General features: G+C 45.0%; 1 protein-coding gene across 2 annotated transcripts; it reads right to left on the bottom strand.

The window, feature by feature from the left end:
• Positions 1–13,416: 13,416 nt before the first annotated feature.
• MAT1A (methionine adenosyltransferase 1A) lies at positions 13,417–31,711 on the bottom strand. Of its 2 annotated transcripts, none has more exons than XM_054503717.2 (10): positions 31,491–31,711; positions 31,058–31,407; positions 27,219–27,296; positions 25,625–25,747; positions 22,362–22,474; positions 21,855–21,998; positions 17,983–18,201; positions 16,625–16,807; positions 16,129–16,262; positions 13,417–15,500 (listed from the first exon to the last, which is right to left on the bottom strand). In XM_054503717.2, exons 2-10 carry the CDS (start codon positions 31,149–31,151, stop codon positions 15,398–15,400), a joined length of 1,191 nt encoding a protein of 396 aa, XP_054359692.1. In that variant the 5' UTR covers positions 31,152–31,407; positions 31,491–31,711; the 3' UTR covers positions 13,417–15,397. The 2 variants fall into 2 exon arrangements, with proteins under 2 accessions (XP_054359692.1, XP_054359693.1); XM_054503718.2 differs by having other exon boundaries at positions 17,983–18,126.
• Positions 31,712–59,976: the final 28,265 nt, after the last annotated feature.

The following is a 59,976-nucleotide window of genomic DNA, read 5'->3' as shown; positions in this document are numbered from 1 at the left end:
ACAAAGGAAGCATCTCAATGCAGGGTGTTCAGACACCTGGCCAAACATCTGAAAACTAAAAGAATAAAATTGGCTGGGCGCAGTGACTCACACCTTTAATCCCAGCACTTGGAGAGGCCGAGGCAGGTGGATTACCTGAGGTCAGGAGTTTGAGACCAGCCTGGCCAACATGGTGAAACCCCGTTTCTACTTCTAATTTGTGAGTTTAACCAGTTCACATTGATAAGGATAACAGAAATATTTGGGCTTATTGCTGCCATCTTTTGTGTTATACATATACCCTTAGGATGGATATTCCCAAGGGTCATGGACTGTGCTGTGGACCCCACACTACTCAAGGCCATGAGATAGGAGCCAGGCCTGGAGGGACCTTCACAAAGGACCTTTGGGCCTGCTGGAGTGCAATTATGGCAAGTGACCACGGCGGAGACGCTGGCCACTAGCCAGTGGGGGCCACTGCTCCCACCACAAAGCCTCATCCAGGTAACCCAGCATCACTCTTCCTGGGGCTGTGCCCACTGCTCTGGCTCTGTCTGCCCATGGCCCTGCAAACATCCACAGGACAAACAAGGACTCTGTATGAAATCCCTATTGGCATCCATCCTGGTCCTAGGAACAACAGGAGTGTAGAAGGAGGAGGACTAAGAGTCTCAGCTCATATGACTGTGGAAGATAGGACAGGACCAGCCGGCTCTTCCCTATAGGGCCCAGTAGCACACAGCTACTCAAGGACACAGGTTAGGGATAAATATGAACATGGGGGCCAGGCACGGTGGCTTACACCTATAATCCTAGCATTCTGGGAGGCTGAGGCAGGCGAATCACCTGAGGTCAGGGGTTCAAGACCAGCCCGGCCAACATGGCAAAATCCTGTCTCTACTAAAAATACAAAAATTAGCCGGGCATGGTAGCGTGTGCCTGTAATCTCAGCTACTCAGGAGGCTAAGGCAGGATAATCACTTGAATCCAGGAGGCGGAGGTTGCAGTGAGCCGAGATCGTGTCCTGCATTCCAGCTTGGGTGACAGAGCAAGACTCCATCTCAAAAAAAAAAAAAAAGAACCAGAGAAGGGAGCAGTGCACTAACCCAGAAACCCACCACTGAGCTGGAAGGAAGCAAGAGACCAGCAGAGAGCCGATCTACACTTTGATGTGGCTTTGCTGCACCTGTCATGAGGCCTGCACCCACCTACAGGTCCACTGTAGTCAAGGTAGACAGGTCAGTCTTAAACAGAGCATTACAGCGCCCTGGGAGGTGGGAGTCTCTGCCACAGGGGGGACATGGGCTAGTGTCCTCAAGCAGAAAGGCTCTTCAGGGTCCCATGCAAAGGTTGGTATCCAATCCCACAACCCTCTCCCAAAAAGAGGAGCATTTTGGCCCCCAAAAAAACTGTTTCTGGGTCAGTGGAGCCTAATGCCAGCCATCCCTCTCTCTACCACTGGAGGAAGAGCCAGCCACCCTTTTCCTTCCTTCATCAAGGTAACCAGCCATTAGCATCCAAGCCAAGGGGCAGGGGAAATACAAAGAATGCATATTCACACCAAATTTCACTCCATGCTTAACTGGGCTCTGCTCCTTATTGATAATGGTGACCCTGCAATGGGCCTCAGTTCTTACGTCTGTAAAACAGGCATAAACAGCTAGCTCCCAGCTGACAGACACTGGTTACAGGAACAGCATGGGATAAGCACTCATGTGCATTATCCTTCCCCCTAAGAAAAGTACTGCCCAAACGGCTGGGCGCAGTGGCTCATGCCTGTAATCCCAGCACTTTGGGAGGCCGAGGCGGGCGGATCACCCGCGGTCAGGAGTTCGAAATCAGCCTGGACAACATGGCAAAACCCCATCTCCACTAAAAATACAAAAATTAGCCAGGCAAGGTGGCGGGGGGTGCCTGTAATCCCAGCTACTCGGAGGCTGAGACAGGAGAATTGCTTGAACCCGGGAGGTGGAGGTTGCAGTGAACCAAGATTGTGTCACTGAACTCCAGCCTGGGCAACAGAGCAAAACTCTGTTTCAAAAAAAAACAAAAAAGGTGCCCCCGCCCCAAACAAAGGAGAAAGGCAGAGCAGTCCCTGGGACAAGATGGGATGCAGGCACACCAAGGCCCCCGGAAACCTGGTCAGACTGATAGAGGAGTGTCTGTCTCAACTGGCCTGCCCTGTTCAGAGAGATGGAAAGCTGGGGAGAGACTTGATCTCTTGGGGGCTCTGAATGGCCTCCTGGTGAGGGATGGTGAGGGATGGGGGTCCCTGAGCCCTGAGCCATGGTGAGGAATGGGGGGTCCCTGAGCCCTGAGGCTTATTATCTCCCATGGGAACACACAGAACTCCCTGGAACCCCCTCCTCCGTCCACAGGGAATGCGTGAACCACCTCTGCCCTCTACTGGCTGAATTAAAAACTGCAGCCAATTGAAGGATGTGCAAATAAATGTCACACATCACTCTCCCTGTTCATTCATTCCTCATTCACGGAAAGTTGCTTTGTATCAGGTGCCAAGATAGGACTGGAGGCATAATTTTAATTCTCTGTGTCTCCAAGGCTGTATCTGCATGAATTCTCCCGTACTTCCCCTGCTTCCCAATGGCCTGGTCTGACAGGAACAGTTCTCATCTTTTTTCAGGGCTCTTCTGGCTGTCTCATCCTTATTTGTCCACAGAGGCCAGCTCAGTTCTGTGCCCCTGGAGAAGGCTGATGTGAAGCACTATCCATTGCTGAGCATTTGCTAGGTCCTAGGCACTAGCTAGACCCTTTCTGTCTACCATATCCCTCCCAAGCTCACTGCAAGGCAGAGTCCATCTTCATTCCCTTGTAACAGCTAGGGAAACTGGGGCTCAGTGAGGCTCCACAGCTTTTCAGAGGTCGCATGGCCTGAAGATTCTAGAACCTGCTTCAAACCTTGTTCCCCCTGACCCCAGAGCCTCTGTTCAAGTTTCCCTAAAGATTCCAGAGTGTGTGCAGTCCACAATGACCACAGTTATGGATCAGGCCGTGCCTGGTCAGGCTCACCTGGCCTTTCACACTGCAAGGTGGACTTGGTCTGAACCTCAGGTCCTAGGACTGCTCACTATATCACCCTGAGGCTCCAGCCTTGCTCTTTACCTATAAGGTGTGCATATCTATCCCTGGGCATGCTTGATCCTGGCTCAGCACGGCATCCCAACCGCTAGTCCTCAAGCTGCAGACACCCCAACGCTTCGCCCAGGCTGCCCTGAGGCCTTTAGCACATGCATTGTACAGATGGTGATGACACTGGGGCAGGCTTTTTACCCCAGATGAAGAATCTGAGGGCCCAGTAAGCCAGATGCCCTGGTGAGGAGGAATCCCAGCTTGTACCAACCTCTCATTGCCTTGAACAGCTAAACTCAGTCCATCTCTGGCCAGGATCCTTACAGCCAGGGCGCAGCAGCCCTGCTGGGCCCAGACCAGGAGCCACCTACCCTTTAGAATGTCAGCACAGTCAGCCATTCTTTTACATTTATGGAGACTGACAACTAGCCTCCGCTGTTCTCTTATCACTGAGCAACACGGGAGCATTGGCAGAAAGGAAGTGTTCTGATATTTCAAATGTTTCTGGTGGTTGAAATGCTCCCAGATAATAGCATAGTTTTGGAAATAATGGACTACATCATAAAATTAATATTAACTCCTTCTGTTTGCTAGAACTTATAATGAGAATAATTTAAATAACCATTATTTACCAAGTTGTATTCATATATGTATAATACTATTGATGTATCATTTGAGGAAAAGTAAAGCACATGTAAAAGAGGCTTTTAAATTAAAAACAAATACAACGGACTTTTAAAAGTTTGTGGGAAAAATGAAATTAAAAGACAAGAATAAAAATATAAATTTTATTTCTCTCAAGTTCTATCAAGGTCAAGACACTTTTGTAAGTGATGATATCATCCATTTTGTCCATCTCCAAAGAACTGAGAATCCTGGGAATTTAACCATGTCAAGGCAGTCTGTTTTACATTATTAAATGGAGAAAAACTGGTCCCCTTTAAATAATTTCTTAAGATTAGGAAACAAAAAGAAGTCATAAGGAGCCAAATCAGGACTGTAAGGTGGATACCTAGTGATTTCCCATTGAAACTCGCAAAATTGACCTTGTTCGATGAGAGGAATGAGCAGGAGCATTGTCATGATAGAGAACTCGCTGGTGAAGCTTTCTTGGGCATTTTTCTCCTAAAGCTGTGGTTTTCTCGAAACACTCATAATAAGCATATGTCACTGTTCTTTGGCCTTCCAGAAAGTCAACAAGGAAAATGCCTTGAGCATCACTGAAAATTGTTGCCCTGACATTTGCTCTTCACCTGTCTGCTTTTGCTGTGACTAGGCCACCTCTGCTTCTTGGTAGCCATTGCTCTGATTGTGCTTTGTCTTTAGCATTGCACTGGGAAAGCCAAGTTCCATCTCCTGTTACAATTCTTTGAAGAAATTCTTCAGGATCTTAATCCCACTTGTTTAAAATTTTCATCTAAGTCTCCCCTCCTGTCTGCAGTTGATTTGTCCATGGTGTTGGGTCTTTTTCTGCTGTTCATCATTGGTCCTCTTCAATTATGGCATGAACAAGATGAATATTTTTCCTTACAAATTGATATAGATGGTCTGCCGCTGTGGACTTCATCTTCCACATAATCTTGTTTTAGTTTTTGTTTTTGTTTTTGTTTTTGTTTTTGTTTTTTGAGATGGAGTCTTGCTCTGTCTCCCAGACCGGAGTGCAGTGGCATGATCTCAGCTCACTGCAACCTCTGCCTCCCGGTTTCAAGTGATTCTCCTACCTCAGCCTCCCAGGTAGCTGGGATTACAGGTGCATGCCACCACACCCAGCTAATTTTTGTATTTTTAGAAGAGATGGGGTTTCACCATGTTGGCCAGGCTGGTCTCAAATCTCTTCCTTTCTTAAAATGTGTTTTCCATTTGTGAACTGCTGATTTTTTTGGGGGGGGATGTTGTCCCCATAAACTTTTGGTAAAGCATCCATGACTTCACCATTCTTCCACCCAAGCTTCACCATGAATTTAATGTTTTACTTCAATTTTCACAGAATTCATGTTGCTCTGATAGGCGCTCTTATCAAGCCAATGTCTGATCCTTCTCAGTGCCTCAAACTAGACCCTATTCAGAAATATTATAACAAGTTAGTGTGAGTTTATTTTGGTGTAAAAAAATTTGAAGTCCATGCACAGTTTTTTCATAATACACATTTTCCATGAAGTTTTTGAAGCCCCCTCATAAATAATTCAAAAACCCATTTGGGAAAACATGAGAAATTATGTAGGGCCTGGTGGTAATTGGGCGTTTGGACTAGCAGGGTCATATGGTGGCTCAATGAGAAGCCAGAAAGCAACTCTTTTCCATTTTCTGGGTGGGGGCTCCAGCCCCTGAGTGGGGATAAGGAGGAAAGCAGCCCCTCATGGAAGCTGGCTCAGGAGTTAACCCAGGCTTCCTGGAGAAGGGGACAGAAGAGGACGTCTCCTTCCCATGAACTCCACATTTGAGTTCACTGGAAACACAGGCTCTGGGAATGGAGGGGAAGAGGGCAGAGGAAAGGCTGGTAGCTGAGGTGGGGTATGAAGGGAGGGGAGTGACAGAGGAGGCTGCGTCCATGCCTGGAGGTCAGAGGGCAAATGCCCCCAATCACGCTCCATCTGGGTTATCAGCTGCTTGAGGATCCATGTCCAGAAACTCGGGGAATCACTGTGTCCATTTTCCTTGCCTCAGGACTGTGCCTCTTGTCTGGAGATGATGAGGTTTCTTTCAGCCTCCCACGCTCTCCACCAATGATCATGAGTTTCCATTCAAGGCACAGAATCTGGCTTTGAGAAGAAGAAACAGTTCCCTCCAGCTTTTCTTCAAGAGCCTCAAGTCACCTTCTGTAGCACCAGATCACAAGCTGGACCCGTCCAGGGCAGCAGGCACTCCTGGGCTTTGACCTCCTCTGTCTCGAGGTGAAGCTCGGTGAGGGTTTTACATTCCACTGAACTAGTGCTGGACTGCAGTGGCACGTCCCTGATCTCTGCACAGAATGTCTTTCATCCCCTGGTTAAACAAGTCTGTCAAAAACAAGAGAATTTTCACCACACACCTATCATGACATCCTCACCACCTCCCAGGGTGATCCAGGCCGAGCGAAACTTGTGCTCACCTGCTTCTGCCACAAGCTCCATGGAGTCTGCCGGGTTCACCAATAAAGCAGCTCATGCAAGGCTGAAGCTCCTCCCCCGTTTCCCAGGCTGCTGCAGAGCCTCTTGCAGACACCATGGCCAGCTGGGCCGAAACACTGAGACCACTGACCAGGGTCCACCCAGAACCACACCTGTGCCTGGCAACAGGGGAGGCTATCACTGGAGAGGCGTGGGGGCACAGAGACAACAGAGTCACACCCTCCACCCTGCCCTCTGCTGAACCCACTCCTGTGGCCCCAGAGCACCCTCCCCATCCTGAGCGCTCCCTGTTCTCTCTGCCTGGAAGGCTTCCTCCGGCTGCTGGCGTGGAGCACATATGTCCACACAAAATAACCGCACTCCTTACCGCAGGCCCCAGGGGCCTGGGGTGGGCTTGGGGCGGGCTTCGTGCTTGGTGGAAGGAAGGAAGGAAGGAGGAAAGGAAGGAAGGAAGGAATGCTGCAGAAGGAAGGAACAGGTGAGTGAGTGAATAAGTGAGTGATGAGGCCCAAAACCATCCTTTGCCCTTCCTCAGAATTCACTTTCTTGTTCTCTCTTGTCAATTGCTTGTCTAAGGAAAGCTTAAAATCCCTGTCCACGAAATACCTGAAATATGTAATTAAAAATATACATGTATATTTTATATAATTTTAAATATTTAACAAATTGAAATAAATGCAAATCTATACACTGATAACATCAGGTGATCATATAACACTTACTAAAATTCACCATTTTGGACTACAATGAAAATCTCAAAAATGTTTTTGGAAAGTACAAATAATAGAGATTATTTTCTATTAATAACGTGTCAATGAAACTAGAAATGAGTGAAAAATTGAGGAAAAACAACCACATAGGAATTTTATGACTCCCCCATAAGCCATTTTGGATCAAAAAGCCACCAAAACCAACATGCAGCTCAGAAAGTTAAAAATGGAAAAGAAACACAAGGAAAGCAGAGAAACAGAAATGAGATCAAAACGAATTAAAATGTCTTAGAAACTGTGAAGGCTTTGATGCAAAAATCCGAAAACAAAAAATTGGCTTCTTTCCTTTCTTTTAAGAGAGGAGCAGAAATATACAATTAAAGATGACAGCAAACAGAAAACCAAAGACATAGAAGAGAACTAAGTTCAGAGCTGCTTTGTAGAGCTCAGTGCTGGAGGTGGAGAGAGCTGGCCATGCCTGCTGGGAGGGGCCGGGCAGCCCAGGAAGTGGGAGTGGGGTCGGCCTGGTGGGGTTTGGGAGATGGAGCCCTGAAGCTGCTGCTGGGCTACTTTTAGCCCAAGGGTGAAGATGGAACAGCCCTGGGTCCTCTATAAACGTCGAGAGCCTCCACCTCACCCCACCCCACCTACTCTCCCGAGGAGGGCATGGGTAGCATGCCAGGGGGCCTGGAGAGGGTTGCAGAGCCCTGGAGGAGGCCAGGGCCAGGGGCTGCCATGAGAAGTGGAAAGGCAGTGGCCCCCACTCTTCCCAGAGAGGCTTCTGGGAAGCCTGCACACAGCCTGGGAGTCCAGGGCTGCCCCTCCTGCTGGAGAATACACACAGTTCAGAACTAAAGGAACAGTGGGATCCCAGGACTTCACAGCCCAGGAACAGTCCCTCCAGAGCAGCGGGAACCAGGCAGTGTCCTGGGCAGATCTCGAGGAAGTGGAGGGAGATCCGGCTCCCACTCTTAGCCCCCACCCTGCCCACGGACACAATCTGCTCTCTGAGTGGGTGGTCCTCCAAAGTGTCTTCCCCTGCCAGAGCCTGTTTCCTCCTGGTCACTTGGGATTCTGACAGCCTCCGAGGAAAGGAATTCTTGTCCTCTTAGGCTGCTGTGACTGGCTCCGCAGTTGCAGTCTTGGCCTGTGAAGGAGGGGGCTCCTCCCAGCCAGGCCCTGTGTCCCAGGGCCTTTCTGTGGGCACTCCTGCAAACACCCTAGAGGCAGCCACCTCAACCCTGGGGCAGGAGAGAAGCCCTGCTTTGGTGGCCCAGAACGGATGCTTCCCTAAGATCCACCCACCCCATCCCCCAGTCCATTCAGCACACGCTGACCTTGCCCTCCTGGGGTCCTGTCCCCTAGGCCTGGGAGCAAAGTGGTTGTCTCTATCTTGATGCCACCCCTGACCGCAAGGTCAAACTAGGCAGACATGACATTTACATTTCAAGAAGAACCACATTTTCATCCAGAAAGTTTGTACCAAGTTATACCGGTCAACTGTGTTTGGGGATGTCTATTTCCTTATATCTTTGCCAGCCCTGGATTTTAAAAACCTTTTTCTTTTTTTAAAAAAAATTTATTATACTTTAAGTTCTAGGGTACATGTGCACAATGTGCAGGTTTGTTACATATGTATACATGTGCCATGTTGGTGTGTTGCACCCATTAACTCGTCATTTACATTAGATATATCTCCTAATGCTATCCCTCCCCCCTCCCCCCACCCCACAACATGCCCTGGTGTGTGATGTTCCCCTTCCTGTGTCCATGTGTTCTCATTGTTCAATTCCCACCTATGAGTGAGAACATGAGGTGTTTGGTTTTTTGTCCTTGTGATAGTTTGCTGAGAATGATGGTTTCCAGCTTCATCCCTGTCCCTACAAAAGACATGAACTCATCATTTTTTATGGCTGCATAGTATTCCATGGTGTATATGTGCCACATTTCCTTAATCCAGTCTATCATTGTTGGACATTTGGGTTGGTTCCAAGTCTTTGCTATTGTGAATAGTGCCACAGTAAACATATGTGTGCATGTGTCTTTATAGCAGCATAATTTATAATCCTTTGGGTATATTCCCAGTAATGGGATGGTTGGGTCAAATGGTATTTCTAGTTCTAGATCCTTGAGGAATCGCCACACTGTCTTCAAACCTTTTTCTTTATTTCTTTTCTTTCCTTTCTTTTTTTTTTTTTCTCGCCATCTGTTTGCCGAAATACAATGTTGCATTTTTAAAAGTGTTTATTTTTTGAAACAAGCACAATTGAGCAACCTTTGTTTCTCTTGACTTTCTCCATTTCTTTGATTATATTTACTTATTCCTATCCGTCTAGTTTTTTCCATTTCCTACTGGGGCTTGTATTGCTTTCTTATTGACCTGCGGTTCATTCCATTCAGATTGCAAATATTTTCTGCTCTGTCACTTATCTTTTACCCTTACTTGCAGCTTTTTCCTAATGCACAAGAATTTCATTCTTAAGAAATCAGATTTGGCAAGTGTTATGGAGTCAATGTTTGTGTCCCCCCAAATTCAGATGTTGAAAACCTAACCTCCAATGTGATATCAGGAGGTGGGGCCTTTCAGAGGCAGGGCCCTCATAAATGGGATTGGTGCCCTTATCACACACACCCCAGCTCTCTCACCCTCTTTCTGCTGTGTGAGGATGCAATGAGAAGCTGGTCATTTGTATCCAGAAGTGGGACCTCTCCAGAACCAACCATGCTGGCACCCAGCTCTCAAACTTCCAGCTACGAGAACTATGAGAAACAAATTTCTGTTATTTATAGGCCACCCCGTTTGTTATTTTGTTATAGCAGCCTGAAAAGACTAAGACAGCAAATTATTTGGCTTCTGATTTTCATCCTGTCCCATGAGAGTCACATGAAAGGGTCTGACAAACCTCCCATATTATAGGGACCCTGCTGCTGAGGTTGTAAACTCTCCTGTTCCCTTGGGTTGATTTCTTCTTCCCATTGAATTATTCATCTACCCACATTGTTCTGCGTCTGAGCCAACATGAACCAAACTCAGAACACAGTCCTTGTTCCTTCTTTCTCCAAACGTTCCTCATGGAGGCATTACGGTAGGAAGGAAGAAGACCTCATAGGCCAGGGACCATGTGTCTGTCACATTGCCTCTTACACTGTGCCTGAGTCATACTTACTCTAGGGAATTTGCCACAGGCATAAAGTTATTCTAAAGTTTCCACCTCATGCCTTTCATCCCAGCCAACCCCTGCTGAGCTCATTCTTTTCCTCAGACTCTCCTCTCATCCCCTATTCCTCCATCCACTGCCAACTCCAAAGTACCTCCTATACTTTTCAGACCAAGCTCCCACCTCCTGAGCCCCATTCATACCTCCTATGTGTCTGCCCCTCATTGGATATTACGTTTCTCTGGGACCTCTGACATGAGGTGTCTTCCTCATTGGCATGCCATGGTTACTTCTAGGGTTGAAGCAACTAAAGTGCAGAGTGAGCAATTGTATGGAGGCAGAAATTTAAAAATAATAATAAGTACTGCATTCATTCACTCCAAGAAAAGTAAAAGCCAAGGCCCAGAATGTGGCAAGGAAAGGGTTAAAAAGAAAAGACAAGTTTTCCTCTGCCTAGCAAGCTCACTTCAAGGACTGTTATAAGATAACGCTGTTCGAGAAGTTGAAACCAAAGGAATAGGCTCCAGACACCCCACCTCCGGAGCAAGGGTGAAGGAAAAGAAAAAAAAAGGACAAATATCTGTATTTAGCCAGTTCTTGTTTTTTCTTTTGATGCAGCTAGAAAGCCACCAGCTATGCAAGGCCACAAGTTATGCCAAGTCATCAGTTATGCTATAGATTACGTGACCTGTCATTATATGATTAACTGCCTTTGTTTTGCTTCTGTAGATTGCCTATAAAAATCCTGCTCAGTCTTCGTTTAAGGCTCAGCTTTTTGGATGTGAATCCACTGAGCCAGTGCACACCTTAAAATAAATACCCTCCTGTATTCACCCATACTGGTCTCTCTAGTCCTCTGTGACCCGTAACAGTGTAAATCCTTAGAGTCACAGTGCTATGCTCTTAACAGGTGCTTTAAAAAAACAGCTCTGTGGAATGATTGACATTTACATCTCTGAGCAGCTGAGCCTGGCAAGACCTACCAAAGGGCAAGCAGTATCCTTATATCTTGCAGAATATCTTTGCTAAGGGGAGCTCAGGAGGCAGAACAGACGGACACACCTCAAATTCGTTCTCTGATATGACCTGTGCTATACCAAGCACCTACTCTGTGCCAAGCCCTGCATTGAAGGCAAGTATGAGACAGCAGACAAGGCCAGATGACCTTGGAAGCCCCAAGTCCTACGGGGGCAACAGGTATAAATAAACAAGCATTGACATCCATAAAGAATTCCAACCTTTGAGGGTAACTGTGTGTGATAATGGATGTGTTCATAATTTTGATTGTGGAAATTGTTACACAGTATATACATATAGCAAATCACATTGTATACCTTGAATACATACAATTTTTATTTGTCAATTATACGTTAATGAAGCTGGGGAAAAAAAGCTTTCTTATTTGGGTTGATACATCATCTTCAGAGTGTGAGCAATAGAATTATTGCCATAACATCATTATTAATAATTAATGAAAATATTTAGTCATTTAAAGAACTACAACCTTTGAGAGCCCGGTACCAGATGGAGACAGTGTTGGGTGTGATTTATGGAAGGTGCTTGGGAGCATCTTCCTGGGAGATTGGGAGTACTGTGGAGGGTGGCTTGTCAGCTGAGACTGCAGGGATTCAGAGGACCCCCATGTGAAGAAGGAAGGGAGAGTGAATGGGTGTGGAAGGATTCAAGTGAAAGGCTCCAAGGAATATCATGTTAAACACTGAACAAGAAACTAGAAATGGAATGGAGTAGAAAGAGAGGCTATCAAGGAAGGGGCTTTTTAGAAATACAGGAATTTCATCTGAAACCTGCAGCGCACCCCACACCCATGACAGAACAACAAGTGCAAAGACCCTGAGCAGGAACGAGCTTGGCCTGCCGGGGGAAGCCAAAGAGCCAAGGAGTCCGGAATGTGGGGAGCGGGGAGCAGAGTCCAGGATGAGGGCAGGGGGCAGGCACTGCGCAGACATGCAGGGCAGTGCAGCCCAGCACGCACTCTGAATGTCATGAGATGGCCCAGGGGAGGATGATTGAGGTGAGGGTTGGGGTCATATTTACTTTTAAATGTGACTTTGCCATTTCCCACATCATCAACCTCCATGTGGTTGAATTCACTGGACAGTCCTGGGCCTCCCATCATGTAACCCATCAAAACCATTTTGCATAGTTGGTGGCTCCCCTGCTCTAGAAACAGTCTTCACCTGACTTCCAGGGACCCTGTGCTCCTGAGTTTCCTCAAACTCCACTGGCCGCTCCCTGCCAACCTCTTTTGCTCCGTCCACATTTCCCTAACACTGTGACACTTGGCTTTGTGGCTGAGAAGTTGGTTCTTTATCTTGCTTTCACTAATTATTTTGCATGTTATACCTAAAGTCCTTCCCCTACCCCAGGCAAGTATTCCAGTGTGTTTCTTAAGTGTGTCTATTTGTATGCATTCTTGAGAAACGTGCTTTTCTCTGTAATGTGTCATGTTTCATTGTATTGCCCACCTAGTGTCTTCTCAGGGTATAGGTTCTGTCTCAAACAGGACTGTGAGGCCCTTTGGCCTCATCCTCCCCTCCCCTCCCTGCCACATTTCGGGTCTTCCTGGCACCCCAGATCAGCTTTGTCCGCCTGTGAGACGGGGGGCCACACAGGCTTTGCCTCAGGCTGCACCAGGACATTCCCCAGAGCCGAGTCCTGTCCACACAGCCTGCTTGCTGGAAACCATGCAGGACCCATCTTCCTCCTGCTCTGATCAAACCCCAAGAACCACATCACTGGGGGCCATGGCAGGGATGATCTTCAACGAAAAAGAACCATTTGCTTATTCTCTTCACAACTGAACATGAGTGAAGGGAAATGTGCATCCACTTAAAAGTTTGGCTCCTCTCTCCACAGACCAAGCCCCTCCACTCCCTCACTTTGTTCAAGTTCAGTCACTTATCCACACTCCAGACATGGCCTGAGCATGCCCTCATGCCAGCCTCATGCAGACAGCATGCAGGAACGGCACAGGATAAGGCATAGGGAGCCTAAGGGCAGCAATGCATAAGGAGAGCACACAGAACTCAGGGAGGAGCCAGAGGTGGCCACTGCCCTTGGTCCTAACCCTTTTTGGGGCCTCAGAGCCCCGCATGTAAAAATGGGCTTCCTAAGAATATCCACCTTGGTGAGATGTGGTGAGGAATGAACATGGCAGTGGTGTGGCTTAACACAGCTGCTAGTAACAAGAAAAACCTAGTCCATGAGACATCTGCTCCACATGGACAGGATGGGGTGACCCCGAGGGGAGGACACTAACTTCCCCCGGTGGTGGGGGTGGGCAACCAGGGAATGCTATATAGAGCAGGTGTCATGTCTCTGGGATTTTGCAGAGAACAACTAAGCATAGGGTAGTTGCTCCTTGAGTTTTTATTCACTGTTTTATCAGGAACTATTAACAAAGGCTTTAGTTTCACACAAACAAATTGACAAAAAAAGATCTTATTTCTCTAGAGCGTAGGGAAAGTATAAAATTCTGAATTTTCATGTCGAGTATGATCCAAGTTAGAGGAACTTGGCCACCTGCAAACCCCTCCCTCCCTCCACGGGAAGGAATTTGAGACTTCCTAGGTGACCAGGAGCCGGGCTTCTTTTGTTGCCTTAATTTCCTTTCATCTGAGAGAAAATGAAAGCCAGGGTCTTTGTGCTCCAGGCCAAGGCCCAGATGCAGGCTGCCTGCTCCCCAGATGAGACTTCCTGGGCTGCCTCTCCCAGCCTGAACCAGCACCATGTACCCTAGAGAGAGGCCGAGTCCCCAATGTTCCCCTGGGGCCCATGGAGGCCCCTGCCCAAGCCTGTGGTCCTGGGAGCTGGGGAGAAGGTAGAGATGCTGATGTCAGAGGTCCAGGCTAAGGACAAGTGGGGCAGGTAGGGCAGGTGCTGCTGGCCATGGATGGAAAGGCAGGCAAGTTCCAAGACCCTAGCGGGCCAAGGACTGCTCAGGCCCCTTGGGAGCAGACCTGCTCCCCAGAGAGTCACCTGGCAAAGGCAGAATCTCCTCATGACATCTCAGCAGCTTGTCCAACACCAGAAGGCAAGCCCCACCTATTTAACATGAGGCCTTAGGACCAGCCTCCCTGGATGGGGCATCCGAAGGGCCCACTCACTCCCTCCAAATGTACTCAGCCTGGAGGGGATACAAGGGACCAGGGAAAGAGAAAGACTTGAGGGCCTCTGTCTAAGGGGCTGGCCACCTGTGCTAGGACAAGTTGCTGCTTCTGTTCCAGGAAGCCCAGATAGGACTGGACTGGACTTAGACCACTTACCCCAGAAGTCCAAAAACCCAATCTCTGCATGTCTCTGAGTGGTCAGGGGGCTGGGATTCTAAAGCTGCTGGTCAGTCCCAAACTCCAGCCCACACTGATGGGCCAGGTAGCCAGCTCACCCTCAGTCATCTTCTGGGACACATGAAGCAAACAAAATAGCCCCATGGTTCCGTCTTCACTTTTCAGACAATTGCCCAGGGCTCAACAAGAGCTAGTGGGTTAATCCCCTAATTTCCAGTAACCTTGGGCCTTCAGGACAGAGTCCGTGGCCTCATTTCTGAATCTGCTTTGTCATTGTTTGAGCCTGTTACTGGCATGAGACAACGGTGGGGGAGGGGGGTATGTCATAGGCTCCCGAGTCAAAGCTCCTAGTTATACATCTAGGCCTAAACACGTGGCTGTGGGACCCTGTGGAAGTTATCCAGACTCTGTGCTTTGCTTTCCCCCATCTATAAATGGGATATAAAAGGTACTACCTCATCATGTTGCAGTGAAGAAAAAATGAGATCAGTCATTAGCTGGGTCCCTCGCACATTACAGGTGCTTAGGAGACATCAGTCCTGCTCTAACCCCTGCCACATGCCTGGCCTGGGTGGGGCTTTCTGGAGACCCTGGCTCAGGGCACTGGCTGCCTGTGAAAGGGGGGCCCAGGAGCCCAGGCCCACAAAGAGCCCTGAGGCCTGTTGAGATGTGTTGACCTCACCTGGCACAGGCAAGGGGAGGGAGGGGGAGCTGGTCAGGATCCAGCTGTTGGGGGAGGCGAGTGAGGGAATTCACTCATTCACTCTTGACAGGGGTGCCTTTTCCACTAAATTAACATTGCCCCAGTCTGAGGGAGCAGCAGGAGAACACCATGCCTATCCTCACATCAAGATCCAACCTCCAGCACCAGGAAGCCCCTGCGTCCAGCCGGCCATGATGATGACAGGGCAGGCTACATGAGAGGGACCTGGCTTTGCCCCGAGGGTTGGTGGGTGGGGAAGGCGATCAGCAGCCAGGCATCTGGGCAAGAGGAGCATGGCCACCAGGCGCCTCCAGGGTGAGACCAGGCCCAGCTCCCCCTGGCTCTAAAACACAAGCTTCCTGGGAACCTCCCATGGGAACTCGCTTCTTCCGAAATGGCCGTAGCATGCTGTCTTCTGGTAGATGGGCTTCTTCAAGTCCAAATCCCTGCATGTCCAGCAGAAAGGAAGGGCATTGGAAGATGGAACAGGAGCAGGGTTTCTTTCTCCATTTCAAGGACAGGAGGGAGCAACGAACTATAATACAGCCCTCCTCGCATGGCACTACACCTCCCCCCGGCAGTTGCGCACACACATCCTATCTGTGCCATACACTGGTCTCGTTTTATAGCCCCACGGATGCTTAGAGGTTCAGGGACCAGGATCTAACTCCAGCCTTCGGGCGCCTTTCTCTTCCCACTCCACTTACCTGGCCCAGGCCAATGTTGACACCACTAAGCTCTAGAAACAGGGAATAGACTTGCTGACTCGATTCCCAGCCATTTGAGCTATTTGGCCTTATATTAATAATTATTTTCCTAAGATCCCCACCTGCCTCCTAGCTGCTCAGAGATGGCCCCACTGGAGTTGGGCCAGCGGGAACCTGGGGCAGCCTCCTTTAACCTGACAACCAGGCTTTCTGCAATGGGGATGCACTGTGCTGTACCAAGAGCTCACAGACTCTCCCACTTCTGAGAGACAGAAACATCCTCCTTTCTGCCTCCCTTTCAGGTGAGGTGAGCATCTGGGCAAGGAAGGAGCAAGGTCCTGTGTAATGGCAGCACATGGCACTTTACCTGACAATGACGCCCGGCCGGAGGTCGAAGTTCTTATGCACCACATCCAGCAGCTCTCGCTCTGTCTTCTGAGAGGTTCCGTAGGTGAAGATGGAAATGGACAGTGGCTCGGCCACACCAATGGCATAGGAAACCTTCCAGCAAGGTGCAGGGTCAGGGACTGAAGCCTCTGTGTGGGCCCTGCCCCTTTCAGAAGCTTTGCCCTTCTTCTGAAGGGACCAGCGGGGATCACATGTCTCTTGCCCCACATGCTCCCCTGCAATTTTCCTGCTATCTTCACCGAGGGCAGTTGTTCTACACGCCCCTCTCCCTGAAGATTCTGGTTTTCCCTCCCCCAGGTTTTCAGAGCCCTGACAACAGTGCCCAACACAATCACACAATCACAACCTTTGGCAAAGCGTGCAGCTTTCCCACCGGGCCAACATCCCCTCACTCAGGGCAGAACTGGGCAGGGGTCCTCCACTGCAACAGGATGGTGGTGGGTGGGGGGGCTTACCTGGACAAGCACTCTCCGGCAGAGCCCTGCTTTCACCAGAGACTTGGCCACCCAGCGGGCAGCGTATGCGGCTGAGCGGTCCACCTTGGTGTAGTCCTTCCCAGAGAAGGCCCCACCACCATGAGCCCCCCAGCCGCCATAGGTGTCCACAATAATCTTACGGCCAGTGACACCTGCATCCCCCTGCAGAGGGAGAGAAATCAAGATAAGAAGGAGAGCCAGCCCCTAGATGCTGGAGGGGGCTGAAGCACCATGATGGCAGCTGAACTGCAACTCAGGAAGGATGTCCTGGGGCTGCCCACAGACATTATCCTAAGACCCCTTGGCCCAAAACTCTGGACTCCACTCCCAGCTCAGTCACTGACCGCATACTGAAATCAGGTAACCTGCCGAAGCTTCATTGGAAAGTGCAGAAGGTGGGCCAGGGGTTCTCTGGGGTCACAGCCACTCCCTAATGCCTTTGTTACTGAGTCCATCACAATGGAGAGATCCAACTGCAGGCAGGAATTGCACTGTCATAAAGACAATCTTGGCCGTTGCCACCTAGCAAATGCCACGTTGCCCACTTCCCAAGTGTCCTCTGGGCAACACCAGTCAATAGTGATGTCTTTAAAAGGGTGGGAGTTCTATGTTAAATGATTTGGGGAAGTCTGCCTACTCTATCCCCCACTTTTAGAGATCCACAGTTCATACTAGTATGTCTAGGCTTTGAGAAGTCCTGCAAGAAAAAACAATAAGTGTTACCTCCTTCTACCCTGTGTTTCTATACTCCACTTGCTACTGGCACCCAGGATGGAGCTCAGCTCTGGCAAAGCACGCACAGCTGAGGGCCCAGGCAGTGGGCAGCAGCTTCGCAGCAGTGCCTTCAACCTCCACCTCCTCACACTTGCAGTACAGGAGAGGGGTAGTGGTGCCCTGTCTAAAACACCCTGCCCCACCCTGGTGCCCACAACAGCCAGAGGCAGCCTTGGTGAAGATCTGGAAACAGCCACCTGGGAACAGCTGTCCACGTGCAAATGCTGTAGTGGGGAATGTGCACCAGAGCAGGGTGAGGCGCAGCGGCCGTGGGTAAGGTCAATGGTCACTTGAGATGGCAGGAGTGGGAGAGCCCAGTGGCGCTAAGTGGAGGAATCCTAGGGACATGTCCCCAATTTCTTGCACACTGTCAGACACATAGCAGACCTCCCCAGAGAGTGCACTAAATGTACAGAGGCCAAAATTCACCGACTTTACATTTAGTCCATGGCCAGAGCCAGCTGAACCCCTCCAAGCTATCTCTTGCGGTTTTCCTGCTCTGAGACATAAGCAACCCCAGTAACAAAGACAAACCAGGGCTTTGTTCAGAGACAAGAATGCACCTGGGGACCTCCGATGACAAACCGCCCACTGGGCTGCAGGTGGTAGATGGTGTCTTCGTCCAGGTACTTGGCCGGCACCACAGCCCTGATGACTTGCTCCTTCAGGGCCCTGCGCATCTCCTCCAGCGTGATGTCTTCGTTGTGCTGCACAGAGATGACGATGGTGTGGATGCGCACAGGGATGACTGCGCCATTGTCCTGCATGTACTGAACGGTCACCTGTCCATCAGAAGGGTGGGGGAGACACTGACGCTGAGGCTGAGCGAACGGCACATCGTGGCCAGACACAGACACCCAGGAGGTGGGCAGGGCTCCCAGGAGCCAAGTGGGGCCTCCTGTCTTCAAAGGGTGTTGGGGGAGTTAATCTGACACATTCTTACGTTCAAAAAATTGCCTGGTGCTGTGGGAGGACTGGGTGTAAGGCCCAGCTATTCCCACATGGGGCCACAATTAGCACTGCTTGGAGACTTGAGTTTCCTCTCAACTTATGACCCACTACATATCTCCTCTTCTGTCTCAGAGGCTTCCAGGTGCCAGCAAATGTCCCCCTGGCCAAAGCCCTTTCTTGATCCTCTATAGCCCAGGAGGTATCTCTCCTCCTGCCAGTGATGCAGATAAGAAAGCCAAGGATCCAAAATGTAAATGTCTTGGTCAAGATCACACAGCCGGAAGAGCTGGGACCTGACCTGGAGCTGTATGGGCTGGTAGACAGGGCTCTTCCGAGAAGAAGGTTGGATGCCACTCAAGACCCTGTGCTGGCCACAGGCCCAATACTGCCGAAAGCAGCATGGACCCACAAGAGCAGGGCTCAGTGGATTTTAGGGACATGTGGTGCCCACAGGGGTGCAGCTCTGCCAGATGGCCCTGGGAGGGACACTGGCCAGTGAGTGTGGGACTGCTCCCATCCCAGGGCCTGGACAGAACCACGGGGCAGCAAACAGTGGCTCCCTGGGACTATGCCTGCAGCAAACTCTCTACCTCCCCAAGGCTACTCAGGTATCCATCAAACCCTGGATCTGTATCAAACTCCTACTCTGTGTTCTGCCTGGTCTAAGGAGCAACAAGGAAGGTCCAGAAGAAGCAGGAGAAAGAGCCCTGGCCACGTGAGATCTGCATGAGATGGCCCGATGCACACAGACATCGTGAGCTGAGAGAAGCCCTCAAATGCCAGGCTGTGTACACACAGGGCCCTGGGAAAGGGGCTGGAATCTGGGGTAGGGGACTCCCAGGAAGAGAGGCACTGTCTGTGGCAGACTCTTGGACTGAGTCTAGTCTGCATGGAGCCTCAGGAGAAGGTGCACAGCTGGGGAGGGTGCTCGGGCCATCTCCACTTCTCCCCTGGGTGACTCCAGCCCCACCTGGCAGACTCCACGCAGTGGCCTTGCAGAACTGCAGAATAGGGTGGCAGAGCAAAGGGCCCTGAACACGGCGCTTATCTCATCATGTCAGCAAGATGTGGGGAAAAACACACCATGGAAAACACAGCTCTGACCAGGTACAAAAATAGCCATCCACACTGCCACCCAGGCCTCACTATCAGCAACAAGGATTTGTTCAGGTGGAAAGACCCATCCTGCTCACAGCCAGCAGTCCGGCTGGATGAAGACACTACTTCAAAAACAGGGTGCGGAGCAGGGGACCTAGACAAGCCGTGCCTGGCCCAGGGCCTCTCTCATGGAGGGAGTGTGTAGAGCAAGCCAGGCTGTTTGGAGGCCAGCTGGCGAGGGGCCTCCTGGAGCCCCACAGCAAGCCCGCACCCCCTGCGACTGGAGCTGGCCCGTGGTCCTGCCTGTGGCAGGGGAGTGAGGCTGACTCTGGTATCCGTATTGGCATTTTTGAGACAATCCTTCAAAGGAAGGGAACTCCTAAAAGAGCCCATCTCATCCTCCCTTCCTTGCTGACCCCTAAACCTAGAAACCTTCTATTTCATATCTAAGCACAATGAATCTCTTTCAGCAGGTCCAGTAGGTGGTCCCTCTGTTCCTCTCTCTTGCACAAGGAAGAGAAAAAACAGTCAGCGCCGCTGGCTGCCTCCCCTCCCTGTTGTAAGATTTCCCCTTCTGTGAATCTTCACCCTGCTTCTATATCGCAGCACCATTCCAATCCAGGACAGAACAGGCAGGCCGACATCATGGGCCCCTTTCTTTGGGTGCCATCACAATCTACATGTTTTAGCTCTCCTAACCCACAACCTCCAAGAACACCCAAGGAATGCTGATGGTTCTCATCCCCACCTTGGGAGGTCATGTGGATAACACAGGAAGTCCCAAGGAAGGGTTCCCTTTGGGCATAAGCACACTTCTCTGCCCCAGTACAGCCAGTATGCAACCTCTGCCCTGTGCATGGCCTGACACTTGTGCAAGAAGGAACTCCATCTCTGTACAGCTGGAGTTGTACATGGAGCCACACACAGCACGCTGAGCTATAGCACCATGGGTGCCAGATTCCAAGTGCAGGACAAGAGAAGGCGCTGGCGCTGTCTGCTAGTGGCCAGGGATGGCATCCCAGAAGAGGTAGAACTTTGCTGGCCACTGAAGGAGAGGTGAAGACCAGAGAGGGAGCTCAGGTAAAGCAAAGCCCTAAGAAACAAGGGGACCATGAGTGAAATGATGTCGATTAAGCAAAGATGGTGTGGGGTAGGCAGAGGCAGGTAAAGTTGGAAGACCAAAAAAGGTTCTAAATGCCAGAATAATAAGTGGATTTCCCCCTTCCCCTTGTAGGAAGCCAAAAGTTGTAGAAAACACTGAATAGATGTTAGGGAATTAAAAATGAGGCCTAAAGGGGATTAACTGGAATTTCCAAGCAGGGAGAACCTTTGGAAGGATAGGGCACTGATCCTCGCCTGGCTGGGATGATGGCAGCCCTGGGGAAGGCTGGGCTGGAGTAAGAGGGGTGCTTCATGGGGTAAACTGGGGACATGGATAGGTGGAGAGAGATGGCGCTGAACAGGACTGGGGAAGGGCAGGAGGGAGGTGGCAGGGTGCTGCACACAGCAGGCTCTCAGGGCCCATCTGCTTGGAGGGTGACCAGAGAAACCCACAGGTGGGAGTATGTGAAGGTGACAATGGGGTTCACGAGCATGGACACAGGGAGAGAGGTTGTGCAGTACGAAGTGCTGGGAACTTGGGAATCACGAGAGGGCTCATTGGGGTTAAGCAGGGAGGGGATACAGGAGTGAGGTGCCAGGAGGCCTGCGTCTCCGCTAACACTTGCATCACCTCAGCCTTCAAATATAGGCCTCGGGTTGATTTCAACACTGCAAGGAGAAGACAGGTCAGGGCCCATGAGGTTGGAGCTGGAAACAACAGAGGTAAAGCCTTTTCATGAGAAACAAAGATGAGAAAAAGGGCCATGATGAGACAGACAGCACAGACACAGCACAGACACAGCACAGACAGACAATACAGACACAGCACAGACACAGCACAGACAGCACAGACACAGCACAGACAGACAATACAGACACAGCACAGACACAGCACAGACACAGCACAGACAGACAACACAGACACAGCACAGACACAGCACAGCCTGTTCAGGACAAAGAGGCCCAAAAATATGGAAGCCAGTTAAGTATGTTTGTGGCAGGATTTGGGGACTCATTAGTCAATGTTTGCTAATGAGCAAACAAAAAAAAAAAACAGAACTATTCTTTTCATTTTTCTATTTTTGAAATTTTTTATAATAAAATGTGGTGGGAAGCATCTCTAGCCGAAGATTTTTCACATAAATAGTTCTTTTCAAAACTGACCATTCTTTGAATGCCCAGATTGAATATTTTGATCTTAAAAATGACACAATCAAGAATCAAGAGGATTTGGGGGTATTAAAGCTTCTGTCTAGGGCTCTCCTGGGGTAATTCAGCTGCTCACCTGAGTCTTAGAGTCAGGCCGCAGCCAGGGGAGGAGACCGGAGCGCCTGAGGTCCGCCATCTGGGCGTTGAGCTTGTGAGCAAGGATGATGGTGAGGGGCATGCACTCCTCTGTCTCGTCGGTGGCATAGCCGAACATCAAACCCTGTGGTGAGAGAGCAGGCTGAGCGGCGCCCACCCTAGACCAAGAGGACCGCGGCTCTCTCCAAGCCTGAAATCTCCCTGGTGTGTCCACGTTGATTGGGTGCCTCCTCCATGGAGCTTTCCACTGGCACGTGCAGGGGAAGGATGTCGTCCCTGACCCCCAACACTCTAGGAGGGGGAGACAAGCCCAAACCCAGTGTTAGCAACCACAGCCATCCACAGCACGGCCATGAAGCTGGGGTTCCCAACTCGCTCCTGGCTCTTGTGCTAGGACGAGAGTCCACCCCTCAGTGTGATTAACCCACTGCTCATGAACTTTCCCAGCCAGCTCAATACACAGCTCCCACATGCAGTGCCAAGCTACCTGATCTCCTGCCCCCACATCCTCCTCGTTTCTGTCCAGATGGACGCACTGGGCGATATCCGGGGATTGCTGCTCCAAAGCCACCAGCACGTTGCAAGTCTTGAAGTCAAAGCCTAGGCGGAAGCAAAGTGAGCCTAAGTGGGGAAAAGGTCAGAAGGAGGGGGCCATGAACTTCCCGATGGATGGCTCGGTTCCTGACATGCCATTTGGTGTCAGCGTGGGGGGTCCCTAACTAGCCAGGGTCTGTCTAGGCCCACAGCTGAGGCCCAGGATGGGAGAGGCCCTGCACCTTCCCACCCTATCATGTAGAACTCTTTGGCCAACCAAAATTCTCCGTGGTGCATTTTACTGTGCTCAATTAGACCTTGGTTAACACACACACACACACACACACACACACATCCTACAGAGACCTGCATATTAAAACGAGGTGATGCCAAGGCTCCTCTGGCTGAGGACGGTGGCTGACTCATACCTTGCCCCTTAGGCTCTCCCACAGGTGCCTCCCAGAACCTAGTTTGAGCATCACTGCAGTAGGAGAAAATCAAGAGCCCTTTTGACACTGTCACTCAGAAGCCCAGTTGCATGCCTGACACAACTATTAAACACACTGAACAAACACAGAGTACATGAACTATCCAGACAGACTCCCCAAGCCAGGGTCCTCTGACCCTGAGAGGTACACAGAGTCTGGGGCAAATGGAAAAGCCACCTGCCCTTTCCCGTCTGCAAAGCTGAGGCACAGGGTACGGGCCTGCTACCCCTAGCACGCTGAGCACTAGTTTGGGGAAGTCTGGACTAGCAGTAGCTCAGCCCTGGGAGTCCCATGAGGAAACTGCTATGCACCAACACCGTGCACACCTCCTCACAGCTGTGCTGGGCTCAGCCACAGGTACTGTGAGAATAAGGGACTGAATACATGGACGCCCCCACCACAAGGTCAAGCATAGTGACACACTCACTCTCCAAACCCCCACAGCCATCTTCTTTCCCATCTATTCTCCTACCCACACAGCCTGAAAGAGCTTACAGAGAAAACACACAGATCCAAGCTGCTGTTTCTGTACAAGCTTCAGGTGGGGATCTACTGCCAAGGAATAAAACTGAAGCTTTTCAGTCTGACACAGCCCTTGCTCCCGGGACTCCTTGAGCCAACATGAACTCAAGTTTAGCCATCAGCATGATATACTTTTCCATCTCCACTAGGTCCCTGCCTAGAACGTTCTACTTCCAGCTTCCACCCCACATGCCCAAACCCTACGTCCACTCTCAGTACATGTCCCTGGACCTGCCTGCAGTTCATTACACACAATGCCAGGAACTTACCCCTGGGCACCTCATGTTGCATCATACACCCTGGGAGTATCAGGTCACCTTTGCCCCTTACACCCTCCTGTTTCCTAATGAATGTTTTTGAATGCACAAATCAATGAACAGTCTTTAAAGAACTGCCAAAGGCTGTCCTGTTCTGCACTGAACATTTTGGTTTACCTAATCACTGTCTGTCTAAATAATGAATCTCCCCAGGGCTCAAAAATCAAGCAAGGGCTCCAAGGAATTTGGAAAAACAGAACTTAGGGGACCAAGAGGAGACGTACAGGGCTTGGAAAGGACAATGAGCCCAGCAACACCGCAGCCAGGAGCAACGAGGAGCCATTGGCCTGAGACTCTGCTAAGGCTGTTCCTGCACGTGACCTAAGGCTGTTCCTGTCCACTGAGCACAGGTAAATGGACAAGCTTGGGCACAGGGAACCTAAGCCAGCTGAGCCCAACTCAGCCATGGCTGGGCTCTCGCTCATTTCTCCCTTTCTAGGGAGCATTGCCTCCTGGAAAATTTCCCTCCTACCTAATGCAGAACAAGTTTTGCACTTGAGTAAGGTCTAAATGTACATAAACAAATTGGCTTTTTTTTGGTAGAACAGGCTCTGTGTGGTAACGCCTCAGGAAGCTGCAGCTCTGGGACAACGTGTTTCCTCTGTGAATACCCTCATGTCCCAACCAGGAGAATTAACTGGTTCTTACTGCTTCTCTTCCCACTGAGTCTCAAAATCACTGTCACGCACTCAACCAATATTCATTGCTCATGAGTGCTTTGGGCTGCGCCAGACTCTGCGAGTCTGCACCATCATACCATGAGTGGGCTCTCTCACTTACAAATGGGGGGTCCAGCATCTCTGCATACCCTGACCCACAGGATGCCACACATCACCCTAAACAACTATTATGTGACACAGGCAGAAATGAACACCTTTAAAGTCATGCTTCTCTCTGTGCATCTTGATTACAGGTGTATATCTAGGCAGGATGACCTGGAAGTGGGTCTCTTTGCCATGGTGTGAGGTCATCACATCTCTCACAGTGATTTCAGAGAATTAGGGAGAGAGCCAACAGAGACCCAAAATGAATTTTTCTTTAAAAATTAGAATTGCCTGAACATCTAATGCCAGAGACCAACGTGGAGACTCTAAGAATTGGGGCCAGAGCCCTGCCCAGGAAGCCAGCATGGACAAAGGGCCCCTGAAGCTCCTGCAGAATGTGATCGCATACAGGCCCTCCGCACCTGGTACTCGCTCTCTCGGTCCTTTGCTGCCTTCCAGGCTGTACCGCTGCCTGGCCTACTCAGTCTCAGATGTTGGAATCTGCTTCAAAGCTCTGCTAGGGCCTGTGCCCTTCCCTGGGTGGTGACCCCACACTATGTGGCACTGGTGCTAACCTGGACCAGCCTCGCCTGCTGTCAGCACCAGTTCTGGACTGAGTCATCTTGCTCCATGTCTATGATTGGAAGTAGGTTTAGTGGAAGCACAGGAGTCCTGAGCCTAGTGACTGCTTACCCTGTGATCTCACACAGACTGTTTACCCCTCTAGGCCTCCATTTCCTCATCTGCATAAGTACATAAATGATTAAGACAACACAAGAGACTATCACTAGTGCCTGGCAGGGAGCATGTCCCCAAAGGAGGGCAGACCCCTTTATTCAGTGCGTCTTTCTCTTCCAAAGCCTTTGGCAGCGCCAAGAAGGCAAGGCCTAAAACAAGCCCAGTCAACAACAGATGGGCCTGTGCTGGGCCCTGGGCATAGTCGCCTGTTGGCCATCCTTATGCCAGAGTCTTTGACCCCTGGAACCTAACGGACAAGTGTAGGAGTGTTTTCCTCCTGGTAGTTTTGATACTCCCATCAGGCTGAAAGGCGCGGGTTTGACTCAGCATCGGGGTCTCTATCAGCAGAGAGCAACAGGGATTTCGGACCCAGAGGCCTGCCCTCACCCTTGGCTGAGTCATCGTAGCCGATGTGCTTGATGGTGTCCCTCACCACCCGCTGGTAGTCCACCATGGCCATTGAGGTGATCTCGCCACACAGCAGCACCATGCCGGTCTTGCACACCGTCTCTGAAAGGGAGCGGGGAGCAAGGAGAGTTAGCAGCCAAGTGCCAACAAAGGGAAGCTCACATTCCCAGACCTCTCACAGTGCGGACAAAAAAGACACAGGAGGGGCCTTACAAGGAATGAATTCCAGAAGGAAAATAGAAACGCCAATAAAAAGAAAAAATCCCAGCACCAAGCACTGAGCATCTTCCAATGCTGTCTTGGAAAGAGTCAGTCATAAGTTGTGATCGTGGACAACTTATTTAACCTCTCTAAGTCTCTGTTCCCTCATCTATTTAATAAAGCTATTTATAAGACTGCTATGTGGATTAAAGGGAGATGATGGTTGTATGTAGCTGTCATAAAGAAGGTAGTCCACACATGTGACCCCCCATCCCCCACATTGCTAAACCTCCACTGCAGGCTTGAGGGAGTGGGATCCGGACCAAAAAAATCAAAGCAGGCCAACCTTCTCTCCAGATATTTACAAAGATATAAAGGTAGAATCTACCTTCAGAGGGGTATGAGTCCCTGTAGTATTCAATATAGGGGTGAGGATGCAACCAGAGAGGGAAGGATGGGTCTGTGCAGTGGACAGGACATGACAATGACAGTAAGGAGAGCAGGGCTCTGGTCTTCACACTGGGGCACCCTACCCCATGGCTTGGCCAGGCCCTGATGCAGAGGGCACCATGATCCTGTCTCTAAAATGAACAGGCTGGACCTTATCACCCTGGGGGCCCTCCAGGCTCCAGAGTCCATGACTCTGCCACTGTGCCACGGGCTTCAAGCCAGGCAAAGATTTTCCTGGCAAACAACTTATCCCACAAATAAAGGTGAAGATCTTCAGCCTACATGAGTCTTCAGACACAATAAATCATGCAGATGGGAGCCAGGGCTTCAGTACTTTAGTTTAACATTAATGTCTCTTAGGAAAGCCATTGATTTATTGAAAAACAATTGGTGAAGATGTTGCCTTCCTGTTGCTATTAAATGGGGGACACTAATTATTTTAAAACCTAAATCATACCACAAACTAGGAAAGAAAACAAGAGAAGAAGCCAGGTATCTGTGCAGCCAACAAAGGCTCCTACAACGAGGGTGCAGCTTATAACCATCTAGGCAGCTACCTGTGTTTCAAGCTCTTTCATCCCATCTGGAAGATTCACCTAAGAACTTTGAAAGACCTCCTTGTTCCCAATGAGATCAAGCATCAGAAAGGCCATGTGCTGGTCCAACCCTCTACTATTTATGGTTGCTATGACATTTAACGTCAGATTCTTGCTAAAAATAATTATCTATTTGTTTCATGGTTAGAAATGTTTTTCCTCTCTGTTACTACACAGGGGAGGTCTCATAATTGAGAAATCTACTGCAGAGCAGAGGACATGGATTTTGGAACTGAGGGGTGTGGCTCGTTTGTCTTATACCCATGATTAATTTCTCAGTCTAGCCCACTTAGGTCTCCAGCAGGGAGGGACCGGGTGTTTCTTACCACAGGCCACCTTGGCATTGGGGTCTTGCTTGAGATGGGCATCTAGCACTGCGTCACTGATCTGGTCACAGATCTTATCTGGACAAGAGCAAATATGGGTCAGAATCACAAAAATATTCGGGATAACAAATTGAAATGTTAAAATAATTAGATATCGACTTTTCAGTTTACATATCAACTTATCTACCAGAGGAAAAACACTTTTTTTAAGTATAAGAAATTAGAAATACTTTGAAATTTTTATTTATTTCCATTCCTGCCTAATTTTGGATGACATGTATTATATAAAGTCATAGAATGCCCTAAAAAAGAAATACCTTTTTTTTTTTTTTTTTGAGATGGAGTCTCGGTCTATCACCCAGGCTGGAGTGCAGTGGTGCAATCTCGGTTCACTGCAATCTCCACCGCCGGGGTTCAAGCCTCCCACCTCAGCCTCCCAAGTAGCTAGGATTACAGGCTTGTGCTACCACGCCTGGCTAATTTGTTTTGTATTTTCAGTAGAGATGGCGTTTCACCATGTTGGCCAGGCTGGTCTTGAACTCCTGGCCTCAAGTGATCCACCCACCTCAGCCTCTGAAAGTGCTGGGATTACAGGTGTTAGCCACTGCGCCCGGTCAAAATCAGCTCTTCTAGGAGTCTAACGCAACTCACACATACACAAACACACACGCATTCTTCTAAATAAAAAATCTCCCATTCCTCATCATGTTCCCTTTAATTCTAACATCTAGAAAAGTCCTGGAAATGAACTTAAAAATAGTTAAGAAGTGAATTTTACCTCTTTGCCAAGAGGTAAAATCAGATGGCTCAAACAGCTGCATTGCATGGCAGGTTCCACAAGATGCAATGCACCGTATATAAAACACCACACCCAAGTACATGACTCCATCCATAAGAATTCTACAAGATAACCCCTATACATCATTGCTGTTTTGCAGAATACTTCCATAAGCAGCTCTCAGATCCTCCCACATGGTCACTCAGCCTCCCGAAAGCCAGGTGTCCTTAGAGCTGGGCTTGACCTCTTCAATTAAGGTAGGACTGACAAGGGTTCAACATGAGCTGGAATTTGACTTTATTCTTCCACTATTTGCCTTAAAGACTCTGCAAGTTCTAGAATGTAAAGCACTAAATGGTGCTTGCAGGAAAATCCACTCTTGCTTTGGGATTATGCAAACTGTCAATACCTACAAATTAAGAAATAAAAGTGATCTCTATTTACATATATTATAGCTCATTCAGTGTTAAAAATACCCACAGTCTGCTCTTAATAAAATAATATGTTTTTGTTAAGAATCCAGATCCAGAATCAAGCAGTTTGGCTCTCAAAAGCAGATGTAAAATTCTGTAATTAAAGATATTCATTAACTCCTTAATCTTTCCTTTAGAAACTACTGCTAAACATATGTTTGAGGTTGTGTTTTGTTTGTTTGTTTCTTTTTTTTTTAATCTAGCCTCCTGCCAGTGGCAGACCCTGGTAGTACCTTTAGGTTTGTCTGAGCCCATCGTCTCTACACACCTCTACCACTGAAGGCCTCCCGCTGATAAAATAAATACATGCTGGCCACCTTAGGCTTACCCATCAGGGTTCCTAGAAGCTTGCTGACTGATTATTGATTGTGGATGTCTCTGCCTGTGCAAAGACACAGCTCACAGGCTCCCATTCTGCCTAGGGAAATCCAACATGAGGAGGAACAAAGCTGGAGTCCAGCAGGGGCTTCCAGATAGCACCACACACAAGACAATGCCCAAGGAGGTTGTTTCTGAATTGTGTTTGTTTTTGTTTTGGCTTTCAAAATTTTTATCAGTATCACTTAGTAGGCTTAAGATAGCCAATAGGTTGTGTTTTTTTTGGAAAACCGGAGAAGAAAACCTTTATCTTTCTAGCAGAGAGGAATTCAGCAATGGAATGACAAGCAGAAAGTCACCTAGCCTTCACGGAAACTGACTTACCTGGACAATTATAATGGCAAGTACAAGGGACGATCAGACAAATTGATTGGCTGTCATTAAGTATACAAAACAATCAACTGATTGGCTGGCATGTTCATTCTCAGTCCTCTGAACACATTGCTGCTGCGCACAATGGGCCATTCTTGGGACCACTGGCCACTGCATGCCAAAAAACCCACTTCCTCCGGGTGGAGTGAATCTTTCTCCTAAGCTATAAATGAGGCTTATAGCCATGGAGCTGACCAGAATGTGTCAGAAATCAGCAATGTATCTGAGATTGAAAATACAGTAAACCTAGATACTTTATACAGTTATGCACAACGAAAGAGGCTATTTACCTTGAACTGAGCTAAGTCACATAAAAAACTAAATTCAATTCAAGGTTTTCAACAGCTGCACTATTAACATTTTGGGCCAGATAATTAATTCTTTGTTGAGAGGCTGCCCTGTGCGCTGTAGGATGCTTAGCAGTGTGCCTGACCTCTACTCAATAGATGCCAGTAGCACCTTACCCCACCTCCTATAGTTGTGATAACTGCAAATGTCTCCAGGCAGTACAAAATGCTCTTGGGGGGTGTGGGGCAAAACTGCCACCAGTCAAAAACCACTGGCTAAATTATATGGAAGGAGTAGTGCACTGAGGTGCCCAAAGCCAAGTTACAAGGTAGGAAAGAAAGATAAATATCTTTGAGGAAGAACAAGAGCAAGGAAGATGGAAAAAGGCAGACTTGGTAATAAGTTAGCAAACACTCGAATGAATTTTGAAGAGGTACTTAAATACAGAAGTCTGTACAGCTATCCCCCAGGGGTCTCTAAGAGCAGTGGTTCTCAGTGTGGTTCTCACCCCAGAGCATCAGCATCTCCTGGGAACTTGTCAAAAATGCAAATTCTCCAGCCTCTCCCAAGATCTACTGAATCAGAAACTCTGGAGGGTGGGGCCCAGCCCTCTGTTGTCTTGACAAGCCCTCTGGGGGATTCTGAAGCACCCTGAAGTTAGAGAACCATTGTCCTACACTTGAGGCTCTGAATGTCCCGGTCCTAGTTCTCACCGTCATCAAGGAAGCTCCTCTCACTTCCCCACATCACAGTCCACCTACTTTTCAGGGACCAAAACCAATGCCTACATTTTCTTCCTGTTTAGAAGGTCTTCTATCCTGCTCTTAGAGAATGTCACTGAGTCCCCAGCACCTAGAGGTCTACCCCAGCAGCAACCAGGGTGCAGGCTTTCATGCCTAAGTTGCACATGCTTTACATGCAAAATTTAGTCACCCATGGTCTTGTTTCAGGAACATTCTCTGTTGACTTAAATTGGCCATGGATAATAGATTAAAGCTTTGCTAAAAAAAATACATATAAAAAGTTAAGACCTGATCATATATTTTGCATGTGTCATACTCTTAGCCAGCTAGCTGCTACTCCCTGTTTTGGCCCCACTGTGCTGGCGTGCTGGTGGTGGGCCACAGCACGGCTTCATCAGGAGGGACTATTTTATGAAACTACTCCATGCTGTTTCTCTAGAGATCCCTTCTGGTAACTCACACACATTGCTCTGAAGAGCTCTAGTAAAAGTGACTCCTACAGGTACAAAGTTATAGTCAGATAGGAGGAATGAGCTCTGGCATTCCATTGCACAGTAGGGTGACTGAAGGGCTAGAAGAGGGAATTTTGAATGTTTTCACCACAAAGAAGTAGTCAATGTCTGCAGCAATAGGTATGCCCATTATCCTAATTTGATCATTACATGTTATATTCATGGATCAAAACAACACACGGTACCCCATAAATACCCACAATTATTATGTGTCAATTAAAACCATTTGTAAGTGACTCCCTCAGTATAGGCTTGGAATGATGGTTTTCCAGTCAGTCCAGGACAGCCTACTTACCCGGGTGTCCCTCTCCCACAGACTCCGATGTGAACATGAAGACTCCTTCTTCACTTAGAGAGTGGTCACACAAGCCATCCACCGGTCCATTCATCTTCTCACACTTCTCCACTCACGCTTCTTCCAGTGAACAATTTTAAGGCTGTGACTTTGCCTGAGTTTTTTTTTTCTTCTTCTTCGTCTTCTTTCAACCCAACAGGCTTGTCTTTGGCAGAGCCACGGGGATCACTTCTGCCTAACTGCCTGTGAGCACGTGAGAACAGGCGAGGACTGCTGAGAAGGGAGGGAGTGGATGGAACACGGGATGTGTCCCTCCCTCCAGCTTGCCACAGCTTGCTCCTGAGCGACTCCTATATATGGAAAAGTGAAAGTGCCTGAATAATCATGTGAGAAAATTGGAGGAGTCCATTTTCTCAGAGGGGGGTCTTCTTACCTGGAGGAATTTCAATTCTTACCCCTGACTTTCCAAACTCTAAACACCTGGTCAAGGTAAGGTAAAGAAGGCTGTATAGTTCTGCAGAATTGAAGCTCCTTTGGGACTCTCCTTCAGCTCTTAGCCAATCTCGGTAGTGCTCCAGAGTTCACGACCCACCTTGGAGAGCAGGGGTCTGTGGTCACCCAGAGATACAAGCAGGCAACAAGAAACTCTTTCTCAGAGATATGGTTTAGGCTAAGATTGCAACGGTGCCTTTGCTGTTGGGTGTCCCCTCCTCCCCTGCATTTCATCTGGATTGGTCTCTTCCCATTCTATCTTCTCAGGGAGAGCAGGAGCACGCACCTGTATTCTGAGCCAGCTGTGATGTTACACAACAGATTCATTTTAGAGGAAAAGCTTTGAGTCCACGTGTTTCTGCTAACAGAAACCACCTAAACTGTCAACTTCTCTAAAAGGCTGGCAGGCATTTTAACAAGCAAGATCTTTAAAAAGTATCTGTCTGGGGAGGTTACAGAGAACAATGTGTGTTTTGTGTTTTTTTTTTAGAAAAAAATGCTTTTGAGAAATGGATTCATTACAGGGAAATTATCAAAGTCCAGTTTCCCAAAGCTTCCAGATTATAAACATCTACATATTCAGTTCTATACATGTAATAAACATCGTGTTCACACAACTCTTGTATTATTTTTGCTTTGACCAAAAAAAGTAGTAAACAGGATTATATCTTTAGTTCATGTACTAAATGACAGCGTCTCACACTCTCAGATCCAGCTGCATCCTCAGACCCAAGGAAAAATGGGGAATTGAGACCACAGAAAATGAGGATGGGTGGAGAAACCAGTTCCCACTAGAATGCAATAAAAAGTAATCAACCATAACCTTGTGCATCAAAGCTTGGACTGTGGGAAGCAAAAGTTAGGAGGCAATAGCCTCACCTAACAATTCTGGTGACCAAACCCCCCTCTGAGTTTATTATACAAGCATTTGAAAAAATTTTTTCTGGCACACATTCTGGTGCTCCAAAGCTTGAGTTTTGCTAACTGATGACCACACATCATCCCTTCAGGGAATTAAAACAGTATTAAGGTAACCTCTTCTGGAATAAAGTAAGGGATGTTACATATGCATAGCCAATCAACGGCATTTAACAAGGAGTGAACTGAAGTGCTTAGGCACAAGACTGTTGAAAGTTCAGAGAGGAAAAGGCCATTGGGAAGGGATGGACAAACGAGGAATCAAATAGGGACTTTAGACAATATTGTCTTGTCATCGCCAGCACACAGGACTCCTCTGTTTGCACTTAAGCTATTTCAACATTGCTGGCCCTTAGTAAATTTCTTCTGGGTACATTAGTTTTAAACCTAGAGGCAATATGAGCTAATGTTTAATTTGAACTGTAGAACTAGGTGACCCTAGCAGTTAAAATTGTATGATAACAATTATGCTCCAAATTCGACTTAAGAACAAGATGATGTGTAAGTAGCAGGTAATCTTCAAGGTTCCTAGAGTTATCAGGAAGACAGAAAAGAAAGCAGTAGCTGCCTTCTGAATTCCATAAGTAACACCATGTGGTGGAAGGCATCAGGGTGGGGAGATGATCTGTACACAGATAAGTGTGCAGGGGGCTTTGGCAGCCTGGATGCCAATTCAGGGTGCGAGGGAGGGATCTGAGAGGCACCTTGTTAAAAACCCATCTCAAGTATGAGTTTCATTTAAGACCCCAACTAAATACTAGGACACCTTATATTCTTCTAGCAAGTAAATGTTAAGAAGCAGTACACAGAGCATGGTGGATGGAAGTGCAGGCTTCTGGACTAGGGTCCAACTTTTGCCTGTAACCTCCCATGCAGCCTGGAGAAGGCTTCCTAACTTCTCTAATCTGCTGTTTCTTCTGCTGTAAAGCAGGTTAAATAATTGCCTACCTCCTAGTGTTATTTTGAGAACTAAATGAGGTCATTTAGATATGATGAGTATTGGACAAAGTGCTAGCACACAATACAAATTTAATAAATATTAGCTAATATTATTAAGCAGTCTATTTACATACATATGATTTTCCTCTGAACAAAAACAGATTATGGTATGTATACATATGTATGTATACGTGTATATACACATATACACATATAATTTTGCATCTCACTTTTTCCCCCCACAATATATCATGGCCCTCTGTTCACATCTCTAAATACAGATAGGCCTTTTTTTTTGGGGGGGGGGATGAAGTCTCACTCTGTCACCCAGGCTGGAGTGCAATGGTATGATCTCAGCTCACTGCAACCTCCGCCTCCCGGGTTCAAGCGATTCTGCTGCCTCAGCCTCCTGAGTAGCTGGGATTACAGGTGCATGCCACCACACCCAGCTAATTTTTGTATTTTTAGTAGAGACAGGGTTTCACCATGTTGGTCAGGCTGGTCTTGAACTCCTGACCTCGTGATCTGCCTGCCTCAGCCTCCCAAAGTGCTGGGATTACAGGCGTGAACCACTGCACCCAGCAGGCCTTATTTTTTAATACTTGAATAGTATCCTACAATAAGGATGTACCATAAATTATTAAACCATTCATTCCTCAGTGGTTAAATATTTTCAACTTCTCCAGTTACTTCACATCACTATAATGCTGCAGTGAAGGTCCTTATTCATCAGCATGTTTCTGAAAAGGATAATAATGGAAGGCTCTGGCAGTGCAGAACTAGCCAAAAGATTTCACTTTTGCAATGAATTTTACCTGATAAAGAAGTAGCAATTCAACCAAGAGTTAAAATTGTAGTTTCAATCTACCCACTTCAGAAAAGAATTGGCAGATCTTAGCAAAGATGTAATTACTTTGAGAGTTGAACCCACAAGGACTTCATGGCCCTAATTTACCATCATAAACACAAATTGAGTCCTCCCTTACACACAGCCTGTTCCCATCTCATGCTTGAATTGTCCCAATGGCCACTCCCAGCCCCAAGCTCCACACTGGACTGATTACCTAAGTCCAATGTGTCAAAGGCACACAGTTGATCTCACTGACATGCAGCAGCCTTGAACTCTGAAGCTTCACTGACAAGCCTCTGAAGAAACTTGGCTTTCAAAATAAATCTCTCTTTCAGTCAGATTTACCCCTGATGAATCTCTGAATATAAAACATCCAGTGGAAGACTGTTTCCAATAAGCAGTGCCTGTAAGTCCCACTGAGCAGTTTAGTGATGGAGTTTCGAGAGCACCTGACCCTAGGCAGCACCACGGGGCTGCAGGGGTGGTGGGGAGGCCCTGCCAGATGGTATGCTTTGCTGGCTCTGCACTGCCATGCCTGATGGGGAGGCCACAGGGAGGACCCTAGGTGCAGAGGTGGGGGGTGCAGGTGTTGTCTAAGTGCAAACATTTCTAAACTTTGGCTAGAAGCTCCTCTGACTTAAATGGCTAAATAATGAATATTTTCAAGTGGATATACCTCTTTTGCCTAATTAAGCACAAAGTTTTCCTATAGATGCCACTCTGGAGCATGAATAAGTTACTTATGAAAGAAAGATGAAATTGATTCAGATTGTACATTTTTGAAATTTTGGTAATTTCAACAATATATGACCTTCAATGGGTAAAATTCCAAATAAGCACTTGTTGGGCTCAGAAAACAATATCGCAAAGTCTGTCACCTTGGCATGCTGAGGACTTTGAACTGAAGGGGACTGAAGGGGCCTCAGAAGCAAGGTCGCTCTGACCTTCTCTCCCCTCCTCCTGTCTCCCACCTCTCTTTCTTCCCTGAAGCAAGTCATAGAAACCAGAATTCCTCTCCCCAAGGTAGGTCACAGAAACTAAAACTTCTCTCCCCGAGAGCAAGCCATAAGATGTAGAAAGACCACTCCTCCCTTCTCCCTTGAAGACCCTCAGTCCAGAGGGTCCTGCTTCATACCTGGGAAGAAGGAATGCTGCACAGAGAGGCCAAGAAGAATCTGAAAAGGCAGGCCTTGCTAGGTCCTAACCCCTCACCTAAGTCTATTACCAGTAGGTCAAACCCACTGTCCAATCACATTCCTACAAGGACTATCCATTCTTCAAACCTAAGCATAAAAGTAGACAGTTTTCCCTGGGTCTTTGGATCTTCACTTCTGAAGGCTCCTGTGTCACATGAAACTTTGATTAAACCTGGGTGATGGGATCATTCACACCCCCATACCTCAGCATCACTGCAATATATCTTAGTAATACATCTCCACATGTACCCACTGAATCTAAAATAAAAGTTGAAAAAAAAAACAACAAAAAGGAAAACACAAACAGGTTACAAATTTTACAGAAGGATCTTAATTTTGCTTATGTGCAAAATATATCTGCATAGACAAGTGAAGCAAATACATGAAAGCTTTTAGATACCAAAATAACAAAAAGAACTTTGATAAAATAAATGTATTACGCTTTTCCCTTGTTAATCCGTCTTTTGTCATAAGAGCATCAGCTGTGACCCTTATGATGGGTAAGGAAAGGTATAACACCTTTCCACCCCTACACACCCATATACAACTCCTATTCTGAAAAGGAAGAAAGACATGTTGAAAGACTTAATGGAAAAAGCAGGACCCAAGCCAGGGCCCAAAGGAATTACAGAACTTAGAAAGGCAACAGGAAGACAGAGAGGCTCTGGAAGAGAAAACTTCACCAGCCACAGCTGGTGAAGTTAGTGCAGAAGAACATTGCCTCAATTCTACCTGGGGAGGGTGGGAGCAGATAACTGGGCAGGGAGGTAATGGCTGGGAAGCCAGGCACTCTAAGCAGTAAGTATTCCTCTAGAAAAGCAGTGAAATGGGTTTCATTCTGACAGTGTAGAGTGCAAGCTAGATTTGAGGAGGAAGACTCCAAAATCAGAGAGAAGAGTTAAGACTCTTGCCTTGAATGAGGAATAACCTAATGAAGAACAGACCCTGAGATGTTTATGCAATATAATGCAAATCCAGCTGTGCATTGTCATTTTTCAAAACCGTATTGTTTTTCTTAGTAGAATCACTTCTTCCCCCGACTTTTGAGGCTTGAAATCCTGGGAGGCGGTTTCAATTCCTGATTGTCTATCATCATATCCAAGTTTCCATAGTCTGTTAATTCTTTTTCAAAGGTGCCTTGGAATTCTCCCCTCCATTTCTGTGTTCACAGATAGTCACCTCTGCACCCATCCTTATCATCTCACATTTGAGTCAGGCATCAGCTGGGGCCAACTTCCCACACCAACATACCCTTCGGGGGTTGGCACCATGTTGCACATACCAGGAGTTTTAAAACTACCTGCTGATTCATACCTAGAAAGATGAGCATCCCAGCTGGGTGCAGTGGCTCACACCTGTAATTCCAACACTTTGGGAGGCCGAGGTGGGTTGATTACCTGAGGTCAGCAGTTCAAGAACAGCCTGGCCAACATGGTAAAACCTCGTCTCCACTAAAAATACAAAAATTAGCCAGGCATGGTGGCGGGCACCTATAATCCCCGCTACTCGGGAGGCTGAGGCAGGAGAATCGCTTGAATCGGGGAGGCAGAAGTTGCGGTGAGCCGAGATCACACCACTGCACTCCAGCCTGGGCAACAGAGTGAGACTCCATCTCAAAAAAAAAAAAAACAGAAAGAAGAAAGATGAGTATCCCTTAGGCTAACTCACCCTGATTTAAGGCATGCAAACAATATTTACATAGTGAAGGCCAAATCAGTCTTCCTGAAATACTTCCACTCCAGAATATCCTTCATCAGGAAAAACGTGAAGCACAGTATCACATACAAAGACAACGATGAACTGTGGCTACATAGTATTCAGCTTTTGAAAAAGGACAAATAATAATATGCAATGTAATAGCCTATTCATAAAGATAAAAACAGTTTTTAAAATTTTAGGAATATATAAAGATGCAATGAAGGATACAAAAAGGTAAAGAAAGGAGTGATGTTACTGAAAATGGTGGAGAATTCCAGGACTCCATTTCTCCACAAAATCCATGAATAAAGCAAAATTACTTTACTGAAAATGGTTACTGAAAATGGTGGAGAATTCCAGGACTCCATTTCTCCACAAAATCCATGGATAAAGCAAAATTATCTAAATCAACTTTTGTAGAACTCTGGAATCCAGTCAAGAACTTACAAAAAGCTCAATAAAGAAAGAAGCTGCTAAATTGCCATAAAAGAGTGCTATGGTATTTAAATTGCCTGCCTACCATATCCCACTCTCCAGAACAATGTGACTGTGAAGACGGCAACCCATACCCTGAGTTCAGGTTGCTAATGCCACAAGGAGAAACATGAACCTTATTCTCAAAGAACTGTGGTTGTAGGTTTCAAGTGGCCTGTCTGGTAGCTCCCTGAAGAATTGGTGCAAGGGCTTGCCTTTGTTTTGCCCAACTCAGAGCATTCCTGGGACTGGAGCAACTTCCCAAGTAGTGGCTTGCTGAAAGCATTTGAAGGCAAAAGTGTTGGCTGCAGGAGACTAGGGCAATGAATGACACTCAGGACAAGCAATAAACAGACCAAACCTAGGGAAGAAGGGCTTGGGAAACGAGATGCCTAGGGGAATAAGGGATTTTAAAAGCTACCACCTATACTGGGGGATCAAGGAGATGAGGCACATACCCAGGGTTGGACACATGCTCTGAAAAGGCCTGAGAAGACCTTATGCACTCACCTCTGGTGAGTTTTCAGGTTTTATGCAAATAGGAAGTGAAGACTGTGAACCCCAAAAATCTGAGACAGGTCTCAGTTAATTTAGAAAGTTAATTTGCCAAGGTTGAGGACGTGCGCCCATGATACAGCCTCAGGAGGTCTTGATGACATGTGTCCAAGATGGTAGGGGCACAGCTTCTTTTTTCACATTTTAGGGAGACATGAGACATCAATCAATATGTGTTGGATGTACATTGGTTCAGTCAGGAAAGGTGGGACAACTCAAAGTGGGGAGGGGGCTTCCAGGTCTTAGGTAGATAAGGGACAAATTGTTGCATTATTTTGAGTTTCTGATTAGCTTCTCCAAATGAGGCAATCAGATATGCATTTATCTCAGTGAGCAGAGAGGTGACTTTGAATAGAATGGGAGGCAGATTTGCCCTAAGCAGTTCCCAGCTTGACTTTCCCCTTTAGCTTAGTGATTTGGGGGCCCCAAGATTTATTTTCCTTTCACAAGGCTAAGGCAGAGTTGTAAATGGCCCAGTCAAGCACCAAAGAGTAACCTAACCCACAGGCAACCTGCAAAGACTAGGAGGATATGGTGGCTCCTATCTTTTTCTTTTATTGGCCTAAGTCATTTAATGAAACTCCAACACTAGCTGAGCACTAAGCTAATGGAACATAGACTTCATTGACCACATAAAACATACAGACTTTATAGTTCAGAAAACTAATAACAAAACAAATAACAATAACCCACAATAAGCAACAGCAATACTGGGGTGGGGGGAATCTGATTTCCAGTGTCACTACATTATAATGTTAAAAATGTCCAGTTAACAACAAAAAGTTATGAGACATGCAAAAACAAAAAAAAAGAAGAAAGTTTGGCCATTCACGGGGAAAAAATAAACTAGTAGAAGCCTCCCTGAGAAAGCCTAGGCACTGGACATATTAGAAAAAGACCTAATTAGCCAGGCATGGTGGCTCGTGCCTGTAGTGCCAGCTACTTAGGAGGCTGAGGCAGGAGCATCACTTCAGCCCAGGAGGCAGAGTTGTGATAAGTCAAGATGGTGCCACTGCATTCCAGCCTGGGTGACTGAGGGAGGGCCTGTCTCAAAAAAAAAAAAAAAACTTTAAATGAACTATTTTAAATATGCTAAAAGGCTAAAAGAACCCATAGGAAAAGAACTCACGAAAATCAGGAGAACAATGTCTCATCAAATAGTAAATATCAATAAACTGATTAAAAATTATTTTTTAAAAAGAATCAAATAGAAATTTTGGAGATAAAAAGTATAACAGAAAGGCAATTTCACTAGAGGTGTTCACCAACAGATTTGGTCAGACAGAAGAAAGTATCAGTATTATCTGAAGATAGGCAAATTAAGATTATTTCATCTGAGGAGTAAAAACAAAAAAAGTGAAAAAGATAGATATGCAGAGCCTACAAGACCAGTAGGATAATACCAACTATACCAACACATGCATAATGAGATTCCAAGAGGGATAGGAGAGGGAGAAAGCAGAAAGAATTTTTGAAGAAATAATAGCCAAAAGCTTCCCAAATTTGATGAAAGACACGAATCTCTACATACAAGAATAACAACAAAATCTAAGAAGGATGAATTTTAAGACACATCAAGACACACTGTAGTAAAATTGCTGAAAGCCAAAGAAAAGAGAAAATCTCAAAAGCAGAAAGAAAGAAGCATCTAATCACATATAACAGTAGTAACAGTCAAAGAACAGGACAATTACAGTCAAAAGTATTAACAGCCAATTTTTCTTCAGAAATCATGCAGGCTTTAAGGCAGTAAGATAAAATATTTAAAGTCTGGGGGGGAAAAACAGTCAAGTATGAATTCTGTAACTGGCAAAACTATGCCACCAAAATAAAGAAAAAATTAAGATATTCCCAGATAAATAAAAACTGAGAAAATCTTTCACCAGTAGACATGCATTACAAGGAATGTTAATAGAGAGGCCATCAGGATGAAAGGACACTATACCATAACTTAAGCCATATTTTTTAAAAGATCACACCTCTTGCTCCAGCCAGAGCTTGGGGTTAGATCTTCACTGCCATGTGTCCTCTGTTCTGGGAGGCCTAGGTGATTCTGCCACAGCCTCCATCGTTCTGTGACCTGCTGTTATTGGAAGATTTATAGCTAAGACTCCAGGACATCCCTGACTCTGAGACATGGGACTCAATATTCAGAGATGTGGCCATAGAATTCTCTCCAGAGAGTGCAAATGCCTGGCCCCTGCCCAGTGGAATTTGTATAGAGATATGATGTTAGAGAACTACAGAAACCTGGTCTTCCTGGCTATGTATTCTTTTTTTTTTTTTTTTTTTTTTTTTTTTTTGAGACAGAGTCTCACTCTTGTTGCCCAGGCTGGGATGCAATGGCATGATCTCTCTCACTGAACCTTCATAGGTAGAAGCGATTCTCCTGTCTCAGGCTCCCAAGTAGCTTGTATTACAGGCATGTGCCACTACACCCGGCTAATTTTTTCGTATTTAGTAGAGACAGGGCTTCACCACGTTAGTCAGGTTGGTCACAAACTCCTGACCTCAGGTGATCCACCGCCTCGGCCTCCCAAAGTGCTGGGATTGCAGGTGTGTGCCACTGTGCCAGGCCGGCTATGTATTCTTATTACAACCAAGGCCTTTCACCTGAGCAAGGCATAGAAGATTCATTCTAAAAAGTGACACTGGGAAGATATGGGATCTGTGGCCTTAAAAATTTACACTTATGGAAAAACTGTGAAAGCGTGGGTGAAGGTGGAGGGCAAAAAGAACGTTATAATGTACATAGCCAATATTAGACAACCACTCATAACAAAATTTTAACTGTGAAAGGAGATCAAAAACAGAATATTACAGAAGAAGGCTCAGTTTATGTTGGCTTACTTCTACAGAAGCATATGTTTCTGTAAGTAAATATCAACATCAATTTTTGAAGTCCATCTGTTGTAATGAAAATCAGAAAAACTTTAACCATGACTCAAAAATTAGTAAGCACCAGAGTATTCATTTTCTAGAAAATGATTATAAATGTAATGAATGTGGGAAAGTATTTTATTGATCCTCAAAATTTATTTTTCATCAGAGTATCCTATTCCAGAAAAGTCCGACAACTGTAATGAATATGGTAAAACTCCTAGCCAGTCCTTAAAACTTTCTCAACATCAAATAATTAACATTGGAGAGAACTCACAAAGATGTAATAAACGTATAATAGTCTTTAGTCAGTCATCACATCTAAATAGACATAAGCTAATCAACACTGGAGAGAAATCATTCAGATGTAAAGAATGTGGCAAAGCTTTTACCTGGGACTCACATCTTAGACAACATCAGAAAATCCATACTGGAGAGAAACCCTTCAAATGTAAAGAATGCACAAAGCCTTTAACCAATATGCACACTTTACACAACATCAGAGAATTCATACTGGAGAGAGACTTTTTAAATATAAAGAATGTGGCAAAGTTTTAAACTGGGGCTCATAACTTACTCAACATTAGAGACTCCATACTAGAGAGAAACCTTTCAAATGTAAAGAATGTGGCAAGGCCTTTAACAGGAGCTCAAACCTTACTTAGTATCAGATAATTCACCCCAGATAAAAACTCCACAAGTATAAAGAATGTGCCAATGCCCAAAACTAGTGCTCACACCTTACTCAACATTAGAAAATCAATTCTAGATAGAAATCTAACACATGTAATGATTTTGAAAAAAATATTTGCTCAAGATATATACCTTAGAAAACACCACATTATTTATGCTAAAAAACATTTTTACAAATATAAAGCAGTTATCAAAGCCTTTAGCTGTTGCATAAATCTTACTTGACAGAGAGTTCCCATAGCAGAGAACCCATACAAATGTAATAAATGTGAAAAGACCTTTATCCAAAATATATACCCTAGAAAACATCAGAGTTTATGCTAGGAAGAAACTACAAGCTCAATAAATGTAGGAATGTATTTAATAAAAATTAAAGTCTAAATTAAAATCAGAAGAATTGCCCTAGAAAGAACTAAAGTAATAACACTTTGAGACATTACTCTAAATCAGAGTGGTTATTATAGAGAATAATCCGAACTCAAAATAATTAGGTAATTGTATGTTTGAAAAAGTAAAGACATTGAATATGATTATACCTATCCATCAATGTACACTTTTTTATAATGACAGTATTTGAGATTACATGAAAAAATATTAATGTAATTAAATTCAAATTACTCTTATTTCTTTATTCCAACTGTTTTTGTAAAAGCATGTGGTCAATTGTTGCTACCTCCAACCTATGAGAGGCCCTTCTATATTAGGTAGGCATTATACACACTAACTCTCCCACAAAAGATGAACAGCATTGACATGTACGACATATGATAAAGTGCATGTATGTTTAATCTAAATCTAAAATCTAAATCTTAAATCTAAATAAAGGTGCTCTTTTTGTTTCACTTACAGCAGTGTTTTAAGTCATGTATGAGTTCGCTGTTCAGAATATCATTGTTCCGCATTAACGTATGAGACAGAAACACAGTATGAGATAGTTTTAGAAATATTGCTATTAATAGCAATAAACAAATCTTCACAAATATCACAGAACAGTGTAAATAACTTCCCTCTGATAAGACATAGACTAATTGTGAATTCAACTCTCTAAATGCTTAGCCTCAGTTTAAAAAATGAATGTAGCACATTTTTTCACACAGATCATGGTATCAGAATAACAAGAATGTTTGAATGTTTATAGTCTGCATTTTATCCATCAAGAAAACAGTAGATTTTGAAATGCTCTATTCAGCTATGTGTAAACTTAATTTGTTTTTTAAAAAAATAAAAATCAAATGGTTTTTAATTTTAAAAAAAGAGGCCAGGTGCGGTGGCTCACACATGTAATCCCAGCACTTTGGGAGGCCAAGGCGGGCTGATCATGAGGTCAGGAGATCAAGACCATACTGGCTAACACGATGAAGCCCCGTCTCTACTAAAAATCCAAAAAAATTAGCCGGGCTTGGTGGCGGGTGCCTGTAGTCCCAGCTACTCAGGAGGCTAAGGCAGGAGAATGGCGTGAACCCAGGAGGCGGAGCTTGCAGTGAGCCAAGATTGCGCCACTGCATTCCAGCCTGGGTGACAGAGTAAGACTCTGTCTCAATTAAAAAAAAAAAAAAAAGAAAAGATCACAGTACATATATAAATACATAAGTAAATTTAAACATAGTGTCACTGCAGTTTTCATTTGTAATCCCTCTTTCTCATTTTATTTAAAAGACAAATGCATAAAACGATAATCCATGTTAATGAACATATAATGTACAAAGATGTAATTTGTAACAATAACAAAGTAAAGAGGGAGATGAAACTCTAAAGAAGTATTATCTTTAGCCAGACAGTGCCTCATGCCTATAATTGCACCACTTTGGGAGGCTGAGGCAGGAGGATCACTTGAGGCCAGGAGTTTGAGACCAGCAAGGGCAAAAGAGCAAGGCCTCATATCTACTAAAAATTAAAAAGAAAAAAATTAGCCAGGTGTGGTGGTCTGTGACTGTAGTACCAGCTACTCAGAAGGCTGAGGTGGGAGGATTGCTTGAGCCCAAGAGTTCAAGGTTACAGTAAGCTATGATCACACCACTGCACCCCAGCCTGAGTGACAGAGCAAGACCCCATCTTAAAAAAATAAAATAAAATAAAAATAAAGGAATATCATCTTTGTACACTATTGAAACTATATTAGTATTAATTCAAACTTGATTTTATGAATTTAGATGTTAATTATAATCTGAAGCATAACCGCTAAGAAAAAAACTTTAAAATATACAGAAAAAGAAATAAGGAGGGAAGCAAAATGGTACAATAGGACAACTCAATCACAAAAAGGCAGTAATGGAGAAACAGAGAAATAAAAACATACAACATACAGAAAGCAAATAGCAAAATGGCAGAAGTAGGTTCTTCCTCATCGGTTACTACTTTAAATTTAGATAGATTAAACTGTCTAATTATAAGGCAGAATGGGTTGAAAAATCCAATTATATACTTTCTACAAGAGACATTAGATTCAAAGAGGTTGAATAGGTTCAACAAATAGGTTGAAAGTGAAATGATAGAAAAAGGTATCCCATACAAATAGTAACTAAAGACAGTTGGGGTGGGAAAACTAATATCAGACAATAGAAATTATGTCAAAAAAAATTTTTTACAAGGGACAAAGAAGGACATTATATATTGATAAAAGGATAAATCTATCACAAAGCTATAACAATTATAAACATACATGCACTTAATGACAGAGCACCAAGCTATATGAGGCAAACACTGACAATATTAAAGGGAGAAATATAGAGTTCTACAATTATAGTTGGAATTTTCAATAGCCCATTTTCAATAATGGATAGAACAATTACACAGAAGAATATTAAGGAAATAGAGGTCTTAGATGACATAAACTAAACCTAACCAACACATAGAAAACTCTATCCACCAACAGCAGAAATACACAAGTACACACGGAACATTCTCCAGGACATACCATACAATAGGCTACAAACAAGTCTCAGTAAATTGTAAAGGACTGAAATCATACAAAGTATCTTCTCTTACCACAAAGGAATGAGGCTAGAAATCACTAACAGGAGGAACACTGTTGCAAAATATGTGAAATAAGCAAATACATGGAAATTAAGCTACATACTCATAAACAACAAATGGGTCAAGAAGAAATTACAAGGGAAATTTTAAAACACTTAAGAGATGAATAAAAATGGAAACAGAACATAGCAAAACCTATGGGATGCAGAGAAAGCAGCACTCAAATGGATAGGTATAGCTATAAATGCTTCTATTAAATAAAGAAAAGAGATCCAAATCAATAACTTAACTTTACACTTTAGGAAGCTAGCAAAATATCAAGCTAAATCCAAAGTTAGCACAGGAATTAAATAATAAAGATTAAGAGTGGAGGTAAATGGTTTGGGGGAGGTGTCTCATGCCTTAAATACTAGCACTTTGGGAGGCCAAAGAGGGTGGATCACTTGAATCCAGTAGTTTGAGACCAGCCTGGACAACATGGCAGAACCCCATCGCTACAAAAATACAAAAAATGAGCTGGGTGAGGTGGTGCACATATGTAATCCCAGCTACTTGGGAGGCTGAGGTGGGAAGATTGCTTGAGCCTGGGAGGTGGAGGTTGCAGTGAGCCATGATCATGCCACTGCATTCCAGCCTGGAAAAAGACTGAGATCAGAAAATTAAAAAAAATTTTTTAAATTAAAAAAATGAGTAGAGGTAAATGAAACATAAAAAAGTTAATAAAGCCAAAAGTGATTCTTTGAAAGAGATCAATAAAACTAAAATTTTTTTTGAACTGATTGAAAAAAGAAAGAAGGTTCAAACAAATAAAATCAGAAATGAAACTGGGTACATTACTACAGATCTTGCAGAAATAAAAATAATCACAAAAGAATACTACGGGTTGGGTATGGTGGCTCACACCTGTAATTCCAGCACTTTGGGAGGTTAAGGCAGGTGGATCACTTGAGGCCAGAGAGTTTGAGATCGGCCTGGCCAACATGGCAAAATGTTATCTATAATAAAAATACAAAAATTAGCCAGGCGTGGTGGCATGCACCTGTAATCTCAGCTACCCAGGAGGCTGAGGCACAAGAATTGCTTGAACTCAGGAGGCAGAGGTTGCAGTGAGGTGAGATTGCACCACTGCACTCCAGCCTGGGTGATACAGTGAGACTCTGTTCAAAAAAAAAAAAAAAAGAATAATCTGAACAATTACATGCCAATAAGATAACCAACATGAAATGGTCAAATTCCTAGAAATATATAAACTACCAAAATTAACTCAAGGAGAACTAGAATTAGTCATTAAAAGTCAATTACAAATTATTAAATTTTCAATATAAGAGATTGAAACAGTGATTAAAATATAACAAAGAAAAGCCTGCAGATGGCTTCATTGGTGAAGTCTACCAAACATTCAAAGAATAATTAACACCAAATTTTCCCAAACTCTTCTAAAAAAATAGAAGATGAGACAAAAACACTGCCTAGCTCATTCTATGAGGCCAACATTACATTAATACCAAAGCCAGACAAAGACATCACAAGAAAAGATTATAGATCAATATACCTATGAAAAAATACAGAAATCCTCAGTAAAATGCTAGCAAATCAAATCCAGAAGCATATTCAGAAAATTATAGGCCAGGCATGGCAGCTCATACATGTAATCCTAGTACTTTGGGAGACCAAGGCAGGAGGATTGCCTAGACCCAGGAGTTTCAGACCGGCCTGGGTAACACAGCGAGACCTGGTCTCTACAAAAATGTTTAAAAGTAGCCAGGCATGGTGGCACATACATGTGGTCCCAGCTACTTGGGGGGCTGATACAAGAGGATCACTTATGCCCAGGATATTGAGGCTCAGTGAGGCATGACTGCACCACTGCACTCCAGCCTGGGTGACAGGGTGAGACCCTGTCTCAAACAAACAAAAAAAAAGTAAGAGGTCCGTTCCAAGATTGCCGAATAGGAACAGCTCTGGTCTGCAGCTCCCAGCGTCATCGAGACAGAAGACAGGTGATTTCTGCATTTCCAACTGAGGTAACTGGTTCATCTCATTGGGACTGGTTGGAAGGTGGGTGCAGCCCACGGAGGGCGAGCCAAAGCAGGATGGTGTATCGCCTCACCTGGGAAGTGCAAGGGGTCGGGGGATTTCCCTTTCCTAGCCAAGGGAAGCTGTGACAGGGAAGCTGTGACAGACTATACCAGGAAAATTGGGCAACTATGACCTAAACACTGCGCTTTTCCAATGGTCTTAGCAAATGGTACACCAGGAGATTATATCCCACACCTGGCTCAGTGGGTCCCATGCCCACAGAGCCTTGCTCTCTGCTAGTCCAAGATGGAACTGCAAGGTGGCAAGCCTGCCTGGGGGAGGGGCGTCTGCCATTATTGAGGTTTGAGTAGGTAAACAAAGCAGCCTAGAAGCTTGAACTGAGTGGAGCCCACCGCAGCTCAACGAGGACCACCTGCCTCTGTAGACTCCACCTCTGGGGGCAGGGCATAGCTGAACAAAAGGCAGCAGAAACTTCTGCAGACTTAAATGTCCCTGTCTGACAGCTCTGAAGAGAGCAGTGGTTCTCCCAGCATGGTGTGTGAGGTCTGAAAAGGGACAGACTGTCTCCTCAAGTGGGTCCCTGACCCCTGTGTAGCCTAACTTGGAAACACCTCCCAGTAGCGGCCGACTGACACCTCATACAGCCAGGTGCCCCTCTGAGACGAAGCTTCCAGAGGAAGAATCAGGCAGCAACATTTGCTGTTCTGCAGCCTCCGCTGGTGATACCCAGGCAAACGAGGTCTGGAGTGGACCTCCAGTAAACTCCAACAGACCTGCAGCTGAGGGACCTGACTGTTAGAAGGAAAACTAACAAACAGAAAGGAATAGCATCAACATCAACAAAAAGGACATCCACACCAAAACCCCATCTGTAGGTCACCATCATCAAAGACCAAAGGTAGATAAAACCACAAAGATGGGGAGAAACCAGAGCAGAAAAGCTGAAAATTCTAAAAAACAGAATGCCCATTCTTCTCCAAAGGATCACAGCTCCTCGCCAGCAACAGAACAAAGCAGGACAGAAAATGATTTTGATGAGTTGACAGAAGTAGGCTTCAGAAAGTCGGTAATAAACTTCTTTGAGCTAAAGGAGGATGTTTAAACCCATCGCAAGGAAGCTAAAAACTTTGAAAAAAGATTAAATGAATGGCTAACTAGAATAAACAGTGTAGAGAAGACCTTAAATGACCTGATGGAGCTGAAAACCATGGCATGAGAACTATGTGACACATGCACAAGCTTCAGTAGTCGATTTGATCAAGTGGAAGAAGGGGTACCAGTGATTGAAGATCAAATTAATGAAATGAAGTGAGAAGAGAAGTTTAAAGAGAAAAGAGTAAAAAGAAATGAAGAAAGCCTTCAAGAAATATGGGACTATGTGAAAAGATCAAATCTACGTTTGATTGATGTACCTGAAAGTGATGGGGAGAATGGAACCAAGCTGGAAAACACTCTTCAGGATATTATCCAGGAGAACTTCCCCAACCCAGCAAGGCAGGCCAACATTCAAATTCAGGAATACAGAGAACACCACAAAGATACTCCTCGAGAAAAGCAACCCCAAGACACATAATTGTCAGATTCACCAAGGTTGAAATGAAGGAAAAAATGCTAAGGGCAGCCAGAGAGAAAGGTCGGGTTACCCAAAAAGGGAACACTTTTTGGTCCCTTGTTAGTCTGATGGGCTCATCAGACTAACACCGGATCTCTCAGCAGAAACCCTACAAGCCAGAAGACAGTGGGGGCCAGTATTCAACATACTTAAAGAAAAGAATTTTCAACCCAGAATTGCATATCCAGCCAAACTAAGCTTCATAAGTGAAGGAGAAATAAAATCCTTTACAGACAAGCAAATGCTGAGAGATTTTGTCACCACCAGGCCTGCCTTACAAGAGCTCCTGAAGGAAGCATTAAACATGGAAAGGAACAACCGGTACCAGCCACTGCAAAAACATGCCAAATTGTAAAGACCATCAATGCTAGGAAGAAACTGCATCAAACAATGGGCAAAATAACCAGCGAACATCATAATGACAGGATCAAATTCACACGTAACAATATTAACCTTAAATGTAAATGGGCTAAATTCTCCAATTAAAAGACACAGACTGGCAAATTGGATACAGTCAAGACCCATCAGTGTGCTGTATTCAGGAGATCCATCTCACGTGCAGAGACACACATAGGCTTAAAACAAAGGGATGGAGGAAGATCTACCAAGCAAATGGAAAGCAAAAAAAACAAAAAACAAAACAAAAAAAATCGCAGGGGTTGCAATCCCAGTCTCTGATAAAACAGACCAACAAAGATCAAAAGAGACAAAGAAGGCCATTGCATAATGGTAAAGGGATCAGTTCAACAAGAAGAGCTAACTATCCTAAATATATATGCACCCAATACAGGAGCACCCAGATTCATAAAGCAAGTCCTTAGAGACCTACAAAGAGACTTAGACTCCCACACAATAATAATGGGAGACTTTAACACCCCACTGTCAATATTAGACAGATCAATGAGACAGAAGGTTAACAAAGATATCCAGGATTTGAGCTCAGCTCTGCACCAAGTGGACCTAATAGACATCTACAGAACTCTCCACCCCAAATCAACAGAATATGTATTCTTCTCAGCACCACATCTCACTTATTCCAAAATTGACCACATAGTTGGAAGTAAAGCACTCCTCAGCAAATGTAAAAGAATAGAAATCACAACAAACTGTCTCTCAGACCACAGTGCAATCAAATTAGAACTCAGGATTAAGAAACTCACTCAAAACTGCACATCTACATGGAAACTGAACAACCTGTTCCTGAATGACTACTGGGTACATAACGAAATGAAGGCAGAATAAAGTTGTTCTTTGAAACCAATGAGAACAAAGACACAACATACCAGAATCTCTGGGACACATTTAAAGCAGTGTGTAGAGGGAAATTTATAGCACTAAATGCCCACAAGAGAAAGCAGTGAAAGATCTCAAATCAACACCCTAACATCACAACTAAAAGAACTAGAGAAGCAAGAGCAAACAAATTCAAAAGCTAGCAGAAGGCAAGAAATAACTAAGATCAGAGAAGAACTGAAGGAGATAGAGACACAAAAAACCCGTCAAAAAATCAATGAATCCAGGAGCTGGTTTTTTGAAAAGACCAACAAAATTGATAGACTGCTAGCAAGACAAATAAAGAAGGAAAGAGACAAGCATCAAATAGACTCAATAAAAAATGATAAAGGGGATATCACCATTGATTCCACAGACATACAAACTACCATCAGAGAATACTATAAACACCTCTGTGCAAATAAACTAGAGAATCTAGAAGAAATGGATAAATTCCTGTACACATACACCCTCCCAAGACTAAACCAGGAAGAAGTTGAATCACTGAATAGACCAATAACAGGCTCTGAAATTGAGGCAATAATTAATAGCCTATCAACCAAAAAAAGTCCAGAACCAGACAGATTCACAGCCAAATTCTACCAGAGGTACAAAGAGGAGCTGGTACCATTCCTTCTGAAATTATTCCAATCAATAGAAAAAGAAGGAATCCTCCCTAACTCATTTTATGAGGCCAGCATCATCCTGAGACCAAAGCCTGGCAGAGACACAAACAAAAAAAGAGAATTTTAGACCAATATCCCTGATGAACATTGATGTGAAAATCCTCAATAAAATACTGGCAAACAGAATCCAGCAGTATACCAAAAGGCTTATCCACCAAGATCAAGTTGGCTTCATCCCTGGGATGCAAGGCTGGTTCAACATACGCAAATCAATAAACATAATCCATCACATAAACAGAACCAAAGACAAAAACCACATGATTATCTCAATAGATGCAGAAAAGGCCTTCAACAAAATTCAACAGCCCTTCATACTAAAAACTTTCAATAAACTAGGTATTGATCGGACATATCTCAAAATAATAAGAGCTATTTATGACAAACCCACAGCCAATATCATACTGAATGGGCAAAAACTGGAAGCATTCCCTTTGAAAACTGGCACAAGACAAGGATGCCCTCTCTCACCACTCTTATTCAACGTAGCATTGGAAGTTCTGGCCAGGGAAATCAGGCAGGAGAAAGAAATAAAGGGTATTCAGTTAGGAAAAGAGGAAGTCAAATTGTCCCTGTTTGCAGATGACATGATTGTGTATTTAGAAAACCCCGTCGTCTCAGCCCAAAATCTCTTTAAGCTGATAAGCAACTTCAGCAAAGTCTCAGGATACAAAATCAATGTACAAAAATCACAAGCATTCTTAGACACCAATAACAGACAAACAGAGAGCCAAATCATGAGTGAACTCCCACTCACAATTGCTACAAAGATAATAAAATACCTAGGAATCCAACTTACAAGAGATGTGAAGGACCTCTTCAAGGAGAACTACAAACCACTGCTCAATGAAATAAAAGAGGACACAAACAAATGGAAGAACATTCCATGCTCATGGGTAGGAAGAATCAATATCATGAAAACGGCCATACTGCCCAAGGTAATTTATAGATTTAGTGCCATCCCCATCAAACTACCAATGACATTCTTCACACAATTGGAAAAAACTACTTTAAAGTTCATATGGAACCAAATAAAGAGCCTGCATTGCCAAGACAATCCTAAGCCAAAAGAACAAAGCTGGAGACATCATGCTACCTGACTTCAAACTATACTACAAGGCTACAGTAACCCAAACAGCATGGTACTGGTACCAAAACAGAGATATAGATCAATGGAACAGAACAGAGGCCTCAGAAATAACACCACACATCTACAACCATCTGATCTTTGACAAACCTGACAAAAACAAGAAATGGGGAAACGATTCCCTATTTAATAAATGGTGCTGGGAAAACCGGCTAGCCATATGTAGAAAGCTGAAACTGGATCCCTTCCTTACACCTTATACAAAAATTAATTCAAGATGGATTAAAGACTTAAATGTTAGACCTAAAACTATAAAAGCCCTAGAAGAAAACCTAGGCAAAACCATTCAGGACATAGACATGGGCAAGGACTTCATGACTAAAACATCAAAAGCAATGGCAACAAAAGCCAAAATAGACAAATGGGATCTAATTAAACTAAAGAGCTTCTGCACAGTGAAAGAAACTATCATCAGAGTGAACAGGCATCCTACAGAATGGGACAAAAGTTTTGCAATCTACTCATCTGACAAAGGGCTAATATCCAGAATCTACAAATAACTTAAACAAATTTACAAGAAGAAATCAAACAACCCCATCAAAAAGTGGGCAAAAGATATGAACAGACACTTCTCAAAAGAAGACATTTATGCAGCCTACAGACACATGAAAAAATGCTCATCATCACTGGTCATCAGAGAAATGCAAATCAAAACCACAATGAGATACCATCTCACACAGTTAGAATGGCGATCATTAAAAAGTCATGAAACAACAGGTGCTGGAGAGGATGTGGAGAAATAGGAACACTTTTATACTGTTGGTGGGACTGTAAACTAGTTCAACCATTGTGGAAGTCAGTGTGGCGATTCCTCAGGGATCTAGAACTAGAAATTCCATTCGACCCAGCCATCCCGTTACTGGGTATACACCCAAAGGATTATAAATCATGCTGCTATAAAGACACATGCACACGTATGTTTATTGCAGCACTATTCACAATAGCAAAGACTTGGAACCAACCCAAATGTCCATCAATGATAGACTGGATTAAGAAAATGTGGGTGCGGTGGCTCACACCTGTAATCCCAGCACTTTGGGAGGCCGAGGTGGGCGGATCAAGAGGTCAGGAGATCGAGACCACCCTGGCTAACATGGTGAAACCCCATCTCTACTAAAAATACAAAAAATTAGCCGGGCGTGATGGTGGGCGCCTGTAGTCCCAGCTACTTGGGAGGCTGAGGCAGGAGAATGGTGTAAACTCATGAAGTGGAGCTTGCAGTGAGCCGAGATCTGGCCTCTGCACTCCAGCCTGGGTGACAGACTGAGACTCTGTCTCAAAAAAAAAAAAAAAAAGAAAAAGAAAATGTGGCACATATATATCATGGAATACTATGCAGCCATAAAAAAGGATGAGTTCGTGTCCTTTGTAGGGACACGGATGAAGCTGGAAACCCTCATTCTGAGCAAACTATCACAAGGACGGAAAAACAAACACCATATGTTCTCACTCATAGGTGGGAACTGAACAATGGAAACACTTGGACACAGGGTGGGGAACATCACACACCGGGCGGGGCCTGTCATAGGGTGGGGGGATGGGGGAGGGATAGCATTTTGAGAAATACCTAATGTAAATGACAAGTTAATGGGTGCAGCAAACCAACACGGCACATGTATACATAAGTAACAAACCTGCACGTTGTGCACCTGTACCCTAGAACTTAAAGTATAATAATAAAAAAAGTAAATTATATATTATAACCGAGTGGGACTTATCCTTGCAGTAATGCAACAATGGCTAAACATACCAAAAAAATCAATGCAGTATGTCATGCATTAATAGAATGAAAGAAAAAACACATGATCATCTCATTTTGACACAGAAAAAATATTTGCAAATATTCAGCATTCATCATAAAAATATGCAACAAACTAAGCACAGAAGTGAAACCCCTCAACATGATGAAAGGCATTTGTGAAAAACCTACCACTTACATTATATTCAATGGTGAAAGACCAAAAGCTTTCCCCCTAAGATAAAGATGTCTACCTTCATACTCCATTTAATATTTCAAAAGAAGTTCTAGCCAGAACAATTAGAGAAGAAAAAGAAGTAAAAGACACCTAGAAATAAAAGAAAATGAAGAATAAAAGAAATGAAAGGGAGAAGTTAACCTATCTTTATTAGCAGATAACATGATCTTGTATGTAGAAAATTACAAGGAATATACATACACACATACACACTTAGTAGAGCTAATAAACTAATTCAGCCAAATTGCAGTACACAAGATCAACACTCAAAAATAAGTTGTGTTTCTGAGAAGAAAATTCTAAGAAGCCATTTATAATAGCATCAAAAAGGATAAAATATTTAGGAATACATTTAACCAAAAAGTTCAAGACTTAACACACTGAAAACTACAAAAATATTGCTAAATAAAATTAAAGAAAAGCTAAGTAAATGGAAGAACATCAGTGCTTACGGATTGGTAGACTTAATACTGTTAACATGTCAATACTCTAAAAATAATTTACAGAGTCAATGCAATCTCTAGCAACATCTCAGTGGCTTCTTTTGCAGAAATGAAAAAGCTGATCCCTAAAAGTCACATGAAATTGAAGGGACCCCAAATCACCAAAGAAAGTCTTGAAGAAGAAAAAGTTGGAGAACTCACACTTTACAATTTAAAAACTTACTACAATGCTATGGTAATCAAAATAGTGTGGCATTGCCATAAGGATACACACACATACACACATACAATGAGATAGTATTGAGACTCCAGAAATAAACTCATACATATGTGATTTTTTGACAAGGGTGCCAAGAACATTCAATAGAGAAAGCATAGTCTCTTTCACAAACAATGCTGAGACAACTGGATATCCAAATGAAATTGGAACCCTACCTCACAGCATATACAAACATTAACTCAAATCAAAGATCTCCATATAAGAGCTAAAACTATTAAACTCTTAGAAGAAAATATGGAGTAAATATTTATGACCTTGCATTTGTCAATGAATTCTTAGATATATTACCAAAATCATAAGAAATCAAAGAAAAAATTAGACCAATCGAAGGATAAATTAGACTTCATCAAAATTTAAAACATCTGTGCATCACAGGACATGATCAAGAAAGTGAAAAGACAACCTACAGAATGGGAGAAAAATATTCTCAAATCATTTATCTGATAAGGGTGTAGTACCCAGATTGTATTTTTTAAAACTCTCTTATACCTCAACAACAAACAAGCACACAGACACAGGGCCCCCCTCCCCCCAACACACACACACATAAGAACGGGCAAAGGGCTTGAATAAGACTTTCTCCCAGGAAGATACAAGCACATGAAAAGATTCTCAACATCATTAGTCATTAGGGAAATGCAAATCAAAACCACAAGGAGAATCACTTCCCACTCACAACGATGGCTATAATTTTTTTAAAAAATAAAAAGATTGGCAAGAGATGTGAAGAAATTGGTACCTTCATGCATTGCTAGAAATATAAAATGGTGCAAGCACTGTGGAAAATAATTTAGTAGTCCCTCAATAAGATAAACATAGAATTACCATATGACCCAGCAATTTTACTCCTATGCATACACCTAAGAGAAATGAAAACATGTATTCAAACAAAACTTGGCACATGAAAGATCATAGCAGCACTATTCTCAAGGACCAAAAGGTAGAAACAACACACATATCAATGAACTAACGAATGAATTTTAAAATGTGGTATATGCATACAACGGAATATTACTCAATCACAAAAAAAAGTAAATATTGATAAATGCTACAGCATGCTTGAACCGCAAAAACATTATGCACAGTAAAAGTAACCAGGCACAAAAGGTCATACATTATATGATTCCATTTATTTGAAATATTTAGAGTAGGAAAATCCATAGAGACAAAAATCAGATTAATGGTTGCCAGGTGCTGGGGGAGGGAGACATGGGAGTGACTGCTTAATGGATATGGGGTTCTTTGTGGGGAAGAGTGATGAAAATATCATGGAATTATATAGAGGTAATGGGCCCGGTGCCATGGCTCTCATGTCTGTAATTCCAGTACTTTGGAAGGCTGAGGTGGGCTGATAACTTGAAGCCAGGAGTTTGAGACCAGCCTGGCCAACGTGGCAAAACCCGATCTCTACTAAAAATACAAAAATTACCCAGGCGTGGTGGTGCGCACCTGTGATCCCAGCTACTTGGGAGGCTGAGGCATGAGAATCGCTTAAACTGGGGAGGTAGAGGTTGCAGTGAGCCGAAATTGCGCCACTGCACTCCAGCCTGGGTGACAGAGGGAGACTCTGTCTCAATAATAGTAATAATAAATAAATAAATAGAGGTAATGAATGGTTGCACAACATGGTGAATGTGCCAAATGACTCTGAAACATACACTTTAAAATGGTTAAGTTTTTCTGTAAATTTTACCTCAATCTAAAAAAAGGAAAGGAAAAGACTGGTGAAAACAGGACCGAGGATGATGATGGCATGGGTGGAAGCACATTGGTGGGTGGATTAGGAAGGAGGCTATGGTTATATACAGGTTATTGTCAAGAATCAATTTATGTTGGTGGTAGTGGACATGAGATTCTATCACCATTATTCCATAGTTAGCGCTTATTACATTGTTATTATAGATTTTTCCAGATGGAAAAATAAAGTGAGTCATGAAAGGACTAAGGAACAGCACATATCATGAGACGAGAATTATGGTTGTGTTAGGCCGTCCTTGCATTGCTATAAAAAATACCTGAGGCTGGGTAATATATAAAGAAAAGAGGTTTGATTGACTCACAGTTCTGCAGGCTGCACAGGAAGCTTGGTACTGGCACCTACTTGGCTTCTGGGGAGGCTTCGGGGGCATTTATTTACTCAGAGGCACAGCCAGAGCAGGCACAGCGGGGGTAGGGACAGCAAGCAGTGAGAGCTGCAACAAGAGGTGGGGGAAGTGCCACACACCCTTTTAAACCACCAGATCTCGCGAGACTTCACTCACTATGGTGATAACAGCACCAAGCCACAAGGGTTCTGTCCCCCCTGACCAAAACACTTCCCACCAGTCCCCACCTCCAACACTAGGTATTTCCTCTCAACATGAGATTTTTGATCCAAATTATATCAATGATTAGTCAATTTTAATGTAATTAAGGTCCAAATCAAAACTATTTAAAATTACCTGAGGGCGGTGGTGGTGGCTCACACCTGTAATCCCAGCACTTTGGGAGGCCAAGGAGGGTGGATCATGAAGACAGGAGATTGAGACCATCCTGGCTAACACAGTGAAACCCCATCTCTACTAAAAATACAAAAAATTAGCCGGCCATGGTGGCAGCACCTGTAGTCCCAGCTGCTTGGGAGGTTGAGGCAAGAGAATCGCTTGAACCTGGGAGGCGGAGGTTGCAGTGAGCCAAGATCGGGCCACGGAGTTTCACTGTGCTAGCAAGGACGGTCTCGATCTCCTGACCTTGTGATCCACCTGCCTCAGCCTCCTAAAGTGCTAGGATTACAGGCGTGAGCCACCGTGCCGGGCCTGCATTTGACTTTGTAACCACAGTGCTACCTAGAGGCCTCATCCACTGGAAGAGAAGCAGAAAAAAGAAAGGGAGAGGGTACAAGAAAGGATTCATGCTTCAGGATCGTTATCCAGTAGAGGTGAATCAGTTTGCGGAGTCAAAAGCAATCTTCCAAAACTAGAAAGCAACAGGATGTCTCAAGCACCTCTGGGCTTTTAAAGTCTGGTTCTCATATGGAAATAGAAACCAAATGTTTCATACTTTTTGTACCAAATGGTACTGTGGACTTCCAATTACTGAAACTGTTTCATTGTATTAGAGTTCTTTTTTTAAAAAAAACATGTATTGGGTTTTATTTTAGTATAATGTATGGTAACTGTGAGACAATTTAGAAAATACAAAAAAAGAGAAACACTATGATCTTTCCACTCGTAAATAAGTAAAATTAATATATTAGTTTATTTCCTCTTGAAGGAAACATATCCACATATCTATACAGGTATAGTCCCCTGTATGTATTACTTAGATTTAAAACTTAAACAGCCAGGCGCAGTGGCTTATGCCTGTAATCTGAGCACTTTGGGAGGCTGAGGTGGGCGGATTACCTGAGGTCAGGAGTTTGAGAGCAGCCTGGCCAACATGGCGATATCCTGTCTCTACTAAAAATACAAAAAAATAGCTGGGTGTGGTGGTGGGTGACTGTAATCCCAGCTACTTGGGAGGCTGAGGCAGGAGAATTACTGGAACCTGGGAGGCAGAGGTTGCAGTGAGCCAAGATCTCGCCACTACACTCCAACCTGGGAAACAGAGCAAGACTCCATATCTCAATCAATCAATCAATCAATCAATCAATAACAAACATAGAGAGTTACAGTTTCAGATAAGATGGCATAGGCAGACTCCACCCTGTCTCTCCTACCGAATGCAGCTGTAAAACCTGGACAGACTGCATGGAGCAGCTATTTGAGTACTCTGGTAAGTAAATAGTATTGAAAGGTGACAGCATGCTGGCAGCCCTCGCAGCCCTCCTCGCTCTGGGCACCTCCTCGGCCTTGGCACCCACTCTGCCCACGCTTGAGGAGACCTTCAGCCCACCGCTGCACTGTGGGAGCCCCTTTCTGAGCTGGCCAAGGCTGGTCCGGCTTCCTCAGCTTGCAGGGAGGTGTGGAGGGAGAGGCGCAGGCGGGAACAGGGGCCGGAGGCACTTGGGGGCCAGCGCGAGTTCCGGGTGGGCATAGGCTCGCCAGCCTCGCACTCCAAGCAGCGGGCCCGCAAGCCCAGGGCAGTGAGGGGCTTAGCACCTAGGCCAGCAGCTGCTGTGCTCGATTTCTCGCTGGGCCTTAGCTGCCTCCCCACTGGGCAGGGCTTGGGAACTGCAGCCCGCCATGCCTGAGCCTCCCACCGCCTCCCTCCCTCTCCCACCCCAGGTGGGCTCCTGCACAGCCCGAGCCTTCCCAACGAGGGCTGCTGCCTGCCCCAGGGCACCCAGTCCCATCAACCGCCCAAGGGCTGAGGAGTGCAGTCCCAGGGCGCAGAACTGGCAGGCATCTCCACCTGAGGCCCCAGTGCGCGATCCACTGGGTGAAGCCAGCTGGGCTCCTGACTCTGGTGGGGACTTGGAGAATCTTTATGTCTAGCTAAGGGATTGTAAATACACCAATCAACACTCTGTATCTAGCTCAATGTTTGTGAACACACCAATCAGCACCCTGTGTCTAGCTCAGGGTTTATGAATGCACCAATCGACACTCTGTATCTAGCTAATCTAGTGGGGACATGGAGAACTTTTTTGTCTAGCTCAGGGATTGTAAACGTACCAATCAGCACCCTGTCAAAATAGACCAATCAGCTCTCTGTAAAACAGACCAATCGGCTCTCTGTAAAATGGACCAATTAGCAGGATATGGGTGGGGCCAGATAAGAAAATAAAAGCAGGCTGCCCGGGCAAGCAGTGGCCATCTGGGTCCCTTACCACACTGTGGAAGCTTTGTTCTTTCACTCTTTGCAATAAATCTTGCTGCTGCTCACTCTTTGGGTCCACACTGCTATTATGAGCTGTAACACTCATCACGAAGGTCTGCAGCTTCACTCCTGAAGCCAGCAAGACCATCAACCCACCGGGAGGAACAAACAACTCCAGACATGCTGCCTTAAGAGCTGTAACACTAACCCCACAAAGGTCTGCAGCTTCACTCCTGAGCCAAGGAGACCATGAACCCACCAGAAGGAAAAAACTCTGAACACATCCGAACATCAGAAGGAACAAACTCTGGACACGCCGCCTTTAAGAACTATAACACTCACCACGAGGGTCCACGGCTTCATTCTTGAAGTCAGTGAGACCAAGAACTCACCAGTTCCGGACACAGTATTAGGGAGATAGGGAAAGAAAACTAGAATTCAAAGTACCACTGAAATGGCAGTAAGGTTCCCATTTTTTCTCCCTCTTGTATCTCCAGTTTGTACCCACAGAAGCGTAAAACCCAGAAGTGGCCACGAGGGCCCACATATAGAAAACTCCAGAAGTCCTCTAATTCTAACTCAGAAGCAGGAGAAGGAATTAGTCTCTTTGAGACAGTAAGGGGAAACTGCCTGTATTTGCTTTTCTTTGTTCTGTTTTCCCAAGCCCCAGCATCAGGATAATTCCACAAAAACAAAATGATTAGTGGAGGCCTGCAGGAACCTGAAACTCTGAGGAGAAAATTTATGACTGGAGCAGCTGTGGCTCCAAGTAAGTAGAGCAAACCCCTGTTGCTTTTTTTGTCCGTGTGTCCACCACCATTTGGCTTCAGATGCAGGCACAGTCATGGAAAGTGCACAGTGGAGTGGGGGAACTAAAACCCACCAAGAAAGGGGAATCTGAGAAATGAGAGGAAATTGCTCAGGAATGCACCACCATCAAGTTGTACGTGCGTGGAACTCATCCTAAACAGTATGCCAAAGCCGTTGATAAAGTGAACCAAAGGAGAGCTCACTGCTCAGGTCCCACATTTATTTCTGTGTTAATTAATTCAATTCAA

Source organism: Pongo pygmaeus, chromosome 8 (assembly GCF_028885625.2).
Source record: "Pongo pygmaeus isolate AG05252 chromosome 8, NHGRI_mPonPyg2-v2.0_pri, whole genome shotgun sequence".
NCBI classification, from domain to species: Eukaryota; Metazoa; Chordata; class Mammalia; order Primates; family Hominidae; genus Pongo; species Pongo pygmaeus.
This window is presented reverse-complemented; position numbering and strand designations above follow the sequence as displayed.

Excerpts from the sequence above, each read along its gene's own strand:
- MAT1A (XM_054503717.2), bottom strand. The coding sequence starts at position 31,151 with ATGAATGGACCGGTGGATGGCTTGTGTGACCACTCTCTAAGTGAAGAA. Across the intron at positions 22,475-25,624 it reads CTACGATGACTCAGCCAAGG|GCTTTGACTTCAAGACTTGC; the intron begins GTGAGGGCAGGC and ends GCTTCCGCCTAG. Across the intron at positions 15,501-16,128 it reads CGGCCGGGCGTCATTGTCAG|GGATTTGGACTTGAAGAAGC; the intron begins GTAAAGTGCCAT and ends CTGGACATGCAG.